Source organism: Tiliqua scincoides, chromosome 2, assembly GCF_035046505.1.
Source record: "Tiliqua scincoides isolate rTilSci1 chromosome 2, rTilSci1.hap2, whole genome shotgun sequence".
Taxonomy (NCBI): domain Eukaryota; kingdom Metazoa; phylum Chordata; class Lepidosauria; order Squamata; family Scincidae; genus Tiliqua; species Tiliqua scincoides.
The window spans coordinates 125851416-125922699 of record NC_089822.1 but is presented as its reverse complement, the minus strand read 5'-3'; the positions used below and the strand labels follow the sequence as shown (position 1 = coordinate 125922699).

Here is a 71284-nt window from a genome sequence, read left to right as displayed (position 1 = left end):
TCCATCAAAAGTTATGGCCAAGAAACCGGAAATAAGAAAAATGCATGGAACCCTATAGAAAATGAAACTGAGCCATATTGCATTTTACTCGCGAGTAGGCGCCCTTGCCATAGTTCTTTGGAAAGGGCAGGCTGAGTGGAATCCAATGACACCAGAATGGTTCCTATCCAATGAAAGCAGCCCCCAAAAAACACCCAAGAAGAAGTCCCTTCCTCCAAGCAGGCAAATGTATTGAGCCCTATGGAAAGCGAAAGTACACCACACAGCTGTGTTTACTCGTGACTAAGCAAACGTGTCTTGGATGGTGGTCAGGCCAGGCAAAGGGGAATGCAAGACTAGCTACGTGGTCCCAATCTGATGAAAGTGGAGCTCAACAAATGCTCCAGAAGGCAGCACTCCCCCCCCAAAGAATAAAACAGAGGCTTGAGCTGGTAAGGTGGGCACTGGGGAGGGCTGAAAATCTCACTGATTTATCTGTGCATGTGTGTGTGTGTGGGGGGTGTTATTGCAGGCAACAACCCCACCCCCCAAAGAATAAACCAGAGGCTTGAGCTGATAAGGTGGGCCCTGGGGAGGGCTGAAAATCTCACTGCTTTATCTGTGTGTGTGTGTGGGGGGGTGTTATTGCAGGCAAGCTACAGAGAAAATTCACTTGGTGAAACAAGGCTGGCTTCCCCTTATCTGTTTTTCTTTAATTTAATTATTTATAATTTTATTTCGCTTGATGATGTCACTTCCAGCCATGACATCACTTCCGATGGTTCCTGGACGGATTGTCATTCTAAAAAGTGGGTCCAAGTTTTAAAAGTTTGAGAACCGCTGCCTTAACTCAAAACAGGCCAATGAGACATCCGGGGGGGGGGGGGGTGTGACACTCTAGTGACAAAAATTCTGGAACTTGTGGCTTTTAGGAATAATACCATCATGTTATATACAACTTGATGCAGAATTTCATCCATTGCTTGTGGGGAAATATTCACTGCATTTATTTTTTCTGGCCATTATTATCATTCATTCCATGTCATGACTATTACTATCTCTGTCTCACCTACCTCACAGGGTTGTTGTGAGGACAAAATAAGGGGAGGAACCATGTACACCACCCTGAGCTGCTTAGAGGAAGGGTGGTATAAAAAGTGAATTAATTAATTAAACAATATAATTAATAATTAATTAAGTCATATGGGGTGACAAAAATTTATGGGCCCCGGGTGTCAAATGACCTAGCTACGCTTCTGACAAAACAGACGGGATCTTTTTGTTTTCCTGTCAGTTGGCAAACTTACTGTGAGGGACTGGTGTAGTGTTGTGCCACCTCTACCAAGGTAGTTGCTAGGGTGACTATCACAAAGGGTAGAAGGGCCAGTGTCCCTCAGCCACCCCAGCCCCCAAAACATGAGTATTTTACTGCATCCTTTCTAATGTTCCTCCTTTTCCCTTGGTGCCCATTCCCCACCCCTGATCCCTAGGATGCGTCTGCTCCAAAGGTCTTTGTGTGCACTGATGTTGACAGCATCTCTGGCAGTTCTCTACCTTCACGTGTGGTCACCAAAGCCCTCCGCTAGAGTGGATCTGCGAAATCGGCCCGAGCGAGCGCCTGAGCAGCTGCTGAAGGATCATCTTTTGGTTCCTGACAAGAGATATGCACACATTACTTTCCGGATCAAGAAGGAGATCCTGGAGTAAGCCATCATCCCAAGTGCTCTCTAACTGTCCCTCTATTTTACTGTACCTGTTCCTGGTTAAAACAGCAACAATCTAAGCAAACACTGTCCCAATTCTCTTTTGGGTTAATGGTGTGTGTGTTAACTTTTTCTTTAAACACATTTGTGGTAGGGATCTTTAGATTTCAGCCACTACTTTGGGTGCTGAGGAGGTGAATCTCAGAATACAGAGATGGATGACTTTAGTGCATGTCCATGTCAATGAACCCAAATGGGCACAAAGTACCAGAGTGCTCCTTCCATTGCTTCTCCACCCAGCTAGCTCTCCAGATACTAACTGTGACTCCTTGTGTTTCAGCTGCACCTGTTCTATAAGTGCAGTCACTGGCACAGTGGAAAATTTTGAAGTGCAGGAGCTCATTGTAACATCCTCATTGCCATGCCCTATTAAGACCATAACCAAACAAAATTATTATTATTTTTTAATTCAACTTTACATTCCTTGATTATACTGCTTCGTTCTCCCACCACTTAATCCTGCTTTGAGACTTAATGTACTTTGTTTCAAGGGCTCTCTCATTTCATCCTAAATTCTTAGAAGTGATTGCCTATGATTGTAGTCGAATGGCTCACAGCCCTATCTTAAGCTCCCCGGTGCCACTGGGTGCAGCAGTGTCAAAATGGCTATTGCTGCATCCAGCAGAGAGGCCACCAGAGGTCTGCTTGGGGGAAGCAGACACTTGTCCACTTCCCCTAAGTAAAACCCCAATGGGGCTACTCAAGTCTGCACCAGCTGTTTTGCTCTCGCAGACTTGAGAACCCCATGTTAGGTTTTCCAGCTCTTAGGATCCAGTAGAAGAGGCTTCCCCTAGTCCTGCTCCTCTCTCAGGCTGGTGCCACCCTCTCCTGCCCTGGAACACCCCCTCCCCTAAAAGCCACACCATTGCTTGGTGGTGCTACTTACCATAGGTGGCTTGGCATCCTCCTCCTTCCAGTGCTGAGGCCCAGCACTGGAACGCCCTCCTCCCTGGGTGCTGCTTTACTGCATGTTTGAGACACCCAGCGCCGGCAGTATGCATGTACTGCCAACACTGGGGAGGATAGGATAGGACCCTCAATTGAGATCTTCTCAATAGGATTGAGGTCCCAATCCTATCCTCCCCAGAGTCAGCAGTACGTACGCTTTGCACCAGTACTTTGCAGCAGTGTGAAGACCAGGTGCACCAGCAGGAAGACAGTCGGGGGCAGGGTGAGGGGACAATAGGGGTGGGGTTGGGTGGAACAGGCTCAGGAGGGGGTGGAATTGTTGGCACCAGCACGCATTATATCCTATCCCACTTCCTAGGCCTGATCCACCAACACAGACCAACTCAGTCTTGTGCCAGTGATATCACCTGTACAGGTCTTAGATGACTCAAAGTGGCTGCTGGGTTTTACCCAATGGCAAGGTGACAAATATCCCCTTACCTTGAGGAGACCTCCAGCAGCCAAAATTCCCCTGCAGGATGCAATGTAGCCCAGGCCGGCACCAGTGCATCACAGTGCAGGAATTTATTTAGGATTGACTTGTTAATGTAACATGAGCTGTTTACAGTCTCTCAGGCAGATCTTGTGAAAAATGATGTTATGGACATGAGCGTAGTCCCCGGGGCAAATTTTTCAATCTACCTTCTGCTGATGTCTTTCTTGATTAAGGTCTACTGAAAAAAAATGGATACGCTCAGTACCTGAGCACATCTGCTGATGTCATTGGTGCCCCTGCTGTAGAAGTCCCAGACTACACTCCTGAGTTCAGCAAGATCTGTTATGAAATCTGGTGTTAGGATTGTAGGCCAGCCAGTTGCTTTGTTAGCCAGATTCCTAGGGAGTAGTCTGGGAGACTAGGCAGTATTTAAAAATGACCACCTAATGAGATTCTCTGGTTACAAAGGTTGCTCTGGAATGTAGAAAGCCATCAGAGCTTGGAAGAGTGACCCCAGCCTCCAAGCTAAGAAAGAGAAGGCCCAAAAAGAAGCAGCAAAGAAGAGGCAGGCACCTTTTTTTTTCTTTTTTTTTTACAATGAGAGACTGAAAGAGAGAACTGAAGGCTGAATGTTACATTGGGGTACAACATGCAGAGGTGTCTCTCTGGGGTTCTGATACGTGGTGGTGAACTTGCTGCCTTATAGGAGAGCACATGCTGCTCACCTCCACCCAGTGTTCAATTCATATATTTGTAAATCATATAGTATATAAACAACATAAGATCTAGTGATTTCTCCCCCAAAGGCAGCCAAAACTCAGGTGGTCCTGGAACTCCTTTCTGCTCAGGGAAGTGGGGAACATTTGACACTAGTAACACTCTACTTAATGTTCTTTAAACATATATTATTTTTGATCCTAATACTAACTACTTTGGAAACTGGGACAGGGCAAGCAATTTTGAGTTACATGAATTCAGCATATAGCAGATGGACTTCATGCTGCTGGCCTTGTTTCTGATATGTGCCCTTACCTCTACAGACTTCTTCCTAATAACGTCTGCAAATGTGAGGTGGAATCTAGTATGAACCTTCCCTTCCAGAAACAGCTCTTTGGTTATGTCTGGGCGGAGGACTTTGCAAATACCTTCAGCCCCTCTGAGCTGCCTGAGATCAGCAGCATGCGAGAACAGGAGTACCGCAGTTACCTACAGAGGTGAGCGTGGTTGTAGGGTGGGTGTATTCTTTGCTCACACCATGCAAACACAGTAATTTTGCATTGTTTTAAGCACCCTAAGATTCCCAGCTGGCTGGCTTGCTGTTTCAAATTTCAAGCCCACAAGGCTGCAGAGGTAGGCTTGCTTGAACGTCTGTGGGCTGAGCCTTATGCAATAAAAAACCAGAGAGGGAGGAGGGTGAGAGCTGGACTTCAGTGAACAGCAGCTGGGGTTTCAGTGCTTTGCATGGATCTTTGCCTTTCCCCCCTTGACTAAGCAAAGCAGAAAAAACAGACTCCAATCCCATCCCCCATCTCCAGTGCCAATGCACCTGCGCAAAAAGATGCAGACTGCATCCTATGCTGGGGGGGGGCACTTGGACGGCCTTTCTACTTATCCCCTGGCTGGCTGCCTGAGCAACAGTGGAACTCCTTGGACATATGTCATCTTTATTGGTGGTGTGGTGTGGGTGAGTGGTGGGTGGAATAGGGTGGGTGCAGGGGAGGAACAGAGCAAGGAGGGAGTTGAGGCAGGAAGGGGTTTTTAGCAGTGGCTTTATTAATATCCTGTTTCCCTTCCCAACCTCAATACACTAACCTGGGTCCACTTGGACTTGTGCCAGTGAAATCTCTGGCGCAGGTCCAAGTAGACCCATTGAGGCAGCGGAGGCTTACCCTAAGGTAAGGATACTAATGTGCTCTTACCTGGAGAAGAACTCAGTAACAGCCCCCACCACTACAGTGGGACCAGTGGCACAGCTGCATCAGTGGGGGGGGGGGAGCAGATTTAGATAGGATTGGGCTGAAAGTTTCACCAAAAAAAAGAGGCACATGAGCCAGAGGATAATTTCCTCTGGATTATTTCCCTTACTTACAACCTAATCCTAACTCAATTGCCCACATGACAATGCGGCAGCAACAGCTTGGCTTTTGCTGCATCCTGCAGGGGAATTTTGGATGCTGGAGGTCTCCTCGGGGTATGGGAACATTTGTCTTCCTTACCGCTGGGTAAGCCCCAGCAGCAGTATAACTGGCACAAGTCTGAGTTGATCAGTGCTGGCAGATCAGTCCCAGGAAGGGGGATAGAAAATGACATGCACGGATGCCACTGATCCCAACCTTTTCCTGGGCCTGATTCACCTACCTGTCACCCCGTCACTGCCTTCCCCCCCCCACTCCATTCCATCCCTTCCTGCACTGGACTTACCTGTTCTAGTGGATGTCCCTACAAGTGCCAGTGGGAAGGCTCCAGCCTTCCCACCAACACAGCTAGGTCTCGCGCTGGGGCAAAGCACTTTACAGTGTTTTTGTGTTCTGCCAGCATATACCCAGCATAGTTGGACCATAGATTGGATTCTGCTGATGAATCGAGTGCTGATTCACTTGACAAGCCACAAAATTCATGCAAAAAGCAGTCTGAGGATTTCCAGGAGAGAGTCTGAGAATTGCACACAAAATATCCATGATAATGATCAAACAGAATCCCTTTGCTCTTTTTAGGACCCACTAGGCAAGTTAAAGACAGAATGACGTCAGAGTTCTGGATGGGGCTGTTCTTGTCCATTGCCTATCCCTCATTGGTGCACACACATTTGACGACTGTGCAAATGAAATTTGTGTGCCCCAAGTGGACAAAGAATGGCAACATGCCAAGAAGGGGAACATCCATGTAGACCATGTTCTTTTTCGAAGTGAGTTGAAATTCCACAACCAAATGAAGCATTAAAAGCCTGATAGATGTGCTTTGCATCATGCATAGAATATGGCAAGAAAAGTACAGTATGTCACATGCATTTTGGACAGACTGAATTTTGAATTCCTTTCCCAGAAGGCAAGTTAGGTCATGCACACAAGGAAGTTTTTATTGTAACTCATTGAACAAGCAACTTCATCAGCTTGACAGGGCGCCTTTCTGTCTGCAAAGATGCTACATTCCAATGGGTTGTTATTCTTGTTGTCTGTCTTTTCTGGCCAGCAAAGGAGAGACAACAATCTTTCTGTTTATTTACTCACATTCTTGCAGCTAGGAACTGCTAGCCACTTCTCTGTTACTGACTTAGTTTGGTTCAGGCTCCACATGCTAAGCTAGGCCTATACTGTACATATTCATGACAGGGCCACATCATCTCTCTAACAGTGCGTCGGGAGTCGGGGGGAAAAACAGAATTAATTTACAATTCAAATTTGAACAAATTTTCATTAACGGATATATTAGAAACTGAACTTATATGAATGAATGAATTTTATTGAGCTTTATTGTAAAACACATGAGAATTATTATAAAACACGTGAAAACTATAATACAGGCATGTAGAACCAAATGAGAACTATGAACTGTTTGTCATGCACCTCTTGCACAGTGAAAACGATCAGACCAAGCCAGAAACGCATAAGTTGTTCAGAGGCAATGTTGGGGCAATGTTAAAATAATGCCCGGGGAAAACACAAAGAGATGATAAAAGGCCTTGCTCTAACTTGACCTGCAGCTCACATTTGGCAGTCGTGACTGGCAGTTGCGATCCAGCGCGGGCTTCAACAGTCTCTGACGGTCCAGAGACTTATTGGAGACTGGGGGCTCCCTGCAAGCCAGATTGGGGAACCCTAAGGCTGCAAATGGCCCCCAGGCTGGGGTTTGCCCACCGCTGGTGTTGCAGAGCATGTGAAAATGGGACAAGTAAACCTTAGCTACAAATCCCTACATGGCCACAAAGTCTCCTGGGTGACCTTGAGCCAGTTGCTCTCTCATGCTCTCTCTGTCTCAGCCAAACCTGCTTTATAGAATTGTCCTGAGGATAAAATGCTTGGGGAACAACCCTGTATGCTGCCTCAAGCTCCTTGGAGGAAGGGTAGGATAAGAATATAATTAATCCACCAATCATGAGGAAGCTGATATCAGGTAAAGGTGGATCCACTCAAGGGAGTTCAGAAATTTTTGGCCCAATCCTATTGAGCCTCTGCACTGCCGGAACAAACTATGACCACCATTCTGCACTGCTGGACCATTGCCACAGACGACTGACTGTGCCTCTCTGGCCTCTAGAGAAGCCCAAGCACCAGTAAGTCGGCATGGGAGAGTGGGCAGTTGGCGGGAGGAATGGGGAGGGGAGGGGAGGAATGGGGTGGAGACCAGGGCAGGGAGGGGTAGTGTTGAGGCCAGGAAGGAGGCTGTATCAGTGCAGCAGCACCACTGACATCCCATCTCCCTGTCCTGGCTTCAGTCTATCCACTCGAACTTACACCTACAAAATAGCTGGCACAGATCTGAACTGTGACCCAGTGGGGCAGAGGTTTGCCATAGGGCAAGGGAACAAATGCTCTCTTATTGAAAGTCACAACAGCAAGGCAAGAAACAGAAACAAATGCTTGCTGTTTGTTCCTATTCCTTTAGTTGCCATTTAATTAATGCCATCTAAATGTCAAAGAGATATGTGGGTGGCTCAGCATAGGCACTCTCTTTCCGTCTTTCCAGGTCCCAGTCTCCAGCTGATCAGCTCCTCATTGTCCGTGCCAATTCGCCGTTGGAGTATCCAGCCCAGGGGGTAGAAGTTCGGCCCCTCCGGACCATCTCCATCCCAGGTGAGTGATTTCTTGAGTTTCCAAGGAGGCTGTTGTCCCGAGGTGTGCTGTTCAGAACATGTTGTGTGCATATGTGGCAGATCTGTTGCACTTGCAGGGACCGTGTGTAGTGCCGCTCAGTGGTTTTGTGTATAAGGAAGAGGGAGGCGAGGGTAAAGGTGCAACAAAACAAACAAACCCTTCTGGTGTTGTTCTCCCCCACAATTGTGAGGAAAGGGAAATCAAAAGTAGTACTGTGTTCCTTAGCAGTTCATACAACAAGACCCTAAACACAAGCAGTTTCTGGTCAAAAGAAAGAGAATGGAAGCCTTACTAGGGAAAGGAGCCACGTGGTGGCACAAGCAAGGAGAGAAGAAAGGAAGGCAGGCAAATCAGGAAGCTTACCCAGAGGAAACTGGGGCTGGAAAACTGGGGGTTTCACGCAGACCTGAGTAGAGGAGGACAAGGGGGCAAAATCCCCAGGGCCTGGGCTTGGGGGGGGGAGGGGCAGGTCATGAAAAACAAACCATATAGTACAAAACAAGTTTAGAAGGGGGGGGGGGTAATCAGGCTTTTTGCCCGGGCCCAATACCAGTTCTGAATGGCCCTGGTTTTGTGGTAGGAGGAAGGGTGTAGGAGAGCTAGGAGGAAAAGAACTCAGAATACAGCAAAAGATAAGGCTGAGTTGGAGTTCTACAGAGAACTCTGTAGCCCAGGCCGAGGGCTACAGGGGGCATGACATCACTTCACTCGTACTAGGAGGGCTGGTCTCTCCCCCTGTGTGGTTCCTCTGAATTGGCATTGCAGATGCTCAAGGGGGTTTACACTGCTCTGTTGAGCGACTAAGTTCATGCCTTTGCTGTGACAGTTAAGGGCGCCCACGCAAAAGGAGGTCTCAATTTGATCTCAGGCTTCCCCTAGAACAATCTAAGAATAGACTATGGATTCTCAGATGGTCACACACGACACACGAAGAAGGAATGGAGAGTCAGAGTGAGTGATTAGACGTGTTCCCACTTTCACTGCACACAAGACAGGAAAACAGGGAGGCTTTGCGGGTCGATGCCAAGCTCTGTTTCTGTTGACCTGATGTGAAAAACTGTAAGATTTGCTGGGCTAAGGTGCCAAGACCCAGCCATTTCCTGAGTTAAAAGTGAGATGTGCAAGTGGAAAAGGCTTGAAAACCAAACCCAGAGGCTAGGCTGGTGCCAAAGCTAATTGTAGGGAGGAAAACCAAAGCTGCTTTCCTGGGAGAAGAGGTGCATTGCAAGGAATGGTTGATTACCAGACCTGGGTGGCAGATCGGCACAATGGTTCTTGGGTAGCAGCTGGAATGGGGGCGCTTCATGCAGCACCAGTGAGCCAGAGGCATGCTCGCAATGACAACAAGGCAAACAGACAAAGAATGAATGAAAGACACATGGGGTCCTGTAGCCCGGCTTTGTGTATCCCTTTTCTTCCCATAGAACTGTGGTTTTCAACAGGTGTGCCTTGGTACACTAGTGTGCCGCAGCGTCCACTCAGGTGTGCCGCGAGACTGTAGCACTTGGGGGGGAGAGGCGGCTGGTTTTGCTCCTGCGTTTGGCACATTGTATTGTATTGGCAACCTTCAGTCTCGAAAGACTATGGTATCGTGCTCTGAAAGGTGGTTCTGGCACAGCGTCTAGTGTGGCCAAAAAGGCCGATTCGGGAGTGACAATCCCTTCCACACCGGGAGCAAGTGCAGTCTGTCCCTGGTCTGTCTCCCTGGCTATGGGCCTTCCTTCTTTGCCTCTTTGCCTGTTGGCCAAGTGTCTCTTCAAACTGGGAAAGGCCATGCTGCACAGCCTGCCTCCAAGCAGGCCGCTCAGAGGCCAGGGTTTCCCACTTGTTGAGGTCCACTCCTAAGGCCTTCAGATCCCTCTTGCAGATGTCCTTGTATCGCAGCTGTGGTCTACCTGTAGGGCGCTTTCCTTGCACGAGTTCTCCATTGAGGAGATCCTTTGGGATCCGCCCATCATCCATTCTCACGACATGACCGAGCCAACGCAGGCGTCTCTGTTTCAGCAGTGCCTACATGCTAGGGATTCCAGCACGTTCCAGACTGTGTTGTTAACAGCATCTGGAAGCAGCCAATCAACTGCGCAAAGCAGAGAAGTGGCTCAGCAGCCGCACGAGGCAAGACATGGCCGTTTACAGGCCCTGTTCTGCAGCTCCCTGGCTTTGTGCAACACGGGAAGCCCCCTGCTCCGCTGAGGGCAGCACATGCCAAATCTAGGCAAGAGCCCTGAGGAGCCTGGAGCATGCATGCCAGCTGGGGACGGGGCTTCATTCCTGAACTTCCCTGCAAAAGGAAACAGTGGAGGAAAAACTCGGCAGACTCAGAACCTAATCCTACTCAGAAGTAAGTCTCATAATAGTCAATGGAGCTTACTCCCTGGAAAGTGTGGATAGAATTGTAGCCTCAGCTGATAATTGAAATGACTATGAGCCCAATCCTATGCGTGCCTACTCAGAAGCCCCATTATAGTCAATGGGGCTTACTCCCCTGTAACTCTGGATAAGGTTGCAGCCTAAGTTTGTGATCACTTCCCCAGCCCCCCCACCACTGAATGAGTTCCACCACTGAAGAGGTACGCGGGGGGACGGTACGGGAAGGGACTGGGGAAGCAGTGTAATGCATCAATCACAAATGTAGTTATTTCATTTATCAGCTGAGTCTGCTGAGTTTTTTCTCCAGTTTCCTTTAGAAGGGAAGTTCAGGAGTTAAGTCCAATCCCCCACTTTGCATGCATGCTCCAGGCTCTGCAGGGCTCTTGCCTGGATTTGGAATGCCCCCTCTAGGAAACGCAACTCGGCCAACTGAATCCTTCAAACGCCCCCCCCCCCTCGCATGTCAACCAAGACAATTCAAAAATTCTCTAGCTTTTTACCTTGCCATCGCTGGGGCTGAATTTCATTCTTAAACAAACCAACCAAAACCAGGGATCATGTTTATTAGCCTTATTCATAAATCTTGCATTCTTCCCTCCTAGTGTCACAAGCATCAGATCTGGTTGTGGTAGTTCAGTGCAAAAACAGGCACTTTGCACATGGCAAGGGTGCAATTTATTGTCACATCAAATTCTTCAGCCCTTTAAGCCTGCAACCCTATTCACACCCTGCTGAATTCACTGGGACTTATTTTCAAGGCAAACGTGCACAGGACAAGACAGAACTACATGAGAGCTACCCTCCGGGACCAGATCAAAGGGCGAAAGGGGAGAAATAAGAGGAAAAGATTGATAACCCAGAAGTCTGTAGATCTAGGACAGGGGTGTCCAAAGTTTTTGGCAGGAGGGCCACATCATCTCTCTGACACTGTGTCGGGGGCCGGAGGGGAAAAAGAATTAATTTACATTTAAAATTTGAATAAATTTACATAAGTTTACATAAATGAATATATTAAAGATGAACTTATATGAACGAATGAAGGTCTTGCAATAGTTCAATGCCTATAAAAGGCCTTGCACAAAGCAAGGCTGGCCTTTCCTTTGCTGCCGCTGCTGCATCACAGACGTGAAAGAGCAAGCAGTGGAGGGAGCTCTCCCACAGCTCACAGGAGAGGTCAAACAGTCGCCCTCATGCTGAGAGAAGTTGCATTGGGCCAGTGTGGGCTTCAACAAATCTCCAGAGGGCCAGAGGCTCATTGGAGACTGGGAGCTCCCTGAGGGCCGCATTGAGAGGCCTCGAGGGCCGCAAGTGGCCCCAGGGCCGGGGTTTGGGCACCCCTGATCTAGGACAAGCATGGAGCCTTTTCAAAACCACTCAGAGCACATGTAAAAATTCCTATGCAATATACAAGAAAGCAAAAATCTTATGTATGTTTCACAAGTATCCTACAATAATGGATCCTTCAAGGGTTTCCTTGTACTGTACTGCCATGTTGAAAGCACATAGCCCTTGCTGTGTGAGAGTGTGCTCCTGGGTCCTAAAACTCCCAATTGGTATGGGGGGGGAAATAAACCAAATGGGGGGATCCCACAGTTGTCCGTTTGTCCTGAATTATGCTAATTTTCTGAGAAAATGACAAGTGAATGAAATCAAAATAGCAGGTCATAATTAATAAAGGCAATCCACCCCAAAGACTGGAGAGGACTTGAGGGTATGCTTGTTAACCATCTACCCACAGACAAGGGGCATCATGAAACATAATCAAACACAGATTTCCCACTGGTTTATTTAAAAAATAGTTTAGTTTTAAATAAGTTTGTTGAATTTTAAAAGTTTTGATTAAAAGTTTATTTAAAAGTTTATTGAATCAAAAGTTATTGATTAAAAGTTATTAAACTTTAACACAATCCTAACACTTAAAAAATAATAATAAAATATATTCTTTAAAAACTGATGGTGTGCCTTGGCAATTTTAGTGCCCTGCTGGTGTGCCAGGAGATAAAAAAGGCTGAAAATCTCTGCCATAGAACCTCATAGGATTATCTGTACTGTGAGTTCATCTTTTGTAGCTTGGTGGCCCTTGATTTCTAACCCCTGTTCCTAAATGGTCCCTATTGTTTTGCACCTTACCAAGGGTGCGGCAGCCCATTCTGGAGGCCAGTGGCTCAACTAACTTGGCTCATTGATTGAATTTTGCCATGGAGTTTGCGAGTTCAGCTAGTATTCAGGGTCCTTCTTTAGAGTTGTCGACAACTGTTTTCTCCAAGTCAAGGAGTTTACCAGGATGTGGCTTTTGTTCACTGCTTCAGAGGTGTTGAGCAAGTAAGGAGTGACTGGTTACAGGATTTTGCAGGAAATAAGCCAGCCAGGCAAGCCAACCAATCTGCTAGAGTGGAAGGTGGGGATGGTTGCACTAAAAGTGTGGCCCCCTCAAGATTTATGGGATTTAACACCACTTGCCACCCATCCCGTTCTGAATTGTGGTTCCAGTGTGGGCTGTTTTCCTAGAAGGCAACCAGCTCCTTGAAAACATGTAATCCAGCATATCACATGTCAAGCATCCAAGTAAAAGAAATCAAAAGGTAGTCAGACAGCATTTTGAGGGAGCAGGGAAATATGTCAGAGTGGAGTGTGATTGGTATGGAGGATCCTCCGAGTGGCACAGGGGTTGGTGAATACTTGGTAACCTTCTTATTTCTTTTCATTCCCCAGGCCTGAACTTACAGGCAACAGACAGGCAGCAGCACTACTGGGTAAGATACTCGGGGCCCAGAGATCTTGGGGGAAGGAACTAGGTGCCATTTCTTCAACCTTATGGCTTGCTGACTCCCTTGTGCTTTTTTGAAAATTAGTAGTTTGCAAGTGAGGATCAGTTCAAATCTGATCCCACTTCATGCTGCAGGTGCATGCAGGTGCAGCTTCATGTTTGGACATTCCCATGGGGAGGACTCCCTGCATGTAGAAAAATAGTATGCCAGGAAGAAATTTCCAAGTTAGGCTAGATGCCTAACCTTGCATACTATCTTTCTACATGAAGAGCGAAGGAAAGAATGGTGGCAGAGCATTCAGACATGGAAGCCAACACCTACAACCTGACATGTTGCCATCTAGACACTTTATGTAGAATCATAAAAAGTTACAATTGAAAGGCACCTTGGAGTCCAACCCCTTGCTCAGTAGCAGCTACCTCATCCTTGTCATTGAGCATTGCTTGATAGCCTCCAATGAAGGCGAGACCGCATGAAGGCGAGACCACTGAGCAGAGTGTCCCAGTGCTGAACAGCTTCACTTAGGAAATGGTTTCTCATGTCTACTTGCCTGTAGTTTCAACATATTGTTCTAGTCCTGCCCGTTGGCCTCACAAAGTAATTCCTCCTCATCTTCTCCTCAGTTTCTTCAAGATGGCTATCGTGTCTCCCTTTAGTCTTATCTATGCTAAACATCCCAAACTCTTTTAATTATTCCTGATAGGACTTGGTTTCCAGACACTCATCACCCTAGTTGCCTTCCTTTCAACCCACGCCAGCCTATCAAGGTCCTTTCAAAATGTGGGGCCCAACATTGGACATGGTATTTCAAGTGAGGTTTGACTAGTGCAGAACCGAGTGAAGCTATTACTTTTCATGATCTGCCTCTGCTAACGCAGTCCAACAATGCATTTGCTTTGTTCGCAGCCTCATCACATTGCTGGCTCATGTCCACCTTGTACATCTATCTACAAAAACCATCCCAAAACCAAAATTGTCAACAAGCTTGCTAAAGAAAAAAAAATTCTTTAAGAAAAAGACTTTAAAGGACTAGGAATATATCCTCTGGTTTTGTTTTGCTTTGTTTTTGTCCAAGGCTTGCACTATTTCTTTCTTACATGTATCTTTTTTTTTAAAAAAAGTATTTTTAGATTATTGGTTCCATATTGTGTGTTTGTGTTGACCAATTACAGTGCATAGCCCATTTGGTCACAGTTTGCCCTTATTAATGTAGTCCCCTTTGTTTTCAGTATCATTTTGAAAGTATCTATTATGTGTGGTTTTCTCCATGTACCTAATCTGTGTCGCTGAATCATTCTGTTCTCCGCTGCGTGGTCTCATGGTATCCGAAGGCCACTTCCTTAGTGGTTCTATTTGTTCAAGAGGAAATCACAATCTGTGTTTTCCTCTTGGGCAACTTAGGCAGCCTCATTTGTGCCAACCTCAGCTTTCTTAGCTGAGAAAATTCTGAGCCATTCAGCAGATGTAGGCCTCTGGTTCAACTTTCTCCTCAGGAATCAACTCGCCTTTAATGCATTAACTGCACAATCCTATACATGCCTACAGAAGTAAGCCCCATTGGGTTCAATGGAACTTGCTCCCAGGTCTATGCAGAGGTAAACAGAAAATATTTCTACTTCTGGCAGGCGTCCTAAGCCCCCCACCCCACCCATTGGATGCAGCATGCAGTCTGTCATTGTGGCTACAATGGCACCAATGGTAGGTGATAGGTTTGGGCAGCTATTGTATTCTCAGTGAGCCAACCAGCCAGTTAGATTCTAACATTCCTTTCCAGTCCCTCCGTGCCTGACTCTGGCATCCTTTTACTTTTCCGGCAGGTCAGTCTGACAGCTACCATGGGCACCTTTGACGTAGCTGCTGAAGTGGACGGGGTGAAGGTGGAAGGGGAGGGGAATATGCATCTCACTGTGTCTGGATCCCAGCTGGACAACCTCAACCGGCAACTGCAGTTTGTCACCTACACCAACACACTCTTCCATCCCAACACAGCTGACACAGGTGGGTATGGGGATGTCAGGGTGGCAGCACACAGCACAGGGACTTGGGGCATTGCGGGTGCAGTGTGGCATGGGAGGGAGACTTCATTGAGAGAATCTGTGTGGAGAAGCATTGAAATTGCAGCCAGGTATCAGAAACAGGATGGGGGACGACGACAAAACAAAATCAGGAAATCTTGCCTGGGGCAGGTGGGTGGGTAGGAGAGAATATAAGTAAAGGCTTGAGGCAGATCTGCTTCTCTAAAGAGAGCAACAGGTGTGTACAGCCCTCTCCAGGAAATTTGTAATGTAATGGATCCTCTCATAGAGCTACTGTAATATGGTGGTTGTAGCCCAAACTCTGAGCTAGCAAGCCGCTGGTTCAAATCTGGCCTCCGTCACAAGATGATGATCTTAGGTAAGCCACTGTCTCTCAGTCTCAGTCCCACCCATCCCCATGTAGGGATACTAACTTCATTCACAGGGTTGTTGTACCAATCAGTGCAAAGTGCTCTGAACACCCAGGAAGCACCATCAAGGGGTGTCAAACACGAGGCCTATGAGTCGGATGCGGCCCCCAGAAGTTCTTTATCCTGCCCCTGTGATAACTGGACTGTTCTCAGCACCGCCCTTCTTAGCAGCTCTGTTTCTGCCAAGGCTCTGGGAGGAAGGAGGCCTCAAAAGGCAAGGAAGAATACGGGTGAAGGGTCAGACCCAGAGAGGTGAGAGAGAGAAATGCTGCTGAGGTGTTGGGAGAGCCCAGTTATCACACGGGCCACCATTTCAGCAGTGCCACTTCTGCCAAGATGTTACTTCACAGACCACCTCTCAGCTTCTGAGCTGCGAAGTGATGCTGTGGCAGAAGTAGTGCTGCTGAAAGGGTGGCCTGCCTGATAATTGGGCTCTTCAATACCTCAAAAATATGATCAAGATTTGCACATTTTCTCTTCTCTGCAGCTAATGAGTTTCTGTGTGAGAACAAAGTGCTTATTTCTGGCCAGCATCTGCTTAACCCATTTCTACTTGGCCCACATGGTGTACACATTTGGTCCCTGTTGCATATATGCAATGTTGGGCAGAAATGGCTTAATGACATCACTTCCTGCTTAATGGTGTCACTTCCAAATCTCAGCAACTGGCATGAATGCTATTTGGCCCACTATATGAAATGAGTTTAACATCCCTGGTCTAGGTGGTGATGTTGATGATCAGAACTCCCTTTTCCCAGGAGTTCAGCAGATCAGATTTAGGAGGAAGTGGAATGCCGCTTGGTATGCCTGAGCATTTGGTGGCAGGAATTAAGTAGAAGGATTACGTAAATATATTTCATTTTAATGTTTGGTATCAGTAGTGTACAAAGGTCATTTGGCACTGTATCAAGTCTAATACATTAAAAATAAAATACGGAAATGAATGGGGACCCACCTGAAATTGGCTTGTGACCCACCTAGTGGGTCCCAACCTACCGTTTGAGAAACACTGGGCTATAGCTTTCAATAGAACATAGGTATTTCAGTTCAGTTTATTTCATTGCATTCTGCTGTAAATCACGTATCAAATGGTATATAACATGATGGTATTCCTAAAAACCATGATTTCCACAATTTTGGTCACTACTGGTGTCACCCCCTGAGGGTGTCACCTTACTAACACTGTATTGGTTCCATGGTGTGTCACAATAGCATCTGATTAGCTCTTCGAACACTCAGGGCCTAATCCTATCCAATTTTCCAATGCCGGTGCTGCCGTACATATGGGATATGTACTGTTTCCTTTGTTGAGGATGCAGTCAGAGGCCTCCTTAAGGTATGGGAACATTTGTTCCCTTACCCTAGGGATACATTGTGGTTGCACCAGTGCTGGAAAGTTGGATAGGATCGGGCTGTTATTCTCAATGATTCATTTTCTGAGTTAAAGAAATGTACTTTTTGTTATATAAGATAGTTGCATTTTTGTTGTCTTGGGGTTTTGGCCATAACCTTTTATAGACTTGAGATATTTCACTCCAGTTTTTTTCATTGCATTCTGCTGTAAATTACGCATCCAACGGTATATAGCATGATGGGGTTATTCCTAACCATCATGATTTTAGCTATTTTGCTCATTAGTGATGTCACTCCCCCAAATGCGGCTCCCGGGTCCGACAGCCTCCTCAGCCCCCCTTAGTACGCCAGTGTTTGGTATATTCCTTTTGTTTATTTGGCTAACAGATGTTGTATCCTGTTTCTTAATGGGGGTACCCAAAATGTTAAAAATTCAATTGATAAATTAAAAACTCTTCACATAAAACAAAACTAATCCAACTGGAGCAGAAGCCAGCATTTTGATGTGGCCTTTGCCTTGCCTGCCTCTTTCTTTTCTGGGTTTCTTCCCAGAAGACAGCTGGCCTTAAGTGGGAGGAGAGAGAACAGGAAAGCTGAAGCAGCAGCAGTGGCAGCTATCTCTTGTTATGCTGTCCTGCCTCCTCTCTCTTTTTAATACTGTGAAAAATGCATAGACGGAGAAAGAGCATACTGGGCAAGCAACTTGTGGGAAGAGTGTAGTGCCTCAAGGGTCATCAAATTCCTCTGAGTTGAGAGCGATAGGAGTTAATAACTCATTGTGCCTGCTAGGTTGCTTTTTCTTGTGCTCAAGGGTAGAACAATGCAGAGATAACAGCACAATGGAGCCCTTGCAAAGTGGCTCTGGAGGGCAGAAATATGGGCCCGGTGGTATTGAAGCATTACCTACCCCACAGGATATATGGCATCAGTTAGCAATGTAATTCAATGCTTGTCTACTCAGAAAGAGGCTCCTTTGAGAACAGTGGGACTTCAGTAAGTGCATATAGCTGAGGTTCTCAAACTGGGGTGTTGCGATGCCCCAGCCTGAGAGCCTCAGCCACTGGCCCCTTTAGGATTGGGGGAAGGCAGCAACATGATCCCCAAGATTGTGTTGATAACAAGAGTGAAGGGAGGGGGGTGTTTTAACTTACAGAGGGCTGCTGCAAGCTCGAGAAATGGCAGGGAGCCCTGTGTAGCCCTCCACTGACTGACTAAAGCTATCACAAACCACTTCTGGTTTTGCGATCGCAAACAGGAAGTGGTTTGCAATCACTTTTTGTTATTATCTTTAAAGCCCTGAACGATTTGGGGTTTGGATACTTTAAAGACCATCTTCACCCATTTGTACCTTCCTGCATACTTTAATCACCATCTGAGTCCTTGTTCTGGAACCCTTTGCTCTCTGGTGTGTTTTGGGCGTGCTCCAGGAGCAGAGTTTTTTGATGGTAGCACCAGCCCTGTGGAATGCCACTAAGAGAGAACCAATTAGTTCATACCCTGTCTTCCCTCAGGTATTGTGCAAACACCTGACTTTTTTGTTCTGCTTTTGGGGAGAGTGGTGATTGGCTTCAAGGGGTGGTGGTTGGGCAATACAGCAGTGGGTTTTGTGTGTATGTTGTAGGCTGGGGTTGCTCTGAGCTGCCTTTTTGTGTACTGATTTGTTCTGTTTTTCTGTTGCTTTGATGATGTATCTTGATCCATTTTAGTTGCCTCCTGGCAAGAAAGGCAGGCCATGTTATACTCTCTATAACCGAGGTGTCAAACTCATTTCATTCAGAGGGCCAAATAGCATGTCATCATGCCTGCTGAGGGCTGGAAGTGATGTCAGTGGGCAGGAAGTGATGTCAAACAGGTCATAACAAAAAATAAGCACTTTTTCAGACTTAGGACCTCATTAGCTGTAAATGACTAAAGAGAAAATATGCAAATCCTGATCATATTTCAAGATATGGGAGAACCCAAGTTTCATGTGGGTTACCCTTTCAGCAGTAACACCTCAGCACTGCTCAGCAGCTGAGAGCCTGAGGGCTGGATAAAAAGCTTCCGCAGGCCATATCCAGCTCCCAGGCCTTACGGTGTCAGACCATAAGCACTTTAGCACTGTTTTGCTGCCATGCTCTTTGTTCTGCATGTAATCGACAGCTGCGGTAGCTGAAGAGAACAGTGCATTCTGGGTAGCACAGTGCCCACCAGCGCAAGTGTCCTGTCACATTGGCAGTGATATCTCCCATACTGCTGTTTCACACAGTGCTGAACTTTCAGGGAATGAAACCCTGGCGCTATGGGAAATTGCTGTATAAATGTTTTAAATAAATAAGCAAGGCCGTTGCAGAAATAAGATGTTGAATCAGGGCTTTTGAGCTCAAACGCATAGTTTTTGTAGTAGACCAGCTCTTATAAATAGGATTCCCCATGTGGGGAATGTTGTCCTGTGCTCCAAGTATGTGTGAATGGTAGAAAAATAGAACAAACCCTCCTAATTGCTGCCTCCCAGGGTGGAAACATTCTCAGTGGGGTTTGCTTCTGTTTGAGTGCAGCCCTAGACTGACCTTCTGTCTCTTCCTCTTCCAGTGCAGTTTTCTACCGATAAGCACCATGCCTCTTTCACCATTCGCATCCGCCATGCGCCGACCCCCAGGCTGCACAACCCAGGATCCCCCAGTGGAGGGACCAACAGTGGTGAGGGCAACATTTGAGTGCTGTGGGACTTTAGGGGGGAAAGTGCTCTGGGGGAACATCTGTCTTGGTTTTAGTGCCTCCTTGCTGTGCCTAGTCTTAGATTTGGAAGACCTGAAATAAGGGTGCCCCTGAACATGTGCAGGGTGCATTTTGTCTTGATTTCACCACATCCTTAAGGAAGCTCATGTCTTTATTGCTCCACTTCTTCCAAGACTGAGCTCAGACTTTCAGAACAAGCCCTGGGGAAAAGTCCAAATGAAGATCCAGATGAAGCCCAATATAGTCATACCTCTATTATTGTTCTAAAGGCACTCACTTTGAAGAGATATAAGCCACTGCTTGTAATAAGCCCTGTTCTTTTTTGAGTTAAGGTATCTTGCTCTCTTTAGTGGCCATTTTAAGCACTGCATGGTAGTCAAGTACTGGATAGAGTGTGTGTTTTAACATACCATTGTGAACTGGAATGTCAGCTTCTGGGATGTCAGGTTTTGTCTAGCAACTGTTACCCTGCACATGCCTGATCTTGTCTGATCTCGGAAGCTAAGCAGGGTCAGGCCTGGTTAGTACTTGGATGGGAGACCGCCTGGGAATACCGGGTGCTGTAGGCTTATACCATAGTCTTTCGAGACTGAAGGTTGCCAACCAAGTTTTGTCTACCACCACCACCAGCTGGAGGCACTGTTGAATCATCCTGTGTCAGCACTCTACCAACTTATTCTCTCCTATCTCTCCACAGCAGAATACAACATCAGTGCCCTGGTCACCATAGCTACAAAGACTTTCCTCCGCTATGACAAGCTGCGAACACTGATTGACAGCATCCGCAAGTTTTACCCCACAGTGACCATCATCATTGCTGATGACAGCAAGACTCCTGAACATGTGCAGGGACCGCACATTGAACAGTATTTCATGCCATTTGGCAAGGTGTGGAACTCGCTGTGGCGAGGCTTCAGTGCTGTCACTGCACAACCTTGAGTGCTCTGCTGGATTCTGTGGGATATGGTTTTATAAGCTCTGGTAGGAGAAGGATCCTGAAAAGGGTTCATGGAGAGAAATGGGACTGGGGAGGATGACAACACGTATCCCTAAGTAGGGTGGTGGAGAGAGAGGTAATGGGTTTCCCCCCCTTTAAGTGGGATATCCCAGAAGTTCTCAAACTGGGACATTGCAATGCCCCAGCCTGGTCCCTCTGCCTCTACCCCTTTAAGGGGCAGGGAGGGGGAATTTAGTGACACAATCCCCAGGATCCCGCTTCTGTCAGGTGGGCCAGGGGCTGTTCTTTACTCACAGAATGAAGCAGCAGCATCCCAGGGGTGTGGGGAGCCCCACGGACACCTCCGCAGAGCTCCCCAAGGTGCTTAAAATGTAAATTGAACAATTGCAACCCACTTTCAGTTTGCGATTGTGAAACCAGAAGTGGGTCACGATTGTTCTATTTTCATTTTCAGCGCTTTGGGGGAGCCTACAGAGGCATCTGCGAGGCTCCCCACACCCATGGGATACTGCTGCTTCATTCTGTGAGTAAAGAACAGCCCTTCCCCCCCCCAGCAGCAACGTGATCCTGGGGGTCACATTGCTAACTTATCCCCTCCCCCATAAGAACTTACCTCAGGAGTTTGACAACCCTTGGGATATCCTATTTCTACTGTCCAGAAACCATGATATAGATCAGTGGTTCCTAAACTGTGAGGTGCAGCTCTCTTTACTCACGGGGCACCGTAGGATGTCCCTCGTCCTCTTCCTGGTTGCCGCCATTTTGGATTGCACGAGACCTTGATAGATGCTGTGAGAATAGTGTTATCCAAGGTGACCCCTTCCCATAACTGCCTGGGAAGGGGACACCATGGAAGAAGGGAGCCATGATGCTAGCATGTTTGGGAGCTGCTGATATCGATGATAAACAATAATCCTCACAGAGCATTTATGTATGTCCAATCCCACTTTACTTCACATCACCAATCCCACTTCTATTACTCCTCAACCTGCCTTAATGACAGTCCTTTGAAGTTATTCCCTTCACACACAGATTGAACACACAGAGTGGGGAGCAGGATCACACCCAGTGGTCCTTCCTCAACCTCCACACTTTCAGCAGAGTGGTCAAAGAGACTTGTTCATATGTAAAGCTGGATATGTGTAGAAACCCTTTTTGTGTGGAGGTCAGGAGTGGAGCCCCCTTTTCTCCTCCATGCATTCAGTGTATGTGTGGTGGGAATGTTCTGAGAAGAGCTCATAACTTTACTCACAGTCGGGATGCATAAAGAGCAAAGTCTGTTTGCCAACATGAAGACAAGGAGTTGCTGACCACAGGCCTAGATGTTGGGGCAAGAAGGTAATAATTTGGGTTCATGGGGACACAGTGAGGAGATACAGTAATTGAGCTGTTGGTGTTATGCAACAAGGTGACAGAGTTCATTGATGACAATACAAGATGGGCAGGTGGCAGTGCTTGGTAGCTTGATGGAGAAATTACCATTGGAGTGCCCCTGGATGGTGCTTATTGGTCTCTGCTATTTCTAGGGCTGGTTTGCTGGCAGAAACCTTGCCATTTCCCAGGTGACCACCAAATACGTTCTATGGGTGGATGACGATTTCATCTTCACACCCCGCACCAAAGTGGAGAAACTGGTGGATGTACTTGAGAAAACTAGCCTGGACCTGGTGAGTCTCTTCTGTGTGACTGCTTTTTCTGACACTTCCCAACAAACAACTCCACCCAAAGCCTCTGCTAGCCATTACACAGTATGACATTAAATTCCAGCATCTCAAGGCAGGGAGAAATCTCATATTGGAGCCTGAAATTGGAAAAGCTTAAGCCATGAGGGGGAAATGTGGAATACACCCCATGGCAGTTAAGGAGGCTGAAGACAAACAGGAGGGGCTGGGGTGTATGTTGCATGCTGAACAAACCTACAGTTTGTGGGGAGAGCCAAAGATGAATGAACATAGTCCAAATCGGACTGAAGTTTTGATTTCTGTATCTAATTCAGAAGTGCAAATGCAGCCTAATATAAAGGTTTGAACAGTTTTGCATCGCGTAACAATTTTGTAAATGAATAGAACTACCTTTGAGCCACTCCATAGCTGTGTGTCAGGGCTGAGGTGTGGGCAGTCCGGCTGGAACAGAGGATGAATCAGGAGGCAGCTGTTTTCCACACATGGTCCTAGCCCAAACAGGAAGCCTTTATAGAGCTTCCTGTTCAGGAGTGCCCAGTGGCCAGCCTGAGTGGGCAGAGCCAGCTCAGAATCTAGGAACTCCTATTGCCAGAGAGATATTTGAGACCTCAGGTCCAGTAAACCATCACTTGGGGCAGCTCTGTATAGGATTGGAGAGTCTCCGTTCTAGCCTTGGTGCCTCCTGCCACTGTGCTGGGGACAGACAACAGGGAATGGTCATCGGCTTCAGGCAAATGGAAAGCTCACAAGCTGCTCCCCTAGCTGGCTGCCCTGGGAAGCCAGCACTTGTGGCCCAAGTGGACCAGCACTTGACCAAGTGAATCTTTTAGTCTGATCTTAGTCAGTTGATTCTTGGGTAAAACTGGCACTGGGTGTATGTAATGTCCATGGCGGGAGGAGGCCCCTGCCCTGGGGTCTGTACCAAGCATGAGGGGCTTACCCGGTCTAGGCGCAGGGGTCGGCGGTGAATTAACGCACGGGACGCAGGTAGTGCAGCTCTACACAGACAGTTTAATTGTGTCAACCTCTTTACATTCATTGGGGCTCGTTACTTCACGGCCACCCTCAGTCTAGGCCAGGGGTCGGCAACCTGTGGCTCTAGAGCAGCATGTGGCTCTTTCAGCTGTCTGCTGCGGCTCCTCCCGTGAAAGTGGCAAAGGGATTAACAGGAGGCACCTGTGTTGGGAGTGCAGGCTGCTTCCCTCAACCCCCTGAGCTCACTGCCCTCCTCTCCCTTCACCCCCACCTGCCCCACATTGGTTTCCCTTTTCAATTTTGCCCGCTCTGCAGGCTTAAGCTCCCTGTTTTTCCCTTCCCCAGCTCTCCATCAGGCTCAGCCAATCAGCATCCAGCAGGCTCCTGGCTTTTTCAGTTGGAATGGCTCAGGGCCCTTCACTGGCTGACAGACCAGCCAATCCTGAGCCTCCCTCCTTCTCAGCCATTGCTAGCCCTTGCAGCTTGCCTTTCCCTGAGCAGATCCCCACTACACCCAGGAAGGTGAGGGCTGTAGCCTCAGCCTCCTCCTGTGCAGGTCTACTCACAAGTAAGCTGTAGTCAGTGGGGCTTCCTCCCAGGAAGGTGTGGAGGGCTGTAGCCTCAGCCTCCTCCTGTGCAGGTCTACCCACAAGTAAGCCCTGCTGTAGTCAGTGGGGCTTCCTCCCAGGAAAGTGTGGAGAGGACTGCAACCTGAGAGCTCCAACCAACTTGTCTGCTCAGAAGTCCCATTGTAGACAATGGGGCTTACTCCCAGGATAGTGTGGAGAGGGTTGCAGCCTGAGTGAGGGAGGGCAGGCAGGCAGGCAGGGCAGAAGCTGGCCTGTGGCTGCCCCCCCCCCCACTTCTTCTCTTCCCCACCTCTGGAGTCTGTGTCCTTTCTTCCTTCCAGCAGGGTGGAAGGTGGGGGGAGTTCTTTAGTATCCATGTAAGATAAGCAGATGTCATAACCGCCTTATGTATTGGAATCCTGGAAGATCTGGTGAGGAGGTAGCATGTGGTGTGAGCAGTGGCCCCTTTAAGGGTAAGGCCTGGGCATCCAGCAGAGTGTGCTGCACAGCTGCAGCCACTTGAAGGCAACAGGGCCCTCAGGGATATAAGGAGCACCTGAGCCAGGAACATTTTTTTTTTTTTTGGTGGTGGTGGTGGGTTGTAGAAGGAGTGCAAGTTGGAGGGGAGACTGACTTGGCTTATTGACTTTGACTTGGATACTCTGACTGATTTGACTGACTTACTTTGGAATCTGGCCTTGGACTGTGACTTGGCTTATTGACTTTGGACTCTGCCCTGGATATTCTGACTGACTTTGTGACTAAGGGACTGCTGGAGACACTGAAGTGTGGCTGCTGTGCCCAAGACCTGCTGAGGACCAAGGGTCTGGTGTAGTGGTGGGAGGCTGCTGGCAGAGAGGACCTCTGCAGGTTGAACAGGCGAGCTACCCTGGAGGTGGGGTCCAGCAGGAGTGCAGGGAAGAACCAGGGTCATTTGTGGGGGGAAAGAAGGGGAGCTAATTTGCTTAAAGTGGGCATAATTTTCCAGGCAGAGAATGGCCTTGGAATCAGGCAAAACACCATAGAGGACCAGGCAGCTGAAAACACAGGAAAAGAATGTATGACAAAACTAACTAAAAGCTACAAGAGGGGGCTACATTATAAAAATGGGACCTATAAGAGCATAAAGGTAAAAAAACCACACAACTATATATGCAGTATTATCTTCATTTTAGATGTCAAAAGGGTTTTGTGGCTCCTGAGGTTTTTTTTCCTCCGGAAAACGGGTCCAAATGGCTCTTTGAGTGTTTAAGGTTGCCGACCACTGGTCTAGGCTGTCTGGTGTTGTCATCGGAGCGGCTCAGGCCTCGTTCCTTCCGATTCTTTGGGGTGTGTAGTCCCGGCCCCCAGGCTCTGGAGGGCACTGTCCTGGCTGTCTGGCCTTGGGAGGGCCCATGGTACCTTGTTGTTGGCTCCCTTCTCAGTCAGTCTCCCTGGGTTGTTGGCGTCGAGCATTCGTCTTGACAACCCCCTCTCTCCAGGGTATGCTCCCTGGGTCTGGGCAGGCCCTGGGTCGGGGAGGTCTCTGCCCCTGGCCTCCTCGCTCTAGAGCTGACCACAGCCCCCTTCCTATGGAGGCCTTTCTCTTTTCCCTTTGGCCTGGGTCACCTTCTCCCACTGGCTTCCCTCTGGCCTTCCACTCCTCTGGAGAGGAGTGACCTCCCTCTTCCCTCTCCAGCTCCCTTATGAGGAGTACCTCAGGTCTGCCTAACCCCACCCTTCCGGCCCACGTGTCTTCCTCCTCCCAGCTGTTCCCTGTCCCTACTCCTGTGTAGGTGTCCTGCACGGCCCCTAGTCCTGCTGACACTCGGGGCCTACTCCTGAGTAGGCCTTGACTCCCGAGGAGACCCCTGTGCCTAGGGAAGTCCTGGCCACCTGGGCTGGGTCCAGGTGACAGTGTCCTACAGTGTATTTGGATCAGAGCTTGTTTTAGGTCCCAGAAGTGTTTAAAACCCATTTGCAGATTCAGGCCTCACCTGCACGTCTGAATTGAATAAATAACTTGAAACTAATAGTGGTCTCCTGAACCGATTGGGGTGGGCATCCCTCCTCTTTGGGCACCTTCCTGTCTCTCTAGCCAACCCAAATACCTTCTCTTGTGCCTGGCAGGTGGGTGGAGCAGTGCGGGAGATCACTGGCTACACCGCCACATACCGGCAACGGATCAGTGTGCAGGCTGGCAACGAGGAAGGGGATTGCCTGCATATCCGCCAGGGCTACCACCACATCATTGAGGGCTTCCCTGACTGTGTCGTCACTGACGGTGTGATCAACTTCTTCCTGGCACGCACAGACAAGGTGTTGCAAGTTGGTTTCGATCCTCGTCTCAATCGCGTTGGCCACCTTGGTGAGTGGTTCTGGCTGTGCAGGATACAACTTGGCATTTATGTGAAATAGCCCTGGCCCAAACTTTGGCCTGTTTTTAAGAATGGCAGTCACCATTCTGTACGAGGTAGCCCAAAGCATCAGGTGCAGCCTGAGCAGTATGCTCCGGATTTCTTGTGATATTGCAGTGAATGGTAGTGGCACAAGTGTGAAGAGCAACCACACTGAACGAAGGTGTGGTTCTTTTTGCCACAAACACAGGCTTCCTGGCTAAGACCTGACCCTGAACTATGTTGATCATCCTTTTCTTGTTCCTTCCCCCATGCAGAATTCTTCATCGATGGGCTGGGCATGCTACATGTGGGTTCCTGCTCCAGTGTGGTGGTGAACCATGCCTCCAAGCTCAAGCTGCCCTGGCTAAAGACAGAGCGCGAGAAGCAGTATGCCAAGTTCCGCTACCCCAGCTCGACGGACAACAGCATGATCACCAAGCAGAACCTTTTCTTTTTCAAGAACCATTTTAAGTGTATGACAAGCAACTAGTCTCTGTTGCTCAGGCATTTAGCCCTGCCTCTGACAACTGGCGGTGTCCTCAGGCAACCCCCAGGTCTACCCATCTCAGGCAGCCTGCTCTGGCAATTGGCCATAGTCCTGGGCAAACGGTCTTGCCGGTCCACTAGCCAAACCCCTGAGAACTCAGGGAGGCCTCAGCATCTTGGAACCTTAAGAACAGTTTGGGAAATGGGCAGCTGCTCCACCCCATTCTTCTTGTTTTTTTTAAACACCATGTATATTCTAACAGTTTGGAGAAGCTGTCCGGCTGCTTGCTACTTTTTTTTTTATGCTTTATTCATTTATTACAGATAAATGTAAGGAAAATTGGATAGGGCTAGGACTACATAGGTTACACACGAGGGTGGTGGCCATCGATTACAACAAACATTAATCCAAACGAAATTAATAATCAATACAAAAATTATCATATTCTTTAACCCTACTGGTTAATACTTTAACATTCCCTATTTTTCCTCTAACCTTATCTATCCCATCATAAAAAAAAATAGTTCAGACTTTTACTTATACACTCTTCTTACCACTAAACTAGTCTCTAAAATAAAATCTTTTTTATCTAATTCTTAATTTCTAATATGACATCTAAAAAAGAAGTCTCTGACTACAATGGTATTACCTCCTTCAATATCTCTTATAACATGTTATACATCATTTTCCATAACTATCCAATCAAAAAAGGCTTCAAATTTTTACTTATAGATTCTTCTTACCACTAAACTAACCTCTAAAATACAATCTCTTATCTGATTCTTAATTTCTATTATCACATCTAAAAACAAATATCTCCAATTACAATAATATTATACTTCACTTATCCACAATACTTATATTCCAAAATTGCAGTTCCATCTAATTTATTTCATATATTTACCACTTTAATTTGCACAATACTTATATTCCAAATTCCCTTTTCATCCACTTTAATTTAATCTAATTAATAAAATATTATAACTTAATACCACTTAATTTCCACAATATTTATATTTCAAATTTTCATTTGCATCTATTTTAATTTAATATATTTTTTTAAAAAAATTCTATTTATTATTCAACCATTTTGCCCTTCTTATTGTTTACTTTGTACTCTATCTTATTGGTGTTCCCTCTTAGTCCTCCTACTGGTTCTTCCACTTCTTCTTTTTCTTCTTTTTCTTCTTAAGTCCCCCCCTCTGTTTTTCTTTCTTCTTTTTCATTCTGTTATTCTTGAACTCAATCCATAAATTCTTCCTCTTCTTGAGACAGCTTGCTCTCTGAACATTTCGTCTTTTTTCTTCCTTAAGATTCTCAGTTATTATGACATCTGCTTCCCACGGCCTGCTTCCCATAGGTCTGCAGCCACCACCCATAGGTCTGCTTCCCACACCCATAAGTCTGCTTCCCTTCTGCCACCTCCCATGGCCTAGATACAACAACATCGCAGCGAAAAAAGCTATTAAGAGTGAGTGAACTTAGCTCGTTAAAAAGTCTTACTGAGAACTGTGAAGTCTGGAGGAGGAGGAGATAATTCAAGATTATTCACGCTGGCCGTTAGCCACCCAGGGGGGGAATAGGTGAATTGGTATTTCCCCTGCTGGAGTAAGTACAAGATTATATTTTTTTAATGGTATGTACCGAAGAGAAATAAATAAGTAATCTTCAACGAATGAAATAAAGTCTACCTTCATTTTCCCAGCAAAAAAGCCTTTATTTAAGCCTGGACTCTGCTACTTTCGGTTTCGGTTTCTCAGCAAGAGGCTTGAATTTTTTTTCTTCTTCTTTTGGTCATTTAAAGGCATACTAACCTAATTTGACTGTGGATTTGATTGACTTTTTTTTGATATAAAAATTTGGAAAGTAGCCCTGGATACAAAATTAGAAAGTAGCCCTGTTGGAAGTGGCTCGAGTTGGTGTTGATAAAAATGGCTTTTGAAAATCTAAAAGATGATCATGAAACCCAGGCCTTGTTGGTGGACTTTCTGATGGATTTTAGAAGAGAAATGGAGCAACAAGTCAGAGAATTCTCTGAACAAATTGGGCAAATAAGCTCCTCCCTTGTAAACTCGCGGGAACAGATTATAAACAATAGAGAAGAAAAAAGAATGGATCAGATGTCGAGTGAAGTTAAAGAAGTGGAGTATTTTGAAATGGGACACGAGATGGAACCTGCTGCTTGCTACTGAGCAGTGGTGGTGGAATGAGCGCTGCCCATTCTTGCATTTTGTTTTACACATTGGTGTACCTGAACTGGAGAACCCTGGCTGCGGAGTGATATTGCTGAGCTGCTCTATGAAACTATGGGAGGTTGTTTTTCCTTTTTTGGTTGGGCACAGCTTCCTTCTGCAGTGAGTTACAAACACACGCTGCACCCAACCCAAAACTGGCCAACCCCTCCAATATCCCAGCTTCCTCTTGTTCTGTTTAAGCCAGGGGCTTCCAAAGTTTTTGGCAGGAGGGCCACATCATCTCTCTGACACCCTGTCGGGGGCCAAATTAATTTACATTTCAAATTTGAATAAATTTACATAAATGTATTAAAGATGAACTTATATGAATGAATGAAGGTCTTGCAGTAGTTCAAGGCCTATAAAAGGCCTTGCACAAAGCAAGGCTGGCCTTTCCTTTCCTGCTGCTACTGCATCACAGAAGTGAAACAACAAGCAGTGGAGGAAGCCCTCATCCCACAGCTCACTCAAGAGGCCAAACAGTTGCCCTCACGCATCGGGCCAGTGTGGGCTCCAACAAATCTCTGGAGGGCCAGAGGCTCATTGGAGGCTAGGGGCTCCCTGAGGGCCACATAGAGTGGCCCCCTGGGCCGGGGTTTGGGCACCCCTGGTTTATGCTAATAGAAGGGGATATGTTGAGGCGGAGCCCAGAACTGAACTTTGGGGCTTTCTCTAGTGCCACAACTTTTTGTGCTGAGTGTTTGCATCTGTTCACCCTTCTCAAGCTGGTGCCATCCAGGGAGATTTTGAAGTGCCAACGACTGCAGGGATGAAAAGCTTCTACCAGGGGAAGCCTTGAGGTCTGCATGCCACAAAGGGACTGTAAAGAAGGGAGGAGCCACCAAGCACACTCCAAATTCAAGGTACTTCCAGGTTGACCCTCCTTGGCAATAGGAGTGGCTTGTATGTTCACGGGCCTGGCTCAATGACAGGGAGGCGACTTGGTTTCTTTTATAACGTGACCAAATTTTTTATACGCTTTGAAGCAGAGGGACTATCTGTTAGAGACTGCAGTGTTTTTATTTAAACAAAATCCATCTGCCAAGACTTTTCAACATCCCAGATCCTTCTCTCTTCAACTTCTCTGTCCTGGATCTGCAGCCTTTTGCATTCGTTGCTGTTCTACTTACAGATGTTGTTAGGAGGAAATACATTTGTCAACAGGGCTGAATTTGGTTTTTGCAATATGTTTAGTTGCAGTGCATAGGATCTGTCTATGGGGAGATGACAGCAGAAGGTGCAACCCATCAGGTCAGTCCTCTTATAGGTCGCTCTTCACCTCGCCTCCCCAGTGGATTGTGTGCTTTCAGCTGCAAAGCGTCCTTCTGCAACCAATCAACAATATTGACTCTGTTCTCATAGGCCCCCAGGAATTCAGTACTGAATCTTATGGCCTCCTCTGAGCATGTCAGAGGAAATTACTCCACCATACAAGGGGGATGATGTTGCTTTGCCTGTAGGGATCCTTATGTTGTCTCACCACTGCCCTCGGCCAAGCAGGGACCTCACTAGCATGTGAAGAATTGTGCCCGGGTACAGCTAAATCCTTACTTTTCCCTTCTTCTAACCATGCCAACTGTCTCTTTTTATGTTTCCTGGGTATTCATTTTTCCAAAGAGATGTTACCCTTCTCACTATCACATTCAACACCTCAAAGATAAGGGCCATTCAGGAGCTGGGTGGTTAGCACTAAAGACACTGGGTGCCATCTAGCACGCTAACCATGACTATGGCTACAGTCCTGGGCACCAGGGAAGAAGCCCTGCTAAACAGACTTCTGAGTATGCTGCGTTGGATTGTGCCATGAGGCCCATTGAAAATGAACTCACAACACACACATTGATAGATCCAACAGAATCGCTCACAAAAGGATGGCAAATGGCATCTTTCATTGTTCGAGAAAGGGAGAGGGATCAGTGCTTAAAACAGGATAAAAAGCAGGGGAGGTGAAGTTTCAGAGAGGTAGGGAAACTGGAATTCATTGAGAATGTCCAACTGCAGAAGAACATCAACTTCAGAATTACTGCAGCCAGCCTACTCTCTCCCTGACTCCTTGGGTGATAATTGTGACAGTCCTTGCTAGATACACTGGGCATTTGAACTTTGCTCTCTACATTGCACTAGTTCCTGTACCTTTTGGAAGCTTCAGTTCCCCACTTTTCATCATCATTCATTGGTTCCCATGTAAAAAATACCCTGTGCATACTAGGATGCTTTTACATCCTTTACAACTCCTGGGAGAGAAGTTCAGTCTCACTGACTTATCAAATATCCTAATTTTAGGTGCATGATTGGGGCATGGCTGAAAGGTTGGCTTGCATGAAGAAGGGCCCCAGTTCAACCTCTGGCACCTCCAGGTAGGACTGCAAAAGACTCCTGCCTGAGACCATGGAAGACCATTGCTAGTAAGCAGAGACAGTGCTGAGCTTGATTATTATATCCTCAATATAAGCCAGGGCCCAATCCTTCCAACTTTTTAGCACTGATGTAGCCATACCATTGGGGTGTGTGCTGCATCGTGCATTGGGGGTAGGCACAGAGGCCTCCACAAGGTAAGGGAACGTTCCTTGAGGCTGCATCAGAGCTGAAAAGTTGGATAGGATTGAAACCCAGTTTACTACATTTCTTTTTAGTTTTTCCATAGGGAGCCATTCCACTATGCAGCTGTCTAGCTGCAGCCTAATATGGTCCAGTCCAGGAATACCTCTGCAGCTGGATTCTGCTGAATCTAGATTATGTTGCCGGCTGTCCCATCCCATTGCTTTCATCCAAACGTGGTCTAATCCTATAGGGGACTTACAGTGGTGGAGTTCCCAGTCTACCACTGTAAGTGCTGCTGTGGCATTGCAAAAGGCACATAGCAGTGCCACTAGGCACAAATGGCTGGAGAGCCAACATGTGCGGCAGTAGCTCCCAGACACCATGCTGGAGCAGGTGAGGGGGAAGGCAGGATCAGGGAGCAGAAAGGACAGGGTTGGTTCAGGGTGGGAGGGCGTGGATCTTGGCAGCAGTGTGCACCAGATTCTATCCCCCTTTCCTGACCTGAACCTGGGGAAGACCTGACCCAGCTAACGACCTGGCATAGGTCCAAGGAGATCCATTGACAGCCAGGTGACCTAGGGAGAGTTAAGTAAACATTTTTATTTACAGCTAGGGAGAGGGACCATTTAGTCACCCCCTCACCACCATGCAGCATGTGCCCCGTCAGTGGCACTGCATGCACTGAACTGGCAGGGGATAGGATTGGGCCCTGAACTGTGTTCAGTTGAATTCTGGATGAAAAGCACAGCAGCTCTTTCAAAGCCAGTGACACATACACACCCCTATATTTTTCCCATATGGGCTTTCTCCAAAAAGATAAGGGCCATTAATTTCCAGAAGACCCCTTTTTGTCATTTTGATCCAGAAGGCATATGAGCTTGCATCTGAACTCAGCCTGCACAAGCAAATGAATGAGTTGGCTGGGGGTATATCAGGGCAAATCACGTGCTTGAGTGGAGCCTGCAAAGAAATATTCTGGTAATCACTTTCAGAAGGGTAGCCCGGGTTATAGGTTGCAGCAAAAAATCTTGAGGCATCTTAAAGACCAAAACATTTATTGATGCATAAGCTCTCAAGTACGGCTCCTTAAGTCCATGCATCTGAAGAAGTGGCTTGTGGCCCACAAAAGCTTATGCTACAAATATCCTGATACAGGGATTGGCGATCCGCCCCGTTGAAGGGGAGCTGAGTCTCATTTCCATTCCTGACTTCCTCACAAAGCCTTGCAGGTGAAGGGAGGAGCACTGTCTCTGACTCTAGGGCAGGCAACTACAGAGTTAGCAAGCAAACCCCGCTGGGATGGTAGAAAGAAGCCTTGGTGGGCCTTTGGCATCTCTCAGGCCTTGAATTGTTGTCAGCCAGGAAGTGGCAGAGGAGCCTTGACATCCTGGCCCAGTGAATGTAAACAAATGTAGCTGCAGCACTGTGATTGTAATCGCTGGCATAGCTAATGATCGTGTAGCCCGGTGACAAGCTCAAAATGTTCTGGAAGTGATGTCACAACAGGAAGTGATGTCACGCCCAGGCTTTTAAAAAAGTGAAAATTGGGAGGAACTCCCCTCCCCCGCAGCAGCTCGCCACCTACTTGCTCTGGTGTCTCCCCCTAGACAGTGGCATAGCTAAGGCATAATCTGCTACCTGGGATCAAAGACAATATGTAGCCCCCCCCCCCCAGACAAAATCAAACTTAATTAAGTAAATAAATAAAAAGTATGCCCCTTATCGGTCAGCAACACCTTTTTACCCAGTGAGCAGGGGTAATTATATTATGATACATGGAAATGAGAGCTGACTCATATTAACACCTTATTGGTTTCATGCTGTATCATAACATGTTATTGCAACATGTCAATAACATAACATGTCATTGCCTCTCAGAACAATCAATTTCATAGGTCAGTTTTCAGTTAAGAAAATCCACTTTTTGTTCCATAACGCAGTTGTGTTTTCATTTTGTGGTTAAGGGGCCATAACTTTTGAAAGAATACAGATATTTCAGTGCAGTGTGTTTCATTGCATTCTGCATAAAATTACCTTTCCAATGATATATAACATGATGGTAGTATTCATACATACCAAGATTTTCACAATTTTGGTCACTAGTTTCAAGCTCAGCTTATTCCTCCCCTAAAACTGGATGCCCAGTGCAACTGCTACCCTCTGCACCCCCTTAGCTATGCCTCTGATTGTAATCAAATGCACCTCTGTGAGGTGGGAGCCATGTGACTTGGGGATATGTGGGCTGAGTCACATAGAGCCCATGGTGGAGTGGTGCAATGCAGATGATAGGAAGAAGCCTTTTTTTCCAGGGCAAAGGATGGAATGCATAGGGTCATGCATCCCTCTCTACAAATGAACCATATTGGAGGATTCATTGCATAAAAACCACTGGAAACATGTACAGTTTTGTCCATATATACTAGAATCACATTCCATTTACTTATCTCCCAGGCCTGCTTATTAAGCTAGCAGGAGAAAAATCTGCTGTAGCTGCAATGAGAAAAATGAATGGAATTGGCTGCCTTTTGTCAAATCATGGCCCACTGTCCCCAGTTCTCCCCCTGGCCCGTTCCTTCAATCCTATGAACTAACCAACCAACTGACCATTTCCTTTTGGTCACAGTGATGTCCTGTGTATTTCTTAACAGAAGGAAAAAAAAACATTCTATTTGAAGTAATTGGGGGAGGGAAATAAAAAGTTGTGGATGTTTTTTTTAAAATTTTGTTTTCTTTTTCTGTTGTGTTCTAAAACATTTCTGTAAATGTGGCAAGTGAAGGGTAGATTTGCTAATGGAGGTGCTAATTTTCACTGAAAATTATAATCTTGGATTTAAAAAAAAATAGGTAGGAAATTGCAGAGAAGAAAAAAAGTATCCACGTCAGAAAAGGAAACATCACAATATTGTAAGATTGCCTGCTTTTTTCCTGACCCTTTACTAGTAGCCTGACACAAGTTTAGTAGATGATGTTTCTTGTCACTTGGTCTCCATGCAAGGGAAAGTACTGCCTGTCACATAGCTGTTTCTCAAGCTATTGCTAATGACATAGGAGCAGTATGAGAAAGAAAGGGAGGGCACCAGGATGAGGTCTCTTGTTATCTGGTGTGCTCCCTGGGGCATTTGGTGGGCCGCTGTGAGATACAGGAAGCTGGACTAGATGGGCCTATGGCCTGATCCAGTGGGGCTGTTCTTATGTTCTTGGCAACCCTCCTCTAAGAGGAAATGGAAATGGGTTCTGCCTATTGACATGAGAGCACACTCCTTTGTAAGATGAGGTCTGCTAGGGCTTGTGTCGCCCAACTTAGATTTTACTCTTGGATTTCTCTGCCAGAATTAATGGCAGCATTTATTCCACTCATATCTTCTCCCAGAGTTGTAAGGCTGGCTTCTAAACCATGGCTGCCAGTAGGCATGAACATGTACATAAACTACAGCTACCTTTAAACTACATGTGGTAACCCAAAGGCAATACCTTGGGTTAAACACTGCAAAAAAGGTGTCTGCACCAGCATCTGAGGAGTTTTCTACAATACATTATAGGCCATGACTTAAACCTGTCATGTGATCTCATTCCTGCAGTTTACAGGGATAGGAGGGGACACAAATACAAACCCTCCTCCTGCCACTCTAGTAGTGAACTAGTTCAGACTACAACTGGTCACACATGCCTTGATAAGTGAAGAGCTGCTGGATCAGAGGCCTCTATTCATTGTGCCTTGCTGCCTCTTTCCTGCATGTGTCTTTCCTTCCAAGCCAGCACTTTTGTAGCAGCAAGCCAGGCTTTGCTGGTCTTTGATGCAGCCAGCTGCCTTTAGCATGTTTCCGTGATATCAAGACAGTCTTTGTCCTGGTACATGTGGGTTGATTGATACAGTCCTTGGCAGGCAGGAGAGGCTTATACCCAAATGGTTGGATCCTTCTGCTCCACAGCTTCCTGGACAGAAACCAAAAAAAGTTATCCATCAGACCCCATACTGCCTATCTAGTGGAAGCCTTCATCGCTCTTCACTGTTCTTGCAGCCTTAACTCTACATCTGCACTGGCCTACTGTACAAAGTGGGTGTGAGGATAACTGATAAAGTTTTATGATGTGCTTTGGACATTCATTACATGGTAAAAAGGTGCAAAGTATTGTTCTTAACATATCAGGGCCAATGAGCAGCAGACTCCACAGAGAATGGTCTGGTACAGCATTTTCCAAATGGGGGTCATGATCTGAGGTGTGGTGAGTGGTGACAGGGAGCTTGCTGCCACACCACAAAGCGTTACTGGGAACTTCCAAAGGATGCTTCTGGGTCGTGCCAGACTCACGACCCACTCCATTGGCCTCTGCGGGCCTCAGAATGCCTTAAGGAAGCTACTGGGAGTGACTTCTGGTTTGCGCCCGCAACTTCCATTTACTTCTGAGTTGCTTTTGTGGGCATTCTGAGGCCTAAAGAGGACAATGCGGTGAGTTGCAGGTCTGGTGTAACCCAGAAGTTGCCTCCAGAGGCTCCTAGTAAGGATTTGCAGCATGATAGGGAGCATTGCATTGCGACCCACAGGTTGATCATGACCCACAGTTTGGGGACCCATAAATGCTATCCTACTTCAGATTGCACATGGGGCCTCAGCTGATATAATGATCTTCTAGGGAAGAAAAAAAAAGTCCTAAAAGTTGGAAATTAGCATATCAATTAGAACATGTCTTCCTAATGCCCAGTTTTCTACATTCAGGGTATTTGTGTGTGAGAGAGAGAGCAAGAGAGAAGAAGAAACATCTGATGTGAGCCCACAACCTCTGTAGTGGTATAAAATCCAGACACAGGTTTACCATGTCCTGTCTAGGAAGATCTAAGCCACACCTTGTCATCCATGTTCTTGCACCCACCCACCCCTTTAGCCAAGCTGGTTAATAAGGGTCCTGAACTGAAACCAATGAGAACAACAGCCTTCCTATTGTTTTCTGCACCCTTAGACTCTTACCGTGGTCTGCTGGAGAAAGGAAACGGCATCGTGAACGGTGACAAAAAGCTGCTGTGGGGGTAGATGATGCATAAGTCCACAGAAGCTCAGGGTCTCTAGAACATTGGCTGCATGGAAAAGAGGGAACAAAGGAAAGTGTCTGGAGGGCTGGTCCTACATGAGATGGTACAGCTCAAACACCACAGAGAGAACTTTCCTATAAATCATATCACACGTGTGGCTTTTCAGTGGAGTCCCTTTGCACATATGTCTGAGTCATCAAATCACGCGTATGCATCTGTGAAGCAGTCATGAAAGATCAAGATGTCAAAACAAAGGGGATGCCACCATCACCTCCTGCAATGGGTTTCCACTTCGGGATTGGGGGGAGGACACACCCACACCCGGCTGAGCCACACATCACATATTAGCCCCAATTGGGTTAGAAGGGTAAATGCAGTAGATATGTACACATTTGTGCCTCATACAGATACGCTTGGCAGGAGCTGTAACTGGCTGCAGCTCTGTAGTATGTATAAAGGTTGGTGTTAAACCAGGATGGCCTCTGTATGAAATGGACCAAAGACCTGCAATTCTGTATTAATATTTGCTCTGTTTCCCCCTCCATAACATGTCTAAACACACCACTTTGCATAGAAAGCAAATCTGCTAGGGAAGGACTGGTGGCCCTTCGCCACTTACCATTGCAGGCAGCCAGATACATCCGCACCCCTGCTTTTTGGCATTCTGCACACACCTGCAAGGCAAGAGAAGCCATTACTAAGGACGTTGGAAAGGTGCCATTGTTTACAATGGGAAGACATAGATTTTAAAGAGCACTTATCTCATGTCTTGGCTTGTACAAGAGAAAGATGCTGAGGTCCTTGGAGAAGTGAGATTAAAGGTTTTAGAAACCATGCTAATCTATCAACTATTCTGATCAGCTATTCTATCTAGACCCATTACATAGGCCTACATACATTTTATTGTTGTAAAAGTTCAACTTGCTCTTGGGTATATATGAGGTGCTGAATCCAAAAATGGCATTAGGTTTGCCTGATTGGCTATAGTTTTGGGGTTATGGGGTAGCATCTTATATGTTGATTAAAGCAGCTTCCTTGTGAGGAAGCCATAGTGTCGACTTCTTCACAAGGAAGCTACTTGAATGAGCATATGAGGTGGCTATGCCATACCCCCAAAACGAGAGCCATTCGGACAAAACCAATGCCATTTTGGGATTCAGCACCACCAAAATACCCTGATCCATTCAAACATCCTTGGCAACTAAAAAACGTTAAAAAGAATTTTTTTTAATTTAAAAAAAATTCCAGGAGGAAGAAAGAAAGAATGATAATACAGGCCTTAAAAAAAACTTTTTTTTTTAGGCCTGTGTTATCATTCTCTCTTTCTTCCTCTTGGAATTTGCTCATTTTTAAATTGGGGGACACTGGCTGAGAGCTGAGATGTGGGACCAGAATTGACAAAAGCAGGCAGGCAGGCTTTTTAAGCCTGAAAAAGGAATAATCCATATTTGTCATTTTGATGGTAAAATAGAACGTATTAAATATATGTAGCTTTGTAGGGTTATCATCCTACACCTTTTAAATACTGAGCAGAAACTTTAAATTTAATAGATTTAGGGTGCAATCCTAACCTGCGCTGAAACAGGCAAGCCAGGAGGCTTGCGCTGTATCCAGTGCAGGATTGGGGCCAGAAGCGGCTCAGCCAGAGGTAAGGGCTGCTGGCCACAATGGGTCTCCTCAGACTTGTGCCACCTCTGGAGTTTGGATTGCGCCCTAAATTAAATTTATAATTTAATAAAAAGAAAACTCTTTCAGACCCAATAAAAACCTTCCCAGCTTTGAATAGGAATGCAAATAGTACAGTTCTTTTGCTGAAGTTAAGTAGGTATGGCTGTGTAAACTGCTTAGAAAGAGGATAATATGGGATCCACATACAAGCTCTTCTGAGCCCCTGAGAGGAAGAGAAGCATAAGAAATAAAGATATACCTTGCAGGCCTTTTTCCCCAAAATGAAATTTGATTAATTGATTAATCAATTGAATCAATTTGGCAATTGAAGAATTCAATCTACAGCCTTTCTTTGACCCTGAATCTCTCATGCATAGGTTGGGACTGGTTTTCTCTGCATCTACATATGAGCTAAAGCAGTGGTTCCCAACCTGTGGTCCTGGGATCACAGGTGGTCAGTGAGACCCTCAGAAGTGATCCACATGGTCTCAGGAAAAAAAAAAGATGATCATCTTTGATCACTTCTAGTATCTCTCCAAGTGAGCACTCCACCATGAACCACTGAAGTGTTGGCTGTGGCTATAGGTAGTCCAATCTCCTCCCTCTCTGGTGGTTCAGTGCTTGCTGATGTGACAGCTATGGGAGGGTCCATTCTCCACCCTTTCTTGTAGTTTGTGGAGGAGCGTTCACTCAGTGAGGTGCTTCCCCATGGACAACCAGAGATGGTGGAGAATGGACCCCCCCCCCGCAGCTGGCATTTCCAGTGTCTCACTGAGCACTCCCCCATGTGTTACCAAATTGAATTGTATTTTTTTGTGTGGTGGGGATGGAGGGGGTTGCACGTGGTCCACAGCAACTCCAATGTTTGCCTCAGTGGTCCATGGGCTCCTAAAAGCTGGGAACCACTGAACTAGAGAGTGCCATGCTCATATGTACAGCATACTTAACTATGCTTGACAGCAGAGTTTCCTTACCAGCAGCAACTGTTACCCTGCACATGCCTGATCTCGTCTGATCTTGGAAGCTAAGCAGGGTCAGACCTGGTTAGTACCTGGATGGGAGACCGCCTGGGAATACCGGGTGCTGTAGGCTTATACCATAGTCTTTCGAGACTGAAGGTTGCCAACCGTTCCTTACCAGGTCTGGTTCCAGGTTTCAGGGGGTTCTTGGCAAATTGCTCTCTTTGGGCCCTCTCCTACCTGAGTTAGCGCCAGTTCATGGTGGGGCTTACTTTGGTAGTGGGATGGAAGAGCGTAGTTCTTTTAGTCAAAAGGGTGTTGTTCCATCACCACTACCTGAAGGGTTGTGGGTACGGAGGTGGTGGTCTCCAGTAGATCAGACCATCTATCCCCAACACACGCCTGTTTGCCCTCTGGTACCTGAATAAGAAGACGAGCCCCAGCTGAGTCAACAAAGGCCACTCCACTGCAGTCAAGAATCACAGCCTGTAGTGCTGAACCTGGAGGAGGAAAGAAGTCAGACTAGGCATCAGCACAATCCATGGTTGGCAACCTTCAATCTCGAAAGACTATGGTATAAGCCTACAGCACCCGGTATTCCCAGGCGGTCTCCCATCCAAGTACTAACCAGGCCTGACCCTGCTTAGCTTCCGAGATCAGATGAGATCAGGCATGTGCAGGGTCACAGTTGCTGTCAGCTCAATCCATGGATCTCCTGATCCTGAGGCCAGTAGCTTCAGCACTGTTTTGCCATGTGCCATTTTAGATGGGCAGAAACATTTCCTTCTTCAGTCAGTTTTCACAGAAATGGAGGAAACCATTTTCTGTACATGAAATTCTACCACAGGCACATGCTCAAGTTTGACAAACATTTCGTCAGCAGAAACTGTACCACAGGAGATCCTGTTTCTGAACCACTAAGGCACAGGCTAGTCTGAGCACAGTACACAGAGACACTGTAGCCAACCACATGCACTGAAAAACAAGGAATATTGCCTCTGTGCAGGAATTCAACACTTGTTTCTTTTATGTACAGTATCTGAAGGCCACTTTTCCACCCAAGATGCCCAAGTTAGCTTCCAGGAAAGGTTTTGTGACCTCTAGGTTGCTGGGGAAAGCTTAAACATGATTGCGCAACTGCAGCCAGTCCAAAGAGCATGTGACTCAAATCTCACCTACAAATAAAGAGCCAAGATTGTTCTTGTTCTCAGACAGAACAAGAGGTGACGAACTGAGCAAATCTGAATGTATTCCAGATGCGGAACTGGAGTTATCAGTATGTAGAACTGCAGATTTCACAACAAGCACCCTGTTGCCAAACAGCAGGGGATATCTTGTATCTGGTCCATATGAAACTGCTTTATGCCAAGTCAGTCCATCAGTCCATCTACCCCAGGACTGTCAACACTGATCAAAAACATCACTGCAGGGTCTCGGGCAAAAACGAGTTCCCAGTCCTGCTACCAGCAATGTTTTAATCGGTGATGCTAGGGATTGAACATAGGGCCCTCAGTCTGCAATCAAAGCATGTCTTCTGCCCCTAAGCGATGAATCCTCCCATAAAAAGGGTTTTACCAGGGTGATGTAAAAACTGCACTTTAAGAAATGAAAAGTTGGCATTGAGGTAACCCAAATTCTGGAATTTGTGTAAATTATGCATTTGCATATGTTGCTATATTATGCTGCTTTTGAAAGCCGTGGGAGGGAGGAAAGCTATGCAAAGCACTGATGCCCTTGTTTTGTTTATTAAACTTTTCCAATCAGAAGGGCTCACATGCTCACACATTCTGCAGCAGACACTACAGAATAACTCATACCCTACACCTTAATGTCATCCAACCCTGCACATGCCTGATCTCGTCTGATCTTTAGAAGCTAAGCAAGGTCAGGCCTGGTTAGTACTTGGATGGGAGACCGCCTGGGAATACCGGGTGCTGTAGGCTTATACCATAGTCTTTCGAGACTGAAGGTTGCCAACCAATGTCATCCAAAGGAAAACGCTTCCACCATCAAAAGCCTCAGGGTAAATTACACAATAATGGCAAAATTAACAACAAAGGAAAAATGTAATTCCCTTTGTGAGGCATTGAATACCTTTTTAATAATTAAAATATTTTTGACTAAAAATCTAATAATGACAATTAGGGCTTTGGGCATGGGAGACACCCTTATATTGAGGGGTGGATTGTCCTTCCCAACACTGCACAAAATCAACTGCCCAAAGACAAGATAGTACGTTTAATACTTTCTCCACCTTGTTCTTCTCCTCTAACCCAGAAAGATTTCTCAGGAACTAGGAGGGAATTACCTGAGCCAGGTTTCTTGTCTAGGATGGAGATGCTGTTCTCCTAGGAGGAAAAAAACCCAAGAATTAAACTTCATTTGGGTGAGGTAGGAGAGGAGCAAAGCAAAGCAAATTCTCCCATCTGGGCCTTGTTTACATGATTAGTAACTGTTACCCTGCACATGCCCGATCTTGGAAGCTAAGCAGGGTCAGGCCTGGTTAGTACTTGGATGGGAGACTGCCTGGGAATACCGGGTGCTGTAGGCTTATACCATAGTCTTTCGAGACTGAAGGTTGCCAACCATTAGTTATTGTAGGATAACGTGCACACATATACACCAGTTTTTGCTTTGTTCACAAACTAAGGGCCAGTCAGAGATTGAAACAGGGTTCAACAACTCCAGATTTAAATGGGGGCTCTTGATTCACATCTGGGATATGATCATGTGAATAATAGCTTTTACATGACATAGACAATTCTTTAGAAATGTCCGTATTTCCCCAGAATGATAAAGGTACATTAATCTTCCTTTTCTGTTTGTTTTTTTTAAGCCAGTAGTGTGTGAGGAGATGGATGGGTTGGGGAATGTTACGTGTGAAGGTGTAACATAGCTTGGAATAGGGAGTAAATTGGTGGCCACTAGGTGGAGCACCACTGCCACTGGTGAGTTCAGTTTTCCCCCCTGCAAACTTCTGACCTGCAAAGTCCCCCTCCCCCTTCACTCCCTGCAAATGCTGTGGCAAAAATTGCAGGGGCCACTTTGACTCCAACCCAGAACATTACCACAGTGCTGATATCCATCTTGATCCTGCTGTCTAGACTTTGGTCCTTATGCCGTTCCCTGTCTTGGTCCAGCCCCACAAGTCGGCTCAGAGCGTCATGGAAGAAACCGCGATTCCCATAATAGATGGGGGCCTCATATCTCAAAATCTTCACACCTGAGATCTCAAAGCACTGAGAAGCAGAGATGGGAACAGACAGAAGAGGTGACAGATGCATCCTTGGTATGGCCTACCTCATTCCCTGAGATTCCCAGAGTACAATTTATTACTGAAGCACAATCTTTTTCACATTATACATTTCTTTAAAAAAAAAAATGGTTTTGAATGTACACATAATAAAGCAATACTCCCAGTAAATATAAGGTTTTGAGAACAATTTTATAGTAATCTGCTGTAGCTTTACAAATCTTTTCCAATAATTAAGAAGTGAGCCCCTTCTTATCTGAAAACTACTGGTTATATTTTGTCCATTTCAGATCTTAAGCAGGTGCCCTACTTTTCTTACCATCACTACATTCGAAATCCATCTGGAATCATTTCTGACTTCCATTGTACAGTTCTAATTTCAGACAGTCTAAGCTCCTAACCCCTTAAGTAGCCATGAAAAGTACCAAGTGCCTAAAAAAACTAAGTTACAACCCATTATAGACCTTAGAATGTTTTTATTAAATAGTTATAGAAAATATACAGAATCATCACATAACAAAATATACGTTACTCTCTTGGGCAAAGAGTTGACTACCATAACAATTCTAATATAACATTTATCCAGTGCTTATAATTTCAATGACAGACTTCTGTTCTATCCCATTCAAATCTTATCATAATTACATCAACGGTGGGAAAAAAGCCCGTCTTCCCAGAAACAATGGCCATTGAGGCACGTACGCCAAGAAATGCTTTCCCAAGCCCCTTTCTTGCAACCCACCCTCAAAATCCAAGTATTACTGAAGACTAGTAATGTTCTGTGTTTTCTACCAGTGGGGGATGAGTGTTCAAGTGTCGTCATAACCAGGGCTGGCACACCCATGGTGCCAACTGCAGCGATCACATCAGACAGCAAATTGGTGGGAAGGGGCAGTGGTGTAGCTGACGAGGGGCATGTGGACAGTTCACCCCAGGTACCAGCCTTGGGGGGGGGGCTAATACCACAAATGAGCCAACATTGCTAACATCACAGAGGTTATAAGTAATCCCATCATGCTATATACCATTCAATGCGGAATTTCCATTGGAATGCAATGCAAAAAACCAGAGTGAAATACCTGCTTTCCATTAAAAGCTATGGCCAACCAACCAACCAACCAACCAGCTGGAGATTAATTATACCAAGTCCAAATTTATGATTAATTGTACCAAGTCCAAAGTTATGATCTTTGCAAAGAGTTGGAAGTCTTACAGCTGGATCTGTAAGGGTAATAAGATTGAGCAAGTCCGCCAGTTTAAATACTTGGGTATTACATTTCACTATAGGTACTCATGGGCTTCCCATTGCAGCTCAGTGCTTAACTTGGCTAAGCTTTCATTGTCAGCAATTGCATGATTTCATCATACCCAGGGCAACAGATATGTTCCGGCAGCCCTGGAGGTTTTCAAAGCCAAGACTGTTACTCAGGTTTTATATGCTGTTCCGGTCTGGTTCAAGGCATTAGATCTAGCTACGGAGCGTATTCAATCTATTTTCCTAGGAAAATTTTAGACATGCTGAGGTGTGTCCCTTACTCTGCTTTATGCCTTGAGGCAGGTCTTATCAGGTTGAACACAATGGCATGGTTAAGATTTGCAAAGTTTTGGCTTGGTATCCTTTTCAATGTGGTCAATGACAGTCTGATGTTCCAATTGGTATCAGACTCGGTCCTGCCTTGTGGGATCACCATTTTACACACCAAGTTAAAATCAATTGGTCTCGATATTGAATGTCTGGGTATGTTGTGTCAAACAGCAGCATATAGAGTTGTCAGGGAAAGACTCATGGACATTGAATGTCAAGAGCTAATGAGTTTGGCCAACACCTCCTGCTCCCCATTGCACTTTCATGTACCCATCCAGTTAGGCAGGATGCCATTTTATTTATCCCAGCTGTGTAATCCGCAGTTAAGAAGAGCCTTCATGCTGGCAAGATGTAATGCCCTTCCTTCAGCCCTTCTATGGGGCCGGTTTAAAGGGATACCTCTTTCCACAAGGCTCTGTCTTTGTGATCTGAACCATGTGGAGTCAGTTGAACATATCCTTTTGTTCTGTCCCTTGCACAAGACCCAGCATCAGAAACATCTTATGCCCATCCTAGCGCGCTTCTGGGGATGGGCAGAGGCAGATGTGCTACAAGCACTTTTGTCAGTAGAGAAGGGAGAAACTCTTATCTCTTGTTTTGTCACCACAGTCATAAGTACGCAGGAAATGAGACTGGAAGCTTAGCCCTGTATGAGATGAGCTAATGGGGGCATTATTGGATTTTTCCTGTGTGGGACATGCATTTATGGATTATGGACATCTTCTGATCTTATATAAACTTTGAATTTTATTCGTATATTGTTTTGATGTATATATGTGCCAATAAAGGTTACAACAACAACAAAAACCAGAGTGAAATACCTGCTTTCCATCAAAAGCTATGGCCAAAAAAACAGAAACCAAAAAATGCATAGAGCCTATGGAAAGTGAAACCGAGCCATATCGCACGTTTATTCGTGAGTAGGCGGACTTGCCTTAGTCCGTCGGAAAGGGCAGGCTGACAGGAATCAAACGACACCAGAATGGTTCCTATCCAATGAAAGCAGCCCCCAAAGAACACCCAAGAAGGAAGTCCCCCCCTTTAAGCAGATGAATGTACTGAGGCCTATGGAAAGCGAAAGTAAGCCACATGTTCACATTTACACATGTGCCTTGGTTCCTGGTCAGGCAAAGGGGAATGCAAGACTAGCTGCATGGTCCCAGTCTGACGAAAGTAGAGCTAAGCAAATGCTTCAGAAGGCAGCACCCCTCCCCCAAAGAATAAAACAGAGGCTTGAGCTGGTAAGGTGGGCACTGGGGAGGGCTGAAAATCTCACTGATATTTTTTTGTGTGGGGGGGGTGTTAGTGCAGGCAGGCTACAGAGAAAATTCACGTGGTGAAACAGGGCTGGCTTCCCCTTATTTAATTATCTGTTTTTCTTTATTTTAATTATTCATAATTATTTTATTTTGCTTGATGATGTTACTTCCAGCCTAACTGGAAATACTAACTGCATTTATTTCCTGGTCATTATTATTATTCATTCCATGTCATGACTGTTACTATCTCTCAGTCTCACCTACTTCACAGGGTTGTTGTGAGGACAAAATAAGGGGAGGAACAATGTACATCACCCTGAGCTGCTTAGAGGAAGAGTGGTATAAAAATGTGAATTGATTGATTGATTGATTGATTGATTATGTTGTATGGGATGACAAAAATTTATGGTCCCCAGGTGTCAAATGACCTAGCTACGCCTCTGGGGAGGGGCACCCATCTCTGCTACCTATTTGCTGCTACTGCACCTCCTTCTCCTTCCACTTCCTGGATTGAAAAGGAAGAGGGGACACTGAGGAAGAGGAAATGCAGAGGGGAGAAAAACATTGAGTGAGAACATTGGAGAGTGGGAGGAGCAGAGGCTGGCACCTCACTGGGAAAGGGGGTTAACAGCATTTGGCATGCCTCTTCAGATGTGAGGACAACTTGGGCCAGTCCCGCTCATAACTCATCAGAACCTCAAGTTTCACTGCTCAGAGCTTTTGTTTCATTTTGCTTTGCTTGGAAGCAACTGCTTCGGGACTACAATTTCACGCACATGTTTTGTGCATACATGCTTTCTTCTGCATGTATCCCCAAAATACTTACTTTGCTGTTGTACTTGACAGGTTTGTAGATCTCGGTGTCAGCTGCCCTGCCCAGCACTGAGCACTCGGCCCTTTAAGATTAAGGAAGTGACATGAAGTATAAATCAGCATTAATTTCGACAGACCTCCCCAACACCCCAAGCAAGCATGATAGAAGGTGGAAGACTTTAGGGAACCATAGGTGATAGGTTCTTAACCATACAGGATACCCACTGCATGCATAAGTCTCTGATTCAGTTCCTGGCATCTCTGTGTAGGGCCAGGAAAGACTGAGGAGAGCTGCAGGCTGCAGAATGGTCGAGTGTCTGCTGCGCCAGGGATCTCAGCTTTATGTTGGCAGTGCGAGATTCACCAGTGTAAGGCCCAGACAAGACTGGGCCATCAGTTCATGAAATAAATAAGATTTGGGTATAAAAAAAATCTTTGAATGATCTGACCCCAGCTAATGGGGTAAGAGTTTTTTTTTTTTTTAAGGTGTTGTTATTTTTAATAAAAGAATTTGCACCAAATTAGGAAACCAGCACCATCTCAGAAGAGGCAGTCTCCCTTTCCTCTCTCGGAAAGGAATAGCTTCCCAAAACCAGTGGCTGCAGAGAAACGTGAGCATGTCCTCTAAAAACAAGGTATCCTTTTTCCTACAGAATGTTTATAAGCGAGTGTGTAAAAATGTAATCAATTTTCACCCCACTCCTATGTCTGTTTGCTCTGAAACAACTCCCATGTACTCCAATAGAATTTAGCCCCAAGTGAGCATATATCTAAATTTTGCAGTAAACCAAATGAAATGGATTGCTCATAATAATGATACTTCACCTGTGAACAGTGCTTGCAAACGTTCATAGCGCTTTGCCTACATTGTAATATTCATAACAAAATTATAAGGATTATTATCCCCAATATGGTAGTTGGGGCTAAAAGGGTGTGGCTTGCCTAATGTCATCAAGTGAATTCATAGCAGAAGGTAATCTTCATGATTCATAGATTAGTGACTCCCTGATTAGCCACTTTGCTACACCAGGTTAAATCTGCAAGAGGAAGGTGCGGAAAAAGAGGACTGGCACGTAAGTACCTCTGTGTGCGGCAAACAACAGTCATCATGGAGAATACAATTCCTACTACCAGGCCAAGGTCCACGCTGAGCACAACCACAGAGAGCCACGTGACCACCCACACTGTCTGTAATGGATAAGAAAAGATGTGAGGGAATTACAGGAAAAGAAGCTGAACAATCAATGTAGCTCTGACACAGACATGGGAGTCTTTCCCCTCTGCTGGCTCTGCCTTCCCTCTTGACCTTCACCCACTCAGCTTTGATTCCCATTCAAAGGAAATAACTACTAGTAGGGGCTGAGAGAAGAAGATATACTGAAAATTGTTAACTGCAAATGACTGGCCTAATTTGCTGAACACCCTCTTGCCCCCGATTATTACATGGTGCTAAAGAGAAACAGTGTATACTGCATCATATATAGCCCTATGCTATACGTAACTACCGTAATCTGTAACTAACAGGTTTAATTTGTCCATTTAACAACAGTTCTGTAGGACCTGAGACAACCAGACTTGAAAACAGAAATTCAGCCAGATTCAAGTCAGGTCTTTCTCCTGGAGGCTGCATCTCACACCTTTTACATAAACAAGCTACTATCTACCCACTTCTTTATTAATGTATGTCTGTCCAAAAAATATTCCATATACAGCAAGCTCTCACTTAACATCATTTCATTTTAAGTTGTTTCATTATAAAGTTGATGAAGAAAAGAATAATCAATTCCTGGCTGGGGCCATTGTCTGTGTGGAGTTTGCATCTCCTCCCATGTTTGTGTGGGTTTTCTCTGGCCCAGAAAGCTCATATTTATTTAGTGTTTAATATTAGAAGTGTTCGGTGTCTTTATTTAGAAGTTTGGTGATGTTTTTGAGATAGAAATATAGCATATAGATAGATAAGCATATAGAAATATGCTATAGGAACTTAACTCTTGTTTACATATATCCATTAGCCAATGGAAATTTGGTTTCACTATAAGTCGTTTCACCTAAAGCTGCAGTTTCCAAGAACCTATCAACAATGTTAAGTGAGGACCTGCTGTATTTGAATTTGAATTTAGAATTTTCAGGAACCACATTTGCTGCCATGTACCCATGAACACGTTCTTCTGTCATACAGAGGAGTTCTGAAATCCCCCATGGTGAAATCCATGTGAAACATGGCCTTAGGACAGGGCCTACTTTATACAATGCCAGGAAGAGTTTTGAGATTACCATTCATATGAAAGTGCTAAGGAGCGGGCCCTTTCACAGGCAGAACTCCATGGGATCTCACCACAAGATGGAAAAATGGCTTGATCAGCCCCCAGACCAAGTTCTCCAGTACCATGGCTGTTTGCCATGAAGGGCCCACTGGCTGTGCAGGGCCATAGCTGGGGGGGGGCCAGGGGGTTCCCACCCCCCGAGCCAGCAGTTCCCCCCCTGCATTTTTTCCACACTTGTCATGTAAATGTGGTTGAATGTCCTCCAATTTAGCTCCTGTTTCTTGAGAGCTCAGCCCCTCCCTGCAAGGCAGCCTCCTCCAGTCAGCTCAGGCTGCGTAGTAACTCACCTTAGGGGCCAATCATAGCGACCTGCTGATAGTCACAGGACACCAGAGAGTCCGGCATGAAAAAGCCCGGGGGGGGGGAATGTGCTCAGTGCCTTCAATCACCTTCCTGGGAGCTGAGTGGCAGTGCAGGCACTTTGCAGGACCCTGGAGGCTGCTGCTGAGTGACTCTGGCATCATTTGGTCCATCCAAAATCTCAGATGCCAGAGCCATGCTTTTCTCTCCCTCCCCCCAAAGAGAAAGGCCCTACCAGACCCAAAGAGCAAATTTACATAAAAAAGGGATTTAGCAATTGGAAGGTTGCATTGGATAAAACTAAATCAGGATTTTTCAAGCATGTTTCATCTGAGACCCACTGCAGGCTATGTTAATGTTGTCTGAAAGAGACCAAAGAACTCATTCAAACACATCTATTTCAACTCTAATTAATGACAATGTGCTTGAAAAACATAGGTATTACATTTTAAGCATTGTTGAAATCATTCAGTTTCTTGTCGCTAATGAGCTTCCAATGAGGGGAATATGCAACATTGAGGAACATGTGGAGGAAAGTTTATTTAAAAACCTTTTCAAATATACCCTCAAAAAGGACCCAAAGCTAGCTGAATCTTATAAAATTTTTCCAAAGAATGCCACTTACTAATCCAAAGAAATTCAAAATGAAATAGTTAAAGTAATGACTGATCTCATTCAGGAGGAAGTTTCCAATGACATAAAGAATGCAGATGTCTCATTTTTTTCTGTCTTGGAGGATGGAACAAAAGACAAAAATTGAAGAGAAAATATAGCAATTGCTACTAGATATGTTAAAGATCATGAAATTTATGAATCCATGCTATCCATAGAGACAACAACTGCTTTGGATACTGAGACTTTTACAAACACAACTTTAGATATGTTCTGAAGGTATGGTTTAAATCCTAACAATCTGTTGAGCCAATGTTACGATGGAGCATCAGTTAGTGTGGCAAGAAAGGTGGTGTCCAGGCATTAATAAAAAAAAAAACTGAAGAAATTCCATACGTCCATTGTTTTAACCGCAGGCTGCATTTAGTTGTAGTTAAAGCAGCTGAAGTTGCGCCAATGGTGAGAGAATTTTTTGGACAATGTATGGAAGTATACAACTTTTTGTCCCGTGGGGTAGTAGCTGCTGTGTATGAAGGCAAAGCTCTTTCTCATCTGCTGGAACAGAGAGGGTCAGGACATCTTCAGGTGTGTAGGACAATTTTTGAAGAATTCAAACATGTATCAGAAACACTTGAACTAATATCAATAAATAATGGGAAAAGATTTGCTGGGGAAGATGTGGTTCTTAGCACTGGTCTCCATCTTATAATGCAGAAGCAAGAGTTTAGATTTTGTCTAGTGGTAATGAAAAATATTTTGGAAATTCTTTCTCCAGTAGATAAGAGACTCCAAATTCTGCAGGGAACATCAAAACTGGCTAAAGAGGAAGAAGTAAAACTGCCAAGGAAAAGGAAATTTAATTCCTTACTTGATGATTATGTGGTGTCGGAAACAACAGGTAACAGAGCATCATGTAGTGACACCCACAGTAAGCATGCTTCTGACTTTTTTGAAATTCTGGATGTAGTGCTAGCCAAAATAAAAAGAAGATTCCACGACAATGAAGAGATTCTTCAGGCAATAATTGCAGCAGAAAGTTTAGATGATGAAAATGGTAGGCTTAATTATCTAAAAAATTTCAATATTACCATTCCAAGTAAAGAAGAAATGAAAGTGGTAAAGCATTTCCTTGAGAAGAACAAAATTGAAAAGTGAAATTTCTTCAGTGAAATATACAAACACCGGAGTGCCAGTAAGAACTTTTGCATGTACAAGGGTTGCCTAGAAAGTAATGCACCACATTTTTTTTCTCAGCCTACAGTAATGGTACGAATGCGAAACTTTAGATATACATTATTTGAATTTTCAGGAGTGCGCAAACAAATTTTTGGTTTCTTCAGACAGATAGCGTAGCTGCAGCAGTGTTTCGAAATGGCGTCTGTAAGTGATGTACGTTACAAGCAACGTGTCGTCATTGAATTTCTCACTGCGGAGAAAGAAACTGTTGGGAACATTCACAAACGTTTGTGTACAGTTTATGGAGAATCTGCAGTCGACAGAAGTACGGTTAGTCGCTGGGCACAGAGGGTGAGGCCATTAGAAGGCGGTTCGGCAGAGCTCCAAGATTTGCAGCGTTTGGGGCGGCCATCCACGGCTGTCACACCTGACAAGATGCAGCTTGCTGATGTGCTCATTCGCGAGGACCGACGCATAACGACTAGGCAGTTGGCGCTGAAGCTGTCAATCAGCAAAGGAAGTGTGGATGCAATCATCCGTGCTCTTGATTACTCAAAAGTGTGTGCACGATGGGTTCTGCGCTGTCTTACGGTGGACCACAAATCTCTCAGAAAAAACATTTCTTCTGAGTTGCTGAAACGTTTTGAAGATGAGGGGGAAGCATTCTTATCCAGGATTGTGACAGGTGATGAAACCTGGGTTCACCATTTTGAGTCCGAAACAAAACGACAGTCGATGGAATGGCGTCATCCTCAATCTCCACAGAAGAAAAAATTCAAAGCAACTGCTTCCGCCGGTAAGGTCATGATCACTGTGTTTTGGGACTGTGAGGGTGTCATACTCATTGATGTGATGCCAAGAGGCAGCATCATTAATTCTGAAGCTTATGTGAAGACATTAACCAAACTCAAGAAGCGCTTCCAGCGACTTCGGCGCCATAACAACCCAGGTGAATGTTTGATTCAACATGATAACGCTTGGCCTCACACAAGTTTGAGAACTTCGGAACACATCACTAAACAGGGTTGGACTGTGTTACCCCATCCACCCTACAGCCCTGACCTAGCTCCCTCAGTCTTCTACTTATTTGGGCCATTAAAGGATGCCATTCGCGGAAGACATTTTGAGGATGAAGAAGAGGTGATTCGCACAGTGCAGAAATGGCTTCGTGACCAGAACAAGGAGTGGTACCGACAGGGCATACATGCCCTTGTGTCTCGCTGGAGGAAGGCCATACAACTGGACGGAGATTACGTGGAAAAATAGGGAGTTAGAAGAAACATCATTCTTTCTTGTGTGTAAGTTTCATTGTGTTCAATAAATAATTGTTGAAGAAAAAAAATGTGGTGCATTACTTTCTGGGCGACCCTCGTAGCACAGCAGTTTGTGAATCGACCTCAGTGCTTACACGAATTAACAGACCTCAAAGACTACCAATGTCTCACTCAAGAATGGCTAATTTAGTATGCCTAGCTTTTGAGCTAAAGAGAACCAAGAATTTAAGTGTGGAAAAGGTTCTAAGAAGATTCAATTCTCAGAAAGATAGGAGAATTCAGCTCTACTAGGTAGTTTCAAATCTTCTGTATCTTGCTTTTTAAAAGTAATGAATAATGTAAAAAACTAATGTTCCATGGCGCTGCTATATTTTACTTCAATATCTTTCCTCTTGCTTTTAGGTAAAGTAAATTTACTTTTGTCATCAGCAAATGAAAGGCTTTCAATGCAAGTAAATACTACCTGTATCATCGTAATATGTTTTACTTTTGCAGTGTTAATAAATAAATAATAAAACTTTATTTTTATCCCGCCCTTCTCCCTAACGGGACCCAGGGCGGCTAACAACATATTAAAAAAAAACAGATTTTAAAAACATTAATACATAGCAGATAAAAACATTTAAAAACACACTACAGAGGCCATAAAAACAGTAGTCAGATTAAAAGACAGAGTAAAAGAGCAGATCACTGAGGAATCAAGCCTGTAAAACTAAAAGATGTATAAAAAAGTTAAGAAGGCCAGAAATCAGAAGGCTTGTTTAAACAACAGTGTTTTCAGGCCTCGCCGAAAACTCTCAAGAGAGGGAGCCATTCTCAAGTCAAGGGGAAGGGAGTTCCATAATGTTGGTGCCACTACCGAGAAGGCCCTATTTCTTGCAGCCGCCCCCCGGACCTCCTTGGGTGGCGGCACTTGCAAAAAGGCCTTCTCTGATGACCTGAGAAGGCGGACCGGATTGTACGGGAGTAGGCGGTCTCTAAGATATCCTGGCCCAGAGCAGTATAGGGCTTTAAAGGTCAAAACCAGCACAAGTCTTGCAAGTGTTGCAAGTCTGTGTATTGCACTGGTGTCCAAAATGAAAGGACACGTTGCATGTTGTTTCTGTGTAGACAAATAGATTTTACATTGCATACAGAGATGCATTTATTCTATGCAGATCATTGTTAAATTGCTTTACAGATAATGAATGCATCTTTAAAAAAAAAACAACAAAAAACCCAAAATATTTCCTCCTAATGAAATTTGGGTTAGTTCTGCGTCTTTGATGTTTCTCCATACTTATCCTTCATTTTGCACACCAGTATAGATACCTGACATAATTGCCCCCTTTGAAAAAATTGTTGCCCTCCTACCTCTAGAATCCTGGCTACGGGCCTGTGGCTGTGTCCATGTGAAACCACTCTGAGGTACTGATTCTAGTCTACATGAAAGCCTCCTAAACTGCAAGTTTTGATTTCACAAACTGCAGACTGCTTGGGAACCTATAACATGCCCCCACTATTTCCCCTCTTCTTTTGATGACCATCCTAGACTGATGAAGAATCCTGTAGGCTTGATGTTTAATACCTTGTTATGGTCCTAATTAAAAGATCATCTGACTTTGGAACATATAAATGGAACAAAATAAATGAGTCATCTACTCCCGTTGCACAAACTCAGCTACGACATAAACTGTTTTTGGTAGGGAACAAACAAATTAGTGCTTCATTTCTAACCATCAAGTAAGAAATTGGGTCATTCCCAGATGCTGTCACTACTTACAAAGTCAATGTGGCTGATCCTCCACAACTCAGGCAGATCCTGGAACTGGAGAAACATCTGGCGAAGACTGGTGACATTGATACAGGCCAGGACAGCCTAGATGAGAAAGAGAAACCAGGTACAAGATATAAGACTCTGGAACTCATTGTTCATTGGTAAGACAGGGGAAGATTGGTGGTGGGTATGGTGGAAGGGGTCATGTGGTACTTTCATTTTGGGTCAATTATGGCCACCTAATTAAACAAGTCTTGAGGACTTACATGAAGGAATTCAAAGTCAAATGTTAAGAAATTATGCTACAGTTCCTTCTTTCTTGCATCAGTACTCAGTGCAAATACAACACAGTCCTAACCAGAGATAGGTGCACGCAAGGCATTGATTTCTTAAGGCTTGTCCAAGAGTACTTAAGGCGTGTTGAGGCGCAGTGAGATACCTGCGCCTCAGGTATGTCAGGTATGTCAGGTATCACACTGCATGGATTGGGCCCTCAGTCCCGTCAACAATGATTTTAATTAGAAGCTTCCTTCTTGCTGCTTGTACCCCAATTATTGCTTCTTGTTCAGAGGGGATTCTGCTTTTCTTCTCGCCATTTGTTTCTTTTCTCTTTTTAATTGCAAAATAATAAAAGAGGAAAAAAAGGTGAGCAGAAACCTGTAATTAAAGCCCCCGGACCCGCATGGCACAGGAACGAATTCAATGATTCCCAGCTGTCACCTATGGGTCCTCCATCAGGTTCCAAACGTGTTAAAAGGGACAGGAGGTTGGGAACCACTGAACTAACTAGATACTATATCACCGCAAATGCTTTGGCAGTGCTGAACAGGAAGCAATTAGAAGCAGAAGCCACAACTAAAGGCACAGTCAACCTGCGTAAGTCTAACAGTGCTGTAACAATTCACTCTGGAAAGATTGACATTGGAATTGGGTATTAAAGGGGAAAATTGCTACAAATCAACTTTGAGAAAAGATGGAAGAATAACACAGAAAACATTGGAATGGAAAGAGCTGATGGTGATATTATCTGGCTTTGCCATAAAAAGTGATTGAATGAAAGATGATAATTCTGGATCAAATGGCTTGTGTAGAAGCTGTTTAATTAGTGTATGCATGTGTGTCCTACCTCATGTCAGGGAGCCACACTTTTACATTAAAAAAAAAAAAGTTAAAAGAAACTTTTCTACCAAGGGAACCGCAAACCTACACTCAGAATAGATGACCAAAAACTGAACAAAGCTGCATGTATATAGTTAATGCACATAATTTACAGACAATTTATTTTTGCTTCAGGGTTGAATGCGGATAATGAACTGCACTCTAGATTATTCCTATCCCCCATTCCCCGATGGTTTACCTTGGGCAAGTAGTAGAAGAGTGGGCCGATCCACATTAGCACAACGAAGACCACAGCGCTAGTGAAGAGGCCTGAGAGCTGTAGGGAAGGAAGGAAGGAAAGTAATAATATCAGGGCCATTTTGAGGCAAGCAACATCACACTTCCTTAATAGAACATAGCACCAGTGAACTAGAAAAGGGCACTAGTAATACTGAACAAACAAGTAGGTCTGTATTCACTATTATGCTAAATAAACCGAAGAGGAGAAATTCAGCAAAAATTTATCCTTTACCCAGAAAAGTCAATAAGTACAGCATTAGCATTACTCCATCTCAACTCCTACTTTTCCTATGGCCATGTCAATTAGCTCTCAAAGCTCACAGCCTCCTCTAACTAGCTGACACCTTTTAATTGACTTAGGGCACAATCCTAACCGGGTCTACTCAGAAGTAAGTTGGGAAAACATGTTTCCCAGCATGGCGAAATCTGTGATTGAAAAGGCTATGCCTGTTGATTTCTGCCCGTTAAGGATACAGAGCATCTGTCCTGAAAAAGGTAGCCACTTTATTCACAGTTTTCAGAGTCCAGGTTGGAACTAGCTTTCACGGCTGTTTCTTTTCTGACAGGGCCCCACTGCCTTCAACAGCTGCACCACAAGCAGAAACCCAGGAACTGGAAGTTTTTTATATTCTTACATTTGTATCCCCATCCTGGGAAAACAGTTTCTTGCTGAATTTCTGCTCATCCTACAGCTGTTAAAGGCACCAGAGTCTGGTCAGAAAAAAGTTGGATTCCACAATTGCAGTAGGCTGTTGTTTTGTGTCTCACACCCAGCTCTAGCCCCAACCACTTCTTTCCTGCTGCAGCCAACTTTCTTTCCTCACTGCCTTGTCCTTCCATTTCTTTCTACAGCAGTAGGTCCCTTGTCCCCAGTTCCTAAGAAGCAACACCAAGTGCACTGTATAGTGCTACACAAGGCAAGTTTTGTTGCCAAAATGCTCCCAACAAGGCATCTGCTTATACCTGTGTATATCCACCAGCACTCTCCAAGATGTTGGTTGTAGCCAGTGTGGCGGAACTGGGAAAACAGGTGAACAAGGAGGAGACTAGGTTTGAAAGACCATGGGCCAGCAATTCCTGTGAGAGAAGACAGGAAGGTAAGATGGGGGGGGGGGGAAGAGAACAGGTTCTTATCTGATTGAAGCTGTCCTGACTCAAGGGGAATAAAGAAAGGAAACAAGGGAAGAACTCTTGATCTGCATCTATCACAGAGGGCTGCTTTAAACTGGTTTATTTTAATGGCTTCCCCACTCCATACTCCCAAGAACCCTGCACAATGCACCTTAGCGAATGTACTGGGAATTCACAAAGATTTCTATAAACACCTAGTAGAAGTGCAGTTCCAAGAGTTCACTTACAAGAGAGAGCGGTAGCAGTGGAAGTACTGAAAGGTATGTCAGTTTAGCTGTACTTCCTCTGCAATGAAATAGGGAGGGGTGCATAAGGTTCATCTCTAGAAAATGTTCAGACAAAATTCCCAAATTGAGGTGTGTGTTGCCTTGAAAGGGTGTAGAAAATTGGCAGTGGGATCAAGAGAATAGATACACACTGCCCTGCATTTCTACTCCCCAAATGAAAGCTTGTAAACAAGTAAAAGCGTGTGGAAAGAATAAGGGAGCTGCTCTGTCTCAGTATCTTATTATGATCTGTGCCACTGCCAGTACCAGTTTGCTGGGGGCCCTAAGGCAACACTCCTACAATGCCCCTGCCCCCCTGACGGGATGCTTGGGGGCTAGCACTGCCATCAGCGCTGATGGTTCAGGGGTCAGCTGTCCGATAGGTCTGGGCCTTTAGGTTGCGCCCAACCTGATCAACCCCTGATGCCACCATTGCTCCTCTATTCCCTAGCATTGGCGATCCCATATGCAGCATCATATAATTTGTGACCAGCCTACAAAGCTGAAGTCCCATTAATGTGTGGCTCTTCTTTTTCCTGCCTCTCCAAGAATTATGAATCAAAGACCAATCCTTGTTGGGTAGTCAAATTATCCTTCCAAAGTATGTTAATGGATTTCTACCCTGAAGTAGTTTCAAGAAAAGAGGCTCCAGGAGAAGCTGATTCCTACTGGGCACAGGGGAGGGGAGGTAGGCATGACAAGCAATCTGGGGGTGCATCTGTGGCTGGGTGTGTCCAGGCTCTACCACCCCACCCTGAGGAGACCCTAGCTGTCAAGGCTGGGCACACACCTGGTTGGGATCAATGACATAGTGGTGCTTCTCAGCGTAGATCATGGCCAGGGACACTGAGACGGCGTAGGCCACGAAAGTGAGAGCCACCGTGTCACCCAGCACTTGGGGCAGCAGATGCAGTGCTGGGAGCTGGGGCTGTGGGAACCTGCATGAAAGAATGGTGGAATGGGAATCACTGTGGGGTGGGGCAGAGAGCACTCCCTGCCACTCCCTTCCCCTCCACTCACCCCGGGACCAGCCCTCAAGTGTTATTCCCACACCAGTCAGGTCAGGCCTTGCCAAGAAGCTGCACTGCCACTCTCATGCCAACAGGGTAGCAGTGACTTTGCCCGTAGTCAGTCTACTGAATGGGGAAGACAAAGGAAAAAGAGAGAGTGAGGTTCTTACCCTGCTGGGAGATGTCCAACGATCTGCACATTGTAGTGAGTGTTTAGGGAAGAAGCAAAGCAGATACCTGTGGCTAGCAGTACCTATCAATGAGTGACAAATACAAGAGGTCAATCCAAAGTGTATGGTACATCACCTGGGGAAGCAGAAGTGGGCAGACTTCAAGCTTGAATAAGCAAATTTGTTGTTTTATTAGAATCCCCAAGATCCATCAATGGGAATTGGGTGTAAAATAATGGCTTGGGGTACGGGACACACTTTCAGTTAAGGAACAGGTGCTTCTAGGCACTTGATCAGTTCAGGAATTTGCTCTCAGTACTGGAGTACTGGCAGGAGGTCTGGTCTAGAGGGTTGAGCCTCCGTTTGCCTGAAGATAACATCCAAAGGTCGCCAGTTCGAGGCCACTGGCATCGTGCGACCTTGAAGCAGCTGACAAGCTGAGCTGAGTTATTCCATCTGCTCTGAGCATGAGAGGATGGAGGCCAGGATGGAGGCCAGATCAGAACGAAACATCTGAATTGTTGTAGCTCTTGAAAGATAGAGCCTTCTTTCAATTGTAAAAATCCCTACAGGATTTAAATTAGCCTGCCTATGTAAACCGCCTTGAATAAAGTCTGAGGAAAAATCTGAGGACCTAGAAAGGTGGTATATAAATACCTGTATTATTATTATTATTATTATTATTATTATTATTATTATTATTATTATTATTATTTATATCACCCTCTCTCTCAAATATCCCTCATGACAAAGAAACATCTCCTATCTGTCCAAAACGGAAGAAAACCCAGGTGTCTCCAGGCTGATTTGTATGAACAAAGGAACCTTTCTGCACCAGTCAGATTAGGTAGGTAGGGTTGATTTGAAAAAGGCAAACATCCTTCTGAAGGAGATATCCTTCACAAAACATACGCTCCTGAAAATAGAATTGCTTAAGGATGAAGCTATGGGGCAGCAGTAGTGGTAGAGTCTGATAGTCCGCTAAGAACAGATGTACCCATGCACAATTTTTGTACTCGTGACGAAATAAACTGGGCTTATTGTCGTGGTCAACTGTCAAATAGGCAAAGAAAGCAGAAAGGTGGGCAGGATTATAAGGATCAGGGTCAATACAGACTTTCACGAGCATGGTTTTCTTCCATTTTGGATGTGTAGTTTGGAGGGAGGAGAAATATGCATAATTTAAGATTTCCTCTGCACAGGCCATCCTGTGTTTGGATACAGAAAGATAAGGCTTGGCTACGGCCCTGTACATACCATGATGATCTCTCCGGGGATGGGGATCCACATCTGGCTACGATAGCGGTTGTTGATCTCCTTGATGGGTACCAGTACAAACAAGCAGAAGCCTGAGATAAGCAGTTCGGCGATGTTGGTTAAAGGCAAGGTTTCCACCACAGATGCCAGTGTCTAGAGAATAATGCACAAACATGAGCACCTCAGCAGATATGGTGTTGACAAAGGACAGCCGAGCCTTCTGTTAAAAGGAGCAGAATGGAATACCCTTAGCAACCTGGGAAGAGGAAATAGCCAGGCTTCCTGCACTCTTGGAACAGTCATTGACTTGGGCCCTGGCAGCTTGCCTGCTCCATCACCCACAAAACTGCTTGTCAAAAAGTGCCCTCAGAATACCATGGCTATTACCAGAGAAACAGAGACAGAAGCAAGTGCCATGTTCCCCACTATAAGAAAATGTATATTCATGCTAGCCCAGAAAAGCAAAATGTCTCTTTTACTACAGATGATTCCAGGAATAGGAATACAAAAGGCACCCTGAACATGCTTGATCTCGTCTGATCTTGGAAGCTAAGCAGGGTCAGGCCTGGTTAGTACTTGGATGGGAGACTGCCTGGGAATACCGGGTGCTGTAGGCTTATACCATAGTCTTGCGAGAGTGAAGGTTGCCAACCTTTAGAAGAGATATGTGTAGTCCCAGAATGTGGTTCTGCATAGGACCACAGGTTCTGAGGAGTGGGCCCTCCTTCAGATGCATACCTTGAAGATTGTGAAGTAGCCACCAGGATGGGGCAGGGGTAGGCCCAGTAGGCTCTGGAGCTGAGACACCACCACATGCAAAGCAGCACCACTGGTGAACGCCTTGATGACAGGCTCAGAGAGATAAGTGGAGAGGAACCCCAGGTGCAGTGTAAACATCAGTATCTTTGGAGGAAAGAGAAAATATCAGCACTAGTTCCATGGAACACAGATGTTTTCAGAATTAGGACTGCACATCTGCTGAGATGCCAGAAGCATGCAGAAAAATCGTAGGATGTGCTACTGAGTGCAGAGTTCGGCTTCCTGAGAACCTCAGTTTTCAATATTTAAGGAAGTTTCTAGTCCTTATGGTGGCAGAGAGAAATATTTGAAAGTATGGGGCTAAGTGTGAAACCTCAGAAGCCAAAGGAGTGACTGAATAAGAATGTCAGTGATCAGTCCACAGGGTTTCAGTGACCTATATAATGCCATGATTGGCAAAGGCAAAACAAAATATTCAAAGTAGCACACACTCACAGGGAGAGAGACATTAGAATAAATGATAAAAATAACAGAAATCGCACCAAATTGCTTCCTGTGTATAATCAGAGAGGGCCTTTCTTGCTTGCTCTGCTAGACTTCTAGGAACCTGCGTAAACCCAAGGAGACCCAACAGCACCCTCTGACTCACCATGAGAAGCCCCACAAGGAAGGCCATGGCAGCAGCCACACCAATGCGCTGTCCCTCCAGCAAAGCCTCTTCATCAGGTCCTGTGCCATTAGACTGCTGAGGGACAGGAACTAAACGCTCCACCACAGAGCCTGTCATTAGACTGACCACAGCAAAGGTGCCTGGGTGAATAGGGAGGGGGGGGGGAAAGAGAGGAAGTGATTAATCTCTGTGTAACTCCCCCACCCCACAACTATCCTTTCTTAGCATGTACTGGATGCTGATAATGGGCTTAAACTGCAGGAGTGGAGATTCTGGTTGACTATCAACAGATATTTCTTAATGCTAAGAGTGGTTCAGCAATGAAACTGATCCATGAAACCATGGAATATGTTGGGTTCGCCTTTGCTGGTGGTCTTTAAGCAGAGGCTTGATAAGCACCTTTTGGAGATGCTCTAAGGAAAATATTTCTTTACTCAGCGTGTGGTCGGTCTGTGGAACTCCTTGCCACAGGATGTGGTGATGGCATCTGGCCTGGACGCCTTTAAAAGGGGATTGGACAAGTTTCTGGAGGAAAAATCCATTACGGGTTACAAGCCATTATGTGCATGTGCAACCTCCTGATTTTAGAAATGGGCTATGTCAGAATGCCAGGTGCAAGGGAGGGCACCAGGATGAGGTCTCTTGTTATCTGGTGTGCTCCCTGGGACATTTGTCGGGCCGCTGTGAGATACAGGAAGCTGGACTAGATGGGCCTATGGCCTGATCCAGTGGGGCTGTTCTTATGTTCTTATGTTCTTATGATTTCTGGCTTCAAGCAGAAGGTTGGGTTAGATGGCATTGAAGGCCCCCTCTGACTGTATGATTCTATGGTTCCATATAGCAAAAATAAATGTCTCAAGTCGTACATATTGGCTTTTCATTTTCTGCAATCAGAGCTACCGAAGAAACTTTCTAGGCAAGTACCACATCTGCAGGACCAGCCAACTGAGGCCATCATGAGGCCAACTGAGGTGGATGCTTCAGATCAGCAGATTGGGGGGGGGGGGGAAATAACCTCTGTCTCCCTTTCACCTCCAATGCTCTTCCCCCTTCTACCGCTTCCTGGATTAGAAAAGGAAGCAGGGGATAGAACTGACAAGGCAGTACGGAGGAGCGCAGAATGGTGAGGTAAAGAGTCTTCATCACTCGCTGCCTCTCATTTTCTCGTCCTCCACACTTCTTCTGCTTCATCTTTCTCTAACTCTTCCTTCTCTAACTATAACTCAATAAGTGAGTGGGAGCAGCAGAGGCTGGCATATCACCAGGTAATGAGGGGGAGCAGTTGGCATGCCACTTCTGGTACTGGGTGGACTTAGGCCTGCCCTTCATACCTCTAACTCATTAATTATTAGCGTTATTTGGATTTTATGAAGGTAAATCACTGGAAAAGCATTACAGCCAAGAGGAAGCCCAAGAAAATGGACCGCAGAGCCTAGTGTGGTCGTTACATCCCAACTGAGTCCAATGGTACACTCACCTGTGGATACATGGTGCCCAGTCCCAAAGAGCATATACAGCAGGGCAGGGAAGAATGAAGTATAGAGCCCGTAGATGGGTGCCACTGAGGTGAGCAGAGCAAAGGCCATTCCTGGAAGATCAGCAGAAAGAGCACATCATAGTTTATTACATTTAGATCCTACTCTTCTTCCAAGGGCCTCATGAAGGAGAATGGTCACATGCGCCCCCCCTTTTCTTCACAACACCCCATGAGGTAGGCTAAGCTAAGTGACTGGCTGAAGATCCCCCCACTAAAGTTGGTGAACCAGGCCTCCTTGGTTGGACACACAAACCATTACACCATACTGGCTCTTCCAACTATACCCATGCAAACAACAGGATACGATATTTGCATCAGATTTAGTATGCATTGAGGGCCTAGCTACACATCAGACATATTTGTCCCCAGCAACTACTTTTCCTAATCAAAAGTAGCATCTTGAAGGCTCCTCCTAAGGTGAAGATTTTCCTAGTGATAGTAGGGCACTTAACCCTTTCACAGAACATTTCTCCACTCCTAATCAAACTCCTCCCAGATACTTTTCCTCTTGTGAGTTCCAAATGCCAAAAAACTGCACACTGACAGTATCTATTTGGCTGGTATAATATCGTCACTCTTATTTGGGCAAGGTTCAGATGGCAACCAAATTTCCTGCTAAACAGGAAGTAGAGGAAAGGGGAATCTCTAGAAAAAGGAAGCAAGTAGCACAATGCCAATTAAAGAATAAGGCACTGCTTGAGGCCACAAATTTTGGGTATGACAAGGGTGGCAAATGCTGGACAAGAAAGAGGTACCTACAAAGGTACCTAACCTTGTAGAATCCGGCATAATGTGGAGGAAGTTCATACGTTTTTTATTGTGTAGGGCCTGTCAATGATCATCTGACCTTGTCCATTGATCTCTTATGGATTTTTTCAGATTAAATAGTCCCCCCCTCAATCAGGATTGGAGCTGTAGAACGTGGGGAAGGGTTTTTAACCCTTTCTCACAATCCTGTGGGCATGATGAACATTGTGCCAAAGGAAGCATCCCTTTTAGGACTAATAGCTTCAGAGATGCAAGTTTAATTGGGAGTGCAGTAGAGTGGGAAAAGGGTTAATGCTCTCTTCCCACATGCTGCAGTCCCAATTCTGATCTCTCTCTCTCTCTCTCTCTCTCTCACACACACACACACACACACACACACACACACACACACACACATGCTATGAAGTACATACACCTCAGCTGCTATTTAACTTGAAAATCAAAAATAAGGTCCGAACTGAGAATTTGTTGATACAATGTGCAGTGTAGCCCCTCAAAGGAACTACTGTAGTCCCTGCATGGCTAGCAGATACCAGGTACACTGAATGCTCCAGACCTCTCCATCTTGGAAGCACTCTTAGGAGCTGGATCTCACAATACCACTGCTATGTTATGCAGTTTTAAATTCTGAAAATAGTTACTGTTTTTGGAGCAAAACAGGGTGTGACAAATAAAAACAGAGGATTTGATGCCATCTCATCCTGAAAGAGGGCTCCCCCCAAAAAATACGTTTTGAAATGAATACAACAGAGATTCTTTGGTGGGATGGAACCCCCCACCACCACTCCCACCCCGAAATGTCCTCCTTTTCTTCTGTCAAAAAGCGGAGAATATGTAACCAGATGCCCTGATCAGGAACTCACTGATGCATGCACTGTTAAGGCAGAGCTGCCTATACCTGGGCTGGCAATGGAGTAAGTGAGGCTCCACCTTAACAAGGCCAGGCAGGGAATGATTCCAACCAGGGGCCTCCAGAGCGGAAAGACATCCAAGACCTGAGTTTTTGTTTTTTGTTTTTTCCTCCCTTTCTCCTCTACCTCATAGCCTCTACCTCCTGGGTCCAGCAAAAGAGACAGGGAGATTTGAGAGAACAATTCCTGCAGCAACACCGGCAGCCCAATTCTATGTGTGTTTACTCACAAGTAAGTTTCACTGTGTTCAGTGGGGTTTATTCCCAGGTGAGTATGCATAGGATTGTGACAGCACTGAAGCAGTAAGTGGAGAAACAGGGCATATAAATGCCTGCAGAGCATTCAAAAGGAAGTTACATAACAAGATTGATCAAGGATCTGAAAGTAAGTGAAGGGGGTGTTTGGGGAAGCAGGTGGAATTGCAGGGAAAGCAGACAGAAATCAGGAGAATTACAGCATTTGGAATCAGCGGAAGTCTAGAGAGAAAGAAGGGGGGAAAGGCAAGCATTGGAAATTTGTCTATAGGAAGGAGGGTTCCAATTCCCAGAAAGAGTTGGAGGGTAGAGTGGGAATGGAACAGCCCGTGGAAAATAAGGGCATACATGTATCCAGTGGGGCAAGGGAGATAACAAAGTCAGGGAGGGGGAGAGATTGTAAGTCTCTAAAGATCCTGAAGGTGGGATGAAGAAATCTGGTAGCTAAGGCAGACTAGGAAGAGGAGAATTAGAACCAATAGGCAAGAGAACAAGGGAGACATGGGAGGACGGGGAGATTATAAATACAGGGGCACATGTGGAGCAGGGATAGTGCCTAGGAATGACATATGACCTCTCCCCGATCCCCCAATGTTACCCCTTTTGCTGCCCCACTCGAGCAGGTACTTCCCATCAGACAATTCTCCGGCAAAGTGACATTCAGAAAAGGACAATCTTCTTCCTCACACTTTTTGTTCTGAGACATGTCTTCCCAAAGGGATCGCCACAGGCATTTATTTCAGCACTATCTTAACACAGACAGATACACACATGCGTGTGCACATACATGCACACAGGCACACACAAACTCACCTTGTGGGATGTGCACAATGCCCACAGTTAGTCCTGCTGCCACGTCCCCCAGAAGCCACTTCTTGGGCTGATACCTGGGCAACCACCTTGCAATGGGAAGCCTGCACTGAAGGAAGTGCAAGGCAGCAGCCCTGGACCACCGGCAGCCGTGGGACAGCCTGCCCTTCAGCATCCCTGCCAGGCTGCTTTCTGGCTCTGGAGGTGCACCATAGACCTGCTGGAAGCGCTCCTCTGTGTAGATGCCCCGGTACAAGGCCAAGCTCCTCATACTGAAGGCTGTGGGCAGGCAGGATGCTCCCTGTCACCTTTTATCCCTGGCTGAGCTCAACTTTCCTGTCCAATTGCAAGGCTCAGAGAGCTGGGATTCTCCTCCCTCAGGGAAGCAGAATGTGGGTCTGGACAGGAAGGGGGAGGAAGCTCAGGGTGCTAAGGGTCAGATATAGGGCAGGGAGAGACTCCAATGCTTCTCTGAGCGTCAGGCAGCTTTCCTTTTTTTCTCTTAACAAAGAACTTTGTAGCACTTTTAATAAACTTATTTCAACACAAGCGTCAGTCTCTTATCCTTGCATTTTCTCTGCTTCTCATCAGAAGCACCTTCCTGTTCTTATGAAGTTGTTGGATTATTTATTATCGGTATTATTGCTTTACTGTCAAAAAAAATCACGGGCCAATTCAAACACTGTATTCCTCATTTGTAGCATGATGTTCAATATGTGGGTATATTCAAAATACAGGCTATCCCTTGTTATCCACTGAGGGTCCGTTCCGGAACATTTCGCACCGGGACCCACTTTGTAGAATGAGAATCTGTCAGGACCCACCGGAATTGATGTAATGACCGGAAGTGACATCATCAAGCAGCAAAATTTCTCACAATCCTAGGCTGCAATCCACACTTACCCAGGAGTAAGTCCCATTTACTATCACTGTTAAAAGAATATACATAGTAGCTTGTTAAAAGTACAAGTCTGTAACATTTCCCCAAATGCAGTCACATACCATGGTAGCATCGAGTCTAATGTATTAAAAATAAAATATTGAAATGAACAGGGACCCACCTGAAATGGGCTTGTGACCCACCTAGTGGGTCCCGACCCACAGTTTGAGAAGCCCTAGTGAATTAAAAAAAATCCTTGATTAAAAAATCAATGGAAAAATAGATTTAAAGACCCGCTTCAGGTTTCTTACCCCTCCATTGCTCCTATTGGAATAAGGTCTTGCCTCAACATCTGCAGGGGTTTGATTCTGGAACTCCCTGCTGATACCATAAAATGTGTTCAATAACAGTAGTTTTAAAAAAAGTGTGTCTCTTTACGACTGTGGTTTAAAAACAGCTTGACTTACTGTTGTAGAGAGGCAGTCAGCAATTAGAAATGCAAAGGACCCCTTGCCTTTGCCTGGTTTAGCTGAAGAATGGAATGATTGCATGAATGTCTGTCTCTACAACAGTAAGAAAAGCAGTTTTTTAAACTGTGATTTTAAAGGGATGCATTTTTTCCCCTTCTCCAGGGATCAGCACATTCCTTCGCACTTGTTGTGGCCATTCGTGTTGAGTCAAATCCGTGTATAAAAAATCCATGTATAACAAGGTTGGACCTCTATGGGATATCAATGTGCATTTTGAGATTCTGCACAGCTCATCAGACAACATAAAAGCCATTTTCAAATGTTGGTGTTATGCAACTCTTGGTCCACCAAGCTGAATACAGCGCACAAAGTAATTAATGGCTGAGGGCTCAATCCTATCCAATTTTCCAGTGTTGGTGCAGTTGTGCCAGTGGGTGTGTGCTGCATCTTGTGGTGGAGGGGCAGTCACTAGGGCCTTCTTAAGGTTGGGAACATGTGTTCCCATATCACAAAGCTGCATTGTGGCTACACTGGAGCTGGAAAGTTGGATAGGATTGGGCCCACAGTCTTCTATGATTTTGCCTTCATGGCAGGCTGCCAAATCAACAAGGGTGGAGCTTGGCAGGTAGGGGCGGAGAGCACCTAGTGAAGGCGGGGTGGAACCTGTATGTCAGAGGGGAGAACCTAGCTGTTCCTGGTGATTCAGGGGTGGGGTCTGATGGTTAAGGGGCAAGGCTACCTGCAAAAGGTCTCAATAAATAACAGTCTGCTCCACCATTGGTTCCATTTCCTCTCCCTTAGATTTTACTCTTCTCTTGGAGATCTTGAGGAGACAGCTAAAATACTATAAGGCCAGACCCTGAGTCCTGGTAACTCTACTGTAATAACTTGAAGAGATACCACAGCTCCCATAACTAACACAGAAAATCTGTTCTAATCGGGCCACTAATCAGTGGATTTCAGTTATTGTAACTCCCACACGGAATGCCTCCCCCTCCTGCTGACGACGTACTTGTGGCAACCTTCACAACTGGTAGTGTTGTAGAGGGTTATAAACACATAAATGATGTGTAGAGAGTGGAAATTAAGGCTGCAATCCTATCCACACTTACCTGGGAGTAAGCCCCTTTGACTATAATGAGACTAAGGGCGCAATCCTATCCTGGGCTGGAACAGGCAAGCCAAGAGGCTTGCGCTGTATTCAGTGCAGGTTAGTGGCCATAAGCGGCTTAGCCAGAGACAAAGGGAAACATTTCCCCTACCCCTGGGTAAGGGCCACTGGACCCTATGGGTCTCCTCAGACTTGCGCCACCTCTTGAGGAGTCCAAGGAGTGCGGAGTGGCTTGAAGTCGCTTCATTCTCCCTGGGAACCGCCGGATCCCAGGCCCGCCTGCTATTCCCCACCTGCCCGCCCCTGGAACCACCCACCGCCTGCCCTCCCCCCACCCAGGAATACCTCCCTCCCGCCTCCTCCCAGCCCCCCCGCCTACCTTTTCCTCTTGCGTTGTGAGGTGAGACTCAGTGGGGAAGCCGCCACAGAGGCTGGATTCAGTCTCCATGTGTCGGTGCAGCTTGTGTGACGACGCAGCTTCTTCCCGAGGAGGTGCAAACATGCCTTATGGCATGTTTGCGACCCTCCTGGGCTGGTGCAAGAGATTTGCACCGCCCAAGTTATTTCTAGTATTGCGCCCTAACTTCTGAATAGACAGGCACGGAATTGCGCTCTAAGAGTAATTAACTTGCTATCAAATCACTAGAAGTCAGGGTCATCCAATTAAAATGATTGGCATTATTTTTTTTATGTATCATGTTCATCTCTTCGTCTTCCTCAGGGAGCTATGTGTGGGGCTTGTTCCCACTTATCTTCACAATAAACCTGTGAAGGAGGTTAAAGATAGTGATTTGCCCAAGGACTCACAGTGAGCTTCATAGCCAGCAGGGAGTTTCAGCTCAAGTCTCCCTAGTCCAACCCCAACCTTACAAATATGCCACAATGGCTCTCAGCAGGGGTCAGAATAGACTAAAGGAAGTTCCCCTTCACACAGTGTGTAATTATCTTATGGAATTCAGTAACACAGGATGTAGCGATAACAAGGAGCATACGGCTTTTTTGAAAGGGTCAGGTAAGTTCATGGAAAATAGATTTATCAGTGCTTTGTGTGAGCTAGGAATGAAATGCCGTTGATTAAAGGCAGTATACCTAAGAGTACTGAATGCTGACGATTCAATGCTGCAGTTGGAGCCTAGCTCCCAATTCCCAGTTCCCCATTCATCACAGAGAGCTTTGAGAGCAACCCAAATAACAAACCAAGTATTGGTGCCATTCCATCCCAAAATAAATTTGGACATAGAAGGGTGATAGCTCAGTTGTACAACACATGCTTTGCATGTAGAAAGTCTCAGGTTCACCTGGCATTTCCAGGTAGGACAAAGCCAAATTCCTGTCTAAAACTCGGATGCACCACTGCCTGTCTGTGTTGGCAGCACTGACTTAGATGGTCCTATGGTCCAGTTTTACAAGGCAGCCTCCTATGATCCTGCCCTATATCATAGGCTTCCATCAATGGAAGACAGTTCTCTTTCAGGCACATAAGCATTCAGTGTGGCCCCACATACTGTTATTGTGCAATGCACTTCAGCACAGAGTGCCCACAGGCAACGCTAATACATAAGAACCTGGGATGTGGTAATCAGGGGGGAAGAGCACCGGTGCCACTGCCTCCTTCCTTCTCCCAGACTTCTTCCTTCCCAGGGTCCAAACTGATTACTCTATGGGGTCTATGCTGCCACCACAAGGACAAAGGCAAACCAGGGAGAGACCATCATCAAAAGCCTCCTTCCCAGTTACAGGGATGCTCTCCCAAAGCCAACTGAATTCCATAGCATGTAGCCAGTGGTTTAAGGCAGTAAGGCAAAGCTCTGACTGAGTTCGTTGGGCAGCAGTCAGGTAAAGTATTAAAACAGTACAGAGTCTATTGGGTAAGAAATAATATAAAGAAATACAATAAATAACAAGCAGACGTGCACAACAGCTTGGGCTTTGAAAGTACCTAGGTGTGGATCTTAACAAAAACACAAGCATGTGATTTCAGGCAAACACTGAAATCAAAATAATCCCCTTGCACATCTAGCTCACTGCTCCCTATTACTCCAGCATCAGACTCTGTTATACCTCTCCAAACGCAGAAAAGTACCATGGGACTGGCCACACAACAAAGTACTTTGAGGGAACCAGGTTGGAACACACCCAAATATCCTTGGGTTGAACTTAAATATCTTAGGTTCAGTTAGGTCATTGCCTACACAACTGGCAATTTTATGATCACCTAGGCATCCCAACCCATCCCCTGATCCTTCCTAGCCAAGCTCCACACAGCAGGGAACGTTGCCCTTGATGTATCCAGGTGGGTTCATTGGACATGAACTAGGGACAATTGTTCATGCTGAACCCAGGCAATGAAGATGACCATTGCACAAAACAATGTCTCTGCCTGGCCATGTGGTTCTTCTGTAATGGTGGTGATTTTGAAGTATCTCAGTGAAATCTCTTTCCTACTGAGTCATATACTGGGATATACTGGGGTTTCCTATAAGAAGAATAGATAGGGAAAGAGAGAGCTATGGAAACTCAATTATTACAGAATAAATACAGAATAATATTATTACACCCCAGAAAAAGTCTTGAATCACCCCAAATCATAAACCCACTTGTCTCATAGGAAAGAGTCTCCTGGTCATTACATAGCACTATGTCTAGCACTATGTCTAGCCCAATGTTTTGCTTTTGTGCAAAATAGTGTCAAATGCACAGCCCCCCCCCCCCCCAAAAAAAAACCGCTTGGGGACAGGCTGATTCCTTATACATCTGGCAACGAGGGTGTATGATATGGAGTACCCATAGTTTATTTTGGGGTGCAGTGGCATTAGTTCCTTATTTGGGCTGCACATGCTGCTTTTTGCTTGTGTGATTAATAACGAACTGGAAACCAGGAACCAACATCAGCATTATTACAGAACCAGAATGCTACATGGGCCTTGTATTTTAATATCATTAATCTGGACTAAGCAGCATCCCAATTTCTAACTCATAATCCCTGACATAGATTGGAATCTCTCTCCCCCCCCCCCCCCGTCAATATCACAAGAACTGAAAGCATCTTTCAAATTACTGAACCTCAGTGCGAGTAAAACTGCATGAAATGTATGAATGGAAGTCTAATCCATGATCAGTAATATCAACATGCCTTCTAAAAGAAAGGATGCGGGGTTTCTTTCAAGCAGATATTTTGCAATGTTTTAACCCTTTTGGCCTCAGAATCTGGGCAGCATGTTTATTAACCCAAGTCCTCACTTTTACCCCTGGAAACTTGTTTTGTCTCCTACAGTGCAGTCTGGCCTTTGCGTAACCTGCATGAGAGCAAATCCCATTCCATAAACAGAATCTTCTCACTGAAACAGCATCTTGGGTCAAGAGCTGCTATCAAAATAAATGCTTCTTTGGGCAGCCCATAGTCCCAGCTCAGCACAGGCTGTCCCCAGGTTTTCTGACTCCCCCTTCTTCCCCAGCTCTACTACACCAAACACAAGAACTATTATTTGCTTGGGTGCAAGTTGAGGGCACACAGCACTGGTAAGCTGCTGGGTCTGGCAGGAGCCAGGCAGGGGCCCAGACAGAATGGCCATATGACGCCAGTCAGTGGCGCCTGAGCTCTAGCCTTCCCCATAGGTCCTTTTAGGAGAGATGGGGGGCAGTAGAAGATGCACTGTTGGTTTTGACTGTTAAAGAAGAATCTCATGTTTATTGCATCTCCCAATACTTTGAAATTCTTTTTCTTATTTATCATCAGCAACTTGTGAATTATTTGGACAGAATCAAGTGTGTATTCTGTACACATCTGGCCCCCACACAGTCTGCGGTCGAAGTAACACATGAATTTTAATATGCTTTGTTGATATTAAATCTTCCCATGTTTCAGTGAACTTGAATTACTACCATTCAGAAGGAAATAACATAACATTTTAAACGTTACCACAGCCCCTTGAGAGAATACAGGAGAAGACCAACCCTCAACTGCCGACATACAGATGCCAGCCTATACAGCCTTGTAAGACTTAGGAACCAATCCTATCCAACTTTCCAGCACAGATCCAGCTGCAATGCAACCCAGAAATAAGGGAACAAATATGCTCTGATCTCAAGGAGGCATCTGTAACTGCCCCCACGCCCATGCAACAAGTGCCCTGTTGGCACAGTTGCATCAGGGTTGGAAAGCTGGATATGATTGGGTATGATTGGACCCTTTGGTTGCAATTCTATTACACTTTTCTGGGAATAAACCCCATTGAATGCAATGGGTTTGCATTGGGAATAAACCCTATTGGGAATAAACCCCATTTATTATGGGAATAAACTCCATTAAATTCTTCGGAATAAACATGTATATTGTGCTGTCAGATGCAATCCTATAAGTACCTTTCTAGCCTACCTCAGCACCATTTTCTGCATGCCCCCCCCCCAACTGTCTTCATTTTGCTCTCCAGTGAAACTGGCAGGCTCAGGAGATTGCATTGT

The 71284-nt window shown here is 45.5% G+C and overlaps 2 protein-coding genes and 3 pseudogenes across 2 annotated transcripts; 3 read left to right on the top strand and 2 right to left on the bottom strand.

Moving 5' to 3' along the window:
* The first annotated feature begins 1470 nt into the window (after positions 1–1470).
* On the top strand, positions 1471–26644 carry B4GALNT1 (beta-1,4-N-acetyl-galactosaminyltransferase 1). Its single transcript, XM_066616926.1, has 10 exons — positions 1471–1682; positions 4167–4340; positions 7810–7916; positions 13020–13060; positions 14893–15073; positions 19446–19553; positions 20290–20480; positions 22077–22217; positions 25886–26123; positions 26430–26644. The coding sequence occupies exons 1-10, from the start codon at positions 1471–1473 to the stop codon at positions 26642–26644; spliced, it is 1608 nt and encodes a 535-aa protein (XP_066473023.1).
* On the top strand, positions 20045–20161 carry LOC136642465 (5S ribosomal RNA; annotated as a pseudogene).
* An 8666-nt stretch (positions 26645–35310) lies between the features above and the next one.
* On the bottom strand, positions 35311–64633 carry LOC136641814 (solute carrier family 26 member 10-like). The gene is made up of 18 exons (XM_066617853.1): positions 64366–64633; positions 61560–61670; positions 60062–60222; positions 59392–59556; positions 58654–58806; positions 57397–57479; positions 57007–57154; positions 55783–55896; positions 54779–54856; positions 53428–53523; positions 47061–47167; positions 45993–46062; positions 42138–42308; positions 41378–41417; positions 39490–39569; positions 37062–37116; positions 36381–36487; positions 35311–35349 (listed from the first exon to the last, which is right to left on the bottom strand). The coding sequence occupies exons 1-18, from the start codon at positions 64631–64633 to the stop codon at positions 35311–35313; spliced, it is 2046 nt and encodes a 681-aa protein (XP_066473950.1).
* LOC136643537 (5S ribosomal RNA) lies at positions 39083–39202 on the top strand (annotated as a pseudogene).
* Positions 39649–39768, bottom strand: LOC136643098 (5S ribosomal RNA; annotated as a pseudogene).
* Positions 64634–71284: the final 6651 nt, after the last annotated feature.

Excerpts from the sequence above, each read along its gene's own strand:
- LOC136641814 (XM_066617853.1), bottom strand. The coding sequence starts at position 64,633 with ATGAGGAGCTTGGCCTTGTACCGGGGCATCTACACAGAGGAGCGCTTC. Across the intron at positions 59,557-60,061 it reads TCCTTGTGGGGCTTCTCATG|ATACTGATGTTTACACTGCA; the intron begins GTGAGTCAGAGG and ends TTTCCTCCAAAG. Across the intron at positions 54,857-55,782 it reads GTGCTGGTGGATATACACAG|CTCTCAGGCCTCTTCACTAG; the intron begins GTATAAGCAGAT and ends CCTTCCCTACAG.
- B4GALNT1 (XM_066616926.1), top strand. The coding sequence starts at position 1,471 with ATGCGTCTGCTCCAAAGGTCTTTGTGTGCACTGATGTTGACAGCATCT. Across the intron at positions 1,683-4,166 it reads ATCAAGAAGGAGATCCTGGA|ACTTCTTCCTAATAACGTCT; the intron begins GTAAGCCATCAT and ends TTACCTCTACAG. Across the intron at positions 7,917-13,019 it reads CCGGACCATCTCCATCCCAG|GCCTGAACTTACAGGCAACA; the intron begins GTGAGTGATTTC and ends TTCATTCCCCAG.